The sequence below is a fragment of the Chenopodium quinoa genome, unplaced genomic scaffold (genome assembly GCF_001683475.1).
Source record: "Chenopodium quinoa cultivar QQ74 unplaced genomic scaffold, ASM168347v1, whole genome shotgun sequence".
NCBI classification, from domain to species: Eukaryota; Viridiplantae; Streptophyta; class Magnoliopsida; order Caryophyllales; family Amaranthaceae; genus Chenopodium; species Chenopodium quinoa.
The window spans coordinates 2,451,693-2,523,781 of NW_018742738.1; the positions used below are offsets into that span (position 1 = coordinate 2,451,693).

The following is a 72,089-nucleotide window of genomic DNA, read 5'->3' on the forward strand; positions in this document are numbered from 1 at the left end:
CAGGGTGAATGTTACACTCCTTAACGATCCGGGAGATCGTTCACTCCAATAGGTATGGAACCATGACTGGAAGTTCGGGGATGAAGGTACAAATCCAATCTAAAAGAAAAACCTAATAATAGGCCTCTACTTTATTCTACTCGTATTCATGCTCGCTTTCTGACTAACATGCAATCAATAGGTTTACCCTAAACCTGTTTAATCTATGTTGGTTAAAAATTTATGCACAAACTAATATATTATTGGTGATCACTTGAATTATAATCATATTATCCTAAACAAGATTAATAATTATCCTATTAAGCGTGATTACAAGTACAAATTCCCTTTAAACATACATAAAAGGCGTGATCAAGCAATAACAATAATGAATCAAGCAACATAATAATATCATAGTTAAAATAATCATGTTAAAAATAAAGCATAATATTAATAGCAAGATCTTAGGCATGATACTAACAAGATTAATAACAAACCCTAGCATGTCACTAAACATTAAAAATCAAAGATTTAACCCTAACATGATACTAACATGCTATTAGGAAAGAAATAGGAAGCATCATAGAAATAATAATTGATATAAGAACCTTAACCATTACCCTAAACGTGATACTAAGAAGCATTCTTTTAACCATACTTGATATAAGAAATTACCCTAAACATGATACTAGGAAGCAAAATAACAATCTAAACATGATTTCTATATCATAATATCAATTAAACAATTAAAGTACTTACTTGTATGCCTCGTATCTCTTCCTAATAACAAAATACACGCGTTAGTAACTTCAAGGAAAATAATAAAATTACAGAATTAAATTATATAATTGAAATAGAGATTTGGGACCAAACCCTCAGAAATATCAAACCTTTCACGTCTAGGGCAAAGGCAACTTCGAACTTGGCTAGGTGTGTCTAGTGCTAATGTATAAGGAATTGTGCTTGTAAAAGGCTAGGCTAGAAAGAGGGAGAGTGAAAATAAGCTTTAGCTTAGAGAGAGATAAGAATTAGAGAATTCTGGTTATAGTTAATGATTGAAAACGGAGGTCCAGGGACCCTATTTATAAGAAATTAGTCCGGAATCGATAGAAATGAATAAGAGTTCGAAAAGGAATAAAACGCGCTTATTTCGCCAGTAACAGGGCTTGTCGCCATTTCCACGCGGAATCTATTTTTCGATAAAATCGATTTGTAAAATTCGTACGAAGGGTAAAATTGTAATTTCATTTAAAACACTTCTTTTATTCCAAATAAAACTCATAAAACATAATAATCAATCCTAATCCCATTAGGATTCAAAAGAACCTTCTAGAAGACTATAATCAATCCTAATTGTTTATTAGGAATGATAATTCATAATAGGCCCTCCTCTAGATAATTGAGTCGCATATAAAAACCAAAGCGGGCCCAGTTTAGTATTTTGGCCATAACTTCCTCATTATTCATCGGAATTGGGCTTATATTATATCATTGGAAAGCTCTTTTTAAGCCCTATCCAACTACACCATTATTGAACCCTTGTCACGGACAAAACTAAACTGGATTGGCTATTTTTAATAAAATAGAGTAGGTTTTCGAAAACAAAAAGAAAGTTTTTTAATAAAAATTAACCACAACATTAGACTTTTCAAATTTTCACTTCATTCGATTACGATTCAACGCAAAAGGTATTCATCACCGGGTTTGATTTTGGGGAGAAAAAAATGGGTGTCTACACTTTACAAGGTAACCGCCTGCTCTTTCTCTCTCTTGTCATTTCACTTTTTTTCACCTATGTTTGCTTCCTTAGAAATGGTATCACAAACACACACGGCACGGCCTAAGGTAGCTGTCATCCGGTCACCTGGGACAGCTGAATCTAGAACTAGGGGTTCCGCCTGTCCTTAACTGCACTCGCCAACAAATTTTTCTCTGTCTGTGCAGGACACTATGGCTAGGACAAAAGGACAGCTCGGCCTCCAAGTGATAAAGAGGACGAGAGTCCTATTAGGGTGCCTAGGAGTGAAGTCTCCTACTATCCATCAAGCGTCCCCATGACTGCGGATGACTCTATATTGGGTGAATTTGGAAGTGACTCGAGTGAGGAGACATCCGGCTCTGAACAGAACTCATCTCAGCCAAATGCTAACACAGGCAATCTTAGAATCGAAGACGGGCCGTATGAGAGCGCTGAACAGGCATCTGAAGAGGAAGCCGCCTCTATAGAGCGTGGCCAAGAAGAGACTTCCTCTTCTCTTCAAGAAAGATACACCCCATACTTCACCCACATATCTGCATCCACCCAAAGGATCATGCAGAAAAATTTAGAAGTGACCCGGGATACCTACGTTATGGGAGCCTGTTACAGAAAAAACGTCCTTGTCCTTGACGAAGCAGTCTTCTGGCCGCTTGACTAGAGCTATGGAGATTCATGCTTTGGGTGCTACGCGGCCACAATACAGGTGGGCCTTAGGTTCCCGCTAGATCCAGCTGTTGAAAGGATTCCGAATGGGTACCGCCTTGGGGTATGGCAACTAGCACCTAATTCTTGGGTTAACATATTAGGTTGCGTAGTCGCATGCAGGATTCAGGGTGTGAGCCTAGCTTTGAGGCCTTCGCCCATATGCATTACCTTAGCAAGGCTCCCAAATCAGCCGATCCCAAATGGTTACATGATGACTTTGGGGAAAGAAAATAAGTGGAAGGATTAGAGGAACAAGTTTTATATTATCTCCTCCCCTGACACCATCCAGAATAGAAAATACAACTCCTAGAATCAAAATCCCTATTTGTTGGGTCAGAAAGCCATCCTCCCGCCTGTGACTGATGAAGGTTGGGATCAAATTTTTACGCCTGGGCTATTTAAAGTTGAAATAAAAATTTTTAAGGGGGGAACTGAGAAGGAAATAACCCCAAAGAGTTATATCCTAGAGTTTGAATGGCTAACATATCCCTTCTACCTGGCCGCATGTGGCCTTAGTAGTGAAAACGGAAAAGGTGGGCAGCCGCATGAGTATTTTGCGTAGCTTTTTTTTTTTTTACAAACATCTCATTTGGCCTTTTGCAGAGGAAGATATGTCTTAGTTGGACCCCAACAAGAAGCCAAGGAACGCCGCCTCTGCCTACCGCCAGATGGTTCGGTAGAAGAGCCAAATTTTCAAGAAATAGCAGCTGGAGAATGTAAGTTCTTCTACATCCGCCAACTTTCTTTTGGGCTTTTTCAAGTTCCAAACTTTCATTTTTAAGTTGTGTTTTTTAAGGAAGGGTCGGTGAAGCCACCTGTTCTACCAACCCTTGGGCAAAAGCCCTTAAAGCAGCCAGCTCCAGATGAGGATCCGGCTCCAGCCAAGAGGAGGAAGACAGTTGCTCACAAGTCGTCTGCAAGCCAAACCGAAACTCATCCCTCTACAGTCGGCAAATCGCTAATTGTTATGGCTACTCTGAAGTAGGAGGAGGAGTCCAAGTCAACCAGGGACAAACCTCCGGCTGGTGCTACCGGCTCTCCAGGTGGTTTGTCCAACAGACGGAAGGACAAATACGCTTAGAATCTTTTCGTTATCCTAGGTACCTTCGCCTTTGATCCTTTGCCTTACCCGTGAAGGGTTATGACTTATAAATATTCGCCAACCACCTCTGAAGCTAGCCGGTCTATTGGTCAGATCTATGTCAGCCTCTCACTAAGTGTTGATTGTGCAGATGCTCCCCAGGCGCCGAATGTGAAGCGGGTCGCCAAGGATATGCTCGCCGCCGTATCTGCTAAACAGCGTGAATCTATTTAAGGAGTTGACTCCTTGAACTTTGATGCTATCCTTGCAAATTTGGCACAGGTAATTTCGTTAAGTTATTGTCCAGATTTTGCCTTTGCCGACTGTATATTAACTGCCATTTCCTTTTGACCGGATGTAGGCCATGCTGTGAGTGAATGGTTTTAAAAACCCATTCAGTGACAAATAGAAAGAGGTAAGAGCTGCTAACCTAAAGGCCGCTTCCAATCTTGACAAAGCCATGTATGATGTAAATAAGATTGAGTTGTTGACCCAAGATATCCTATACTCTTAAGCAACTGCAAATTTGCAAGTGAAGAAAGATTTGAAGGCGGCCTAGAAGAAGGTGACTGAGCTGAAAGCTGAGCTAAAAACGGCTAAGGAAAAGGTGGAGGAGCTTCAAGATGCTGGCAAAGAGGGAGATAGTCTCAAACGTTATAATGAGAAGTTGCAACACAAGCTTGTCGATCAAGAGAAGTAGCTTGCGTCCAAATAGTCCGCCAGGCTTGAGGAGGAGAAGAAACAGCTCATTCAAAAGAATGAGGCCGACTGCGTCACTCGCATGAAGATGGCATGTAAGTCTTTGTTCCCCAATAACGATTAGTCCGTTTAGAAGTATCGTAATGAGCAAGCTACAAATGAGCTGGATGCACAGGCGAGCCATTGGGCAGATGGCGGTGAGGATATCCAAGACGAGGACGAGGATGAGGCTAAGAAGGGCAACGATCAGCATCCGACCAATGATGAGATGGCAGATGAAAATGAAGTTGAGTCCTCTCCCGAAGCTGATTAAATTTTAAGTGTTTTCTGCGGTCGAATGGCCTTTTCAAATACATTTCCGGCCTGCGTGCCGAGTATCCTTGTTTCTTTATCGATAGTGGGGTCGGGTTACTCAACAATTTCCTTTTCTCTTTCACCGGTTGTTAAACCGGTTAACAATTTAACTTATTTTGGCTGATCAAGGGATCAGCTTTATTTATGAATCATCCGGCCGTTAGGTCAGTTTCCAATACTTGTGTTTAAAATTTGATACTTGTTATGAATTTAAAAACTGAATTTGTTGTGTATGGGTTACCAGAGCTTTTGCCCCTGGGCGCTTGTACGTTTGGGTTTAGAAGTTGGTTGATTGACTTGGAAATTTGCAATACCTGATGGGGGTATGGCTAATTTCTAAGTCAATCAATCACTAAGGTGATTTCCCCAAGCCAAGCGCGCAACCGGCCACTTGAGCAGCCGGTGCTTATTCAAGGTGGTCAATGGCCGTTTCATACTAGCGGGATGGCTATTCATGTTAGAAGCACTAGTTGCGTGAACTAGGATGCAATATTACAATTGTCCGTCTCTGTGCTTTGTGGCATTGGAAACCAAGCCTTCATTCACCAGGCGATCTAAGGTGCCTACCCCATTTAAAAAGGGTTCCCTTGCCATAATTAACCGACTTTTGCCCAGTTGAACTTGGCCGTCTGTGAGTAGACATACTACAATTATCCAATTATACTTTATGTCCGTTTTCCCCTATTGGGAAGACTTGTATAATTTCATTGAATAGTGTAATAGAGAACTTCAGTTATTAACTGGTTGATGTCTTTTGACATCCGATCTCTACACTTAGTCGTTCTTTTAAACTGTTTTAGTCAGACAACTATAAGTTGACCAATTTGGCCGTTCAATCTTTGTCGTCTGCATATGCATGTAGAGCAAACGATAGAATGCCCTCTACGACGATAACACCCGGAGGGGCGTCGCTGGATGCCATACACATGTTGGACCAGACATAAAATATAAATTTGCATCCGGCCACTGGCCTCAAGTTAAATATCAAATTAGCCGCCAAGTTTTTAACCTAGCTTATTTATTCAGTGGACCGTCTGTGTTTTCAATAGGCAGTAGTATATTGTTACGCATGTATATATACAAAATAAAATTAATATTGGAAACAAAAAGCAACTTTTTCATTGATAGGCTTTTTATTTACAAAAATTTACAAGTCTTAGAAGTAGTACTTTTTCAAGTTATCTACATTCCAAGTCCTACGTAGCCGCCTACCATCTAGAGTTTCAAGCCGGTAGGTGTTGTCTCTCACTTCTTCATAGATCCGGTAGGGGCCTTCCCAATTAGGAGTTACCTTTCCTTACTCATTGGCCCTACCGGTTTGCCTCTCCATCATATACCGTAAACCATGAGAAATGGGGTTTCACCGGTTGCCCCTTTTTTAGCTGTCTAGATGACCCATAGGGCATGAATCAACTCTTCAGCCCATAAACCACCAGCTCTTTCAATTTTCTTTTTGATAACGTATGAGATGAGTTTGTTAAAGGCTTCAACTTGGTCGTTTGCTTGGGGTCGGCCGACTGATGCAAAACAATGTGAGATCCCTTGATCTCCTAACCAAGTTTTAAGCTGAGGCGTCTCAAATTGAGGTCCATTGTCAAACACCATTGACATAGGTACCCCTAGCCGGGTGATAATGTTCTTCCATATAAAGGAGATGACATCCTTTGTATTGATGTCTTTGACCGCCTATGCTTCCACCCACTTGGTTAAATAATCTAAAACTATAAGAATATAACGCTTTCCGCCTGGTGCGGGCGTATACGGACTTAGAATGTCCATGCCCCATTTAGCAAACGGGAATGGGCTGTGGATTGCCGTTAGATCAGTCGCAGGGCGCTGGATTAGCTTGCCAAATCTTTGACACTTGTCACATTTCTTAACAAACTCCATGGCATCTAACTCAAGACTGGGACAGAAATAGTGCCGCATGTTTTTGACGGCTAAGGACCTGTCGCCTGCATGAGAGGCGCAGTATCCCGCATATAATTCTTTGAGAACTTCTCTCCCCTTTTCTGGGGTAACACACTTCAATAGACACTTTAGAAATCGCGCCTTGAAGAGCTCTCCTTCCCTCATCTCGAAGTTTTCAGCACGCTTCTTAAGTATGGCCGCATCCTGGGGTGAATCAGGGAGTGTGTCGTCTGTCAGATACACCCGGATGCCATCCATCCAAGTAGATTTTTGGTCCAATACTCTAATGGGCTCGTCATCAGATTTGCTCCATTTTCCATCACTTCCTAGAAGACTAACTGAGGCATATCATAGGAGGCGGAGGATGTCAATTTTGACAGAGCATCCGCCTAGTTGTTTTCAACCTGGACACTTTACTAAGATGAAATTGTTCAAGTGTCCTAGCTTCAGTCTTGACCACCTGCAAATATTTGATCATATCCGGATGGGTGGCTTCATACTCACCATGTTATTGTCTAACGACCAACTAAGAATTAGAGCAGGCGTCAATTTTTGTTGCCCCTGCCGCCTTACACATGCGGATACCAGCTAGTAGGGCATCATACTGCGCCTCATTGTTTGAGGCCTGGAATTTGAACCATAGTGCATATTCATATTTATCTCCTTCCAGAGATTGACATATGATGCCTGCACAACAACCGTTCATAGTAGAGATCCCGTCTACATGCACCTTCCAAACCTGATCAAGATTGTCCGGAGTAACTGGCCTTGTCATTTCGCAAATGAAGTTGGCAAATGCCTGACCCTTCACTGCCTTTCTTGGTTCATATGTGATTTTAAGACTTTGCATTTGAATATCCCATTTGAGCATTATGCCGGATGAGTCTAAGGTTGTCATTGGCCGCTTGAGGGGTTGATCTACGTAGATCACCACCGGATGTGCCAAGAAGTATGGTTTTAACTTCTTAACATCCATGTAAAGTGTAAGGCCAAAATTTTTAACCATGGGGTACCGGAGCTTAGCATTTCTGAGTACATGGCTAATGAAATAGACCGAGAGCTGAATACCGTCTCTCTCAGCAAGGAGAACGGCACTGAGAGCATGATCTGAGATGGCCAGGTACATGTAAAGCGTCTCCTTTGGCAAAGGGCTAACAAGACTTGGCAAGAAGTGTAAATGTTCTTTCAATTTCTGAAAAGCCGCCCTCAGCATCATCTCCCCATTCAAATCTAGTCTTCTTCCTGACTTCTTGGAAGAAATAAAGGCATTTGTCACCTAACCGACTGAGAAATCTCCCAAGCGCAGCCAGACAACCGATAAGCCACTGAGCTTCCTTGACAGTGTGGGGTGACTTCATGTCAATCACCGTCTATATCTTCTCGGGGTTAGCCTCTATCCCCCTTTGATCAATTATGAATCTAAGAAACTTCCTAGACTCAACACCAAAAACACATTTTTTGGGGATTCAACATGACCTTTTGTCGCCTTAGTGTGGTGAAGGTTTCTCGGAGATCAGCAAGGTGATCCGTCTGTAGCTTGAATTTTACTATCATGTCATCAATGTACGCCTCTACATTCCTCCCAATCTGATTAATGAAGACTGTATTAATCATCCGTTGGAAAGTGGCCGGCGCATTCTTCAAGCCAAAGGGCATCACCGTATAGCAAAATAACCCCTGATCAATGACGCTTCTCTTGATATTTTTTCCAAAGGGGTATCTGATGGAAGCCAGAGTAGGCATCCATAAAACTCATCAAGGCATCCCTGGCTGTAGAGTCGATAAGGCTGTCGATCTTTGGAAGCGGGTAACTGTCCTTTAGACATGCCTTGTTCAAGTCAGTTTAGTCAACACACATGCGCCAAGTACCATTCGGTTTCTTTACAAGCACCACGTTCGCAACCCAATAAGGGAAGTTACATGGTCGAATGAACCCGGCGTCTAACAGCTTTTTGACCTTGGCAGCTGCCGCCTGACTTCTTTCCTCGCCGTGATTTCTTTTATTTTGCCGGATGGGCTTCTTTTGGATACGACGAGTTTGTGAATAAAGAGATCCAGGCTGATGCCTGACATCTCTTCCACTTCAAAGGCAAAAATGTCTTTGAATTCTTTCAGCAGAAGGTGCAAGTCTTCACCAAGATTTTCAAAGGCAATCGTCCCCACCTTAACAATTTGCTCTGGATGTCTATCGTCTAGAGTAATATCTATGTGTTCACCAGCCGATTGGGGACAGAGATCATCTAACCGTTCCCCGATAGTGATTGCTATTTCTTCTCCTTCTTCACATCCACCAGCTATTCAATTTTTCTTTTCTTTGCGGCTGTTGAAGGGGGTGAATCAGGGTCCTTGACATCGTTAAGGTATATTGGCTCCTTTGTCTAACCCGCTAAAGCAGCAGTCGTCTTGACGTCAGAGAGATAACACTCTTTAGCCGTCTTTTGATCCCCGTTGAAGGAGCCAACAGAGCCATCATCCTCTTCATACTTGAGAAGCATGAAAGTTGGGATGATGACGGCCTTGCACTCGCTCAGAGTAGGTCGTCTAAGAATAATGTTGTAGGTGGTAAGCTCTTTAACCACTAAGAACCGGACGACCATGTGTCGCCCTTTTCCCTTTCCCCCTTCTGGATGGGTATATAGATTTGTCCGACTGGGTGCACGACCCCTCCGCTAAAGCCAACTAATGGATGGGAGACGTCACGTAAATTGTCCCGCTTGTAATTAAGCCTGGACAGACACTTGTAGCTGATGAGATCAAAGGAGCTACCCCTGTCTATGAGGATCTGACCAACCGGTTGGTTGGCGACCTTGCATTCAATGACGACTGGGTCGTCATGCGGTCAACGAACTTTTCCCTGATCCTTCTCAATGAGAGGACGTCTGGGAATGTTCCACTGGAGGACACCTGGACATCATTAATTGAAGGGATCATCTTCTTCATATGGTCCTTGGTGCCCTGAATGGTCGGGCCACCGCATGCGAATCCGCCAGCTATAGTGTAAACCGGATCCTTGTCAGTATCCAAGCTACTAGTAGGCTAGATAGTTTCTGACGACTGCCCCAGATTCTTCGTAGAAGTCGCTTTGGACTTCAAGACATAGGACTTCAGCAAGCCCTTGTCAACCAGTCGATCCTGTGTCCGCTTAAGGCTATAGCAGTCGTTGGTGTCATGGCCCACTTCCTGATCATGGAAGTGACAAAATTTATTCTTTTTTCACGATTGAACGAAATTCTTCATATGATTCAGCTTCTCAATAGTCATCCGGTCCTTCACCTCTGTAAAGATGGTGTAACAGTCTTTATTGAATTCATACCGTAATACATACGGTTTGAATTCTTTCTTTTTCTTTTTGGACGGCTGATCAGGTTCCTCAACCGCCAAAACTTCTTTTCTCTTTTTTCTCTCTTCAGCTTTCTAAGCCTGTTGAGCAGACCGACTCTATTTTTGCTCGTCGGACTTCTTGGAGTCCCACTTATGGTTGGACGAGTAGAGTTCGGTGGCTTGGATAAAGCACTCTGCCTCTATTAACGCCTCTTGAAGGGTGAATACCCTCTTTCGGATAAGGTTGACCCGTCCTTCAGACCCTTGAAGAAGTCTGTATAGTCTACCTCATTAGACAGCCCCTGGATTTGAATTCTCACCAGGTTGAACCGCCTGACATAGGAGCGAAGTCCTTCTCTGTCTCCCTGCCGGATGGTGCTCAAGTCGAGACTTGTTTTCTTGGCAGGGATGTTTATCGAGAAGTTAGAGGCATATAGGAAGGCAATCATCCTGAAGCCGTCAATGCATCTGGCTAGCAGGTTTCCAAACCATTATTGGGCAATGCCCTTCAATGTATCCGGGAAGCACCGACACCACATAGCATCCTCCAACCTGGTATGTGCATGAGGTTGGAGTAAGTCATGAGGTGGTCTTCGGGGTTGGTGGTGCCGTCATAGGCACTCACCAACACATTCTTAACCTAGGCCTTCTCCTTGGTGAACGCAGAAGTTTGTTCACTAAGTTTGAGAAGAAGAAGCTGCCATTCCAAAGGTTGGACATTGTATATCGCCTAACCCCCAAAGAGGATCGGCTGCATGAAATGAGGAGAATACGGACCGTAAACCGTAAGGGGTACGTACGGTGCATTCCAAATCATCTGAGGGTCAAAATGGACAGTATTACCGCCTGTATGGCTCTCATGCAAGGATTGAGTATTCCCTGCAGATGTATTCTTGAAGTTGTTGAGAAAGCACGAAGTAGAGGCTGACTTAGACAGCTGTTGACTTCTCCTGCACACGATGATTTCCCGAGCGTCAGGGGTAGATTTTTGTCTACCCACCGGTTAATCCTCCCGGTGGGGTTTTCTCGGACCCTTCTGAGGCCAAGGATCTTGGACCATTTAAGCGTTGCGGCTGCCTTGTCCTTTGGATGCGAAGTTAGCTGCATGTCCCTGACTAACTTCCACCTCTCTTGAGGAGTCTTCCTTGCCGACTGACCCTTACTTGGGCCAGCCTTACTTTTGGTGATTAGATCCTTGATTTCACCCTTGAAACTAGTCATGAATTTCATGAGTTCGTCCCGAGTAATTGGGGTGGATTCGCTTGGCATCTAGATTTCCCCTTTCGGCTGACCAGGGGGCTTCCTGGTACCCGCCTGGCTTTCACCCCGTTCCAGAGTGTCTCTGGGATGGATGCACCTTGTGATGAGTGAGCCATCGTTCGCAATCTATGTTTCGACCTAAGGATCATCATCCTCATGGTCGGTAAAGACCTCCGGCTGATTAGCCTTAGTGTTAAGAGGCGGTACAGACTCTTGAACCATCCTTGAGGTACTTTCCCCACATACGGCGCCAAATGTTTTGGTTGTTTTTGTCCCTCGGGAGAGTTACAACTCAAAAACTGATTGGGAAACGCCTATTCCTGCAAAACAACGGAAACTCCTGGTGGGTGGAGCTCCGCCTTCGACGATCAAGTTAGAACGTGCTAAAGAAAGTAAAAAGTGCGGAAAAGATAAAAGTGAGATCTTATCAGATTTTGAGATTTGGAGATTTCTCTGATGTAAGAGAATGTCAGAAATATTGTAATAAAAATCAATCTACCCCACAAATGTGGGAAATCTCCCTATTTATAGGGTCATTGGGAAAAGTATGCCCTTACATAAGGCATTTAACCTAGATTTGGTGGGTTTCCCGTGCTTTTGGCCGCCTTTTGGGAATTGCGCCCTTGAAGGCCGCCATTCCTTCTCTTGACAGTGGATTCCATGTGTCATGCTGCTATTGGCCTCTTTTGACCAATTCTAGGTGGACAAGTGTCCTATTTTAAGTGGCCCATGTGGCGGGGTTATTTTCCCCAAAACACAGACCATTCTATTGATTTTGTTAGCTTTATAATTACAACCTAATACTAACTAAAACAAAAACACTTAACAACCTACACACACTAAGAACCATTACAAGAAGATCGAAGAGAACAAAACATTGAAATGGTCTTGCAACAAACAAAAAGTTGCAGAGCCCGATCCACCATAAGAACCGAACCACATCCAAAAAGTGGACCAAGAGAAGCCAAATGAACCGAAGCAGTCGAGATGAACCAAAAGCGCATATTCTTAACATTGAAGAGAATCCAAGCTGGCACTGAAAGCGAAGGGAACTCTAGATCGAAAATGTTGGGAGACGGAAAAACCCGAAGTATGCATCATGTTGCTGAGAAACGGACCTGTGACACCATTCCACTCCTAAGGAACGAAAAACATAACTGCATCCTAGGAGCTTGAGAACAAAACCTGTAGAGTCATCTATCTTAATAACACTACAAGAAACCGTTCATTCAAATGCAGTTTCTCCTCTTGCAATTTTACTAACAGAGAATGCAAGAAAATGGAGGACTTTGCTTAACCCAAACAATAAAGATGGGTAGCCTCCTTCAAGATATTGATTAACCGCGATGACTGACCTTGTCATCACCCAAACTAATCAAGGGATTGATTAACAACGATGACTGACCTCGTCATCACCCAAACTAATCAAGGGATAATAGCAATTGGTTGTATGCCCATATCATCCCACAAACGAGCAACAAGACTTGCAAACCAAACTCCTCCCTCTAAACCACCCTTCTCCTGCAAACTCCATATGCTCGAAAAACTATCCAACTGCACAAATAACTTCCCCCCCCCCCCCCGGAGAACTAATTCAACTACCAGGTGAACGCATTCACACCCTGACAAGACTACTAGTAGGACCACCTTCCTAACGTAAGAGGGGTTGCTTAAACTCACAACCCTCAAAACCCACCAACAAGGCTCCAAAGACCAAGACACACTTCGATAACTTCCAAAACTTGATCTACATTATGAAACTCTAACTCAAGACTATGCCGAGAAAGAGAATTGTAAAACAACAAAAACCCAAGCAACAAAACATACATCTTAAACAAAACAATCATAATTTAACTAAAACAAAACTAATAACAACTAAAATAAACAACAAAACAACCTTGCGAAAGAACAGAGGAGAAGGCCGAGAAAACCAAACCTCAACGGCAGCAACCCCACCCAACACCACTAACAACTGTCCACGGCAACCCAAGAATCCCTCACTGAACCAAACCTTGGATACGCGAGGAAACCCTAACCTTAACTTCACCTTTACCGTCGGGAATTAAAGAAATTCCTTTCGACGACGGCGTTAAAGCTAGCTTTTTGGTTCTTGATTTATAGAAGCAAGCCGCAAAACAATCGACGGAGAACCACTTAAACGCAACCACAACCAACCAAAGAGGACCCCTGAATCTACACCAAACGACCCAAGAAACGAAAATTAAGGTAAGAACGAAAATTAAAAGCATAAACTGAAAAGATGGAAGGGCTAGGCTCGCTGGCGACGGCTAGAGCCGTCGCCGGCGAGCAAGGGCTAAGAACGAGAGGGGCGGTGGAAGCAGGGAGGGATAAGAACAGGGGTTTCTAATTCCTAGGGAGAGAAAGTCTTGAAGCTCAAGTTCGAAATCCTTGTTTTTTTTTTTTTTTTCTTCTTTTGACAAAGTCGAATTCCTTGTTTAAACTAATGTTAGTATAATACTACAACTTACATCAGTCTTTCTTCATACAAATCAATGAATAGACTAGCTTTATATATTATGTTCATGTTTATTTGAGTACACAAACAAGGTAGTGTCAATGATTGTAGACCATATTTTATGTCAATTGATGTAACTTGACCTTGTTTAAGTTCATAAGCATTTCAAAAACACAAAGGTTGTATCAGATTTCCATCTTGCTGACAATGTATCAAAGGAAAAGATTAACAAAGATACATCATACAAGTAATTAGAACTTTTGGGCATCTTTCGTACAGTAATCCCATATTTGATGAACTGGAAGTTATATGAACTTTTTGGAGTCATATTCTCGTGATCACCAATAATACTAAACACATACGAATATTACCGTGTCTTGCATCAATTAAGATTATTACAAGAATATGAGCCTTACAGTTATGTACAATTAGTCAATCCAAAGATGAAATTAATCTACTTAGATGGCGAAAAGCATGATTTTAAAAGGCGATAGGAGTAAAATTTATTTGTCGACTTGGTTGAGCTTGCCAAGGCCATTGCAATTAGCACATACAATTTGAGCTTGATCCTTGCGAGCTGCATTTGCCCTCAGCGCGCTTCCTGATTTCCTGACAAAACCCGCGCCGTCACACTCAGGACACCTGTGTGAAGTACCACACACAATTATCAAACATTACTAAGAAGTAATTAAAGATATAAACAATTGAAATAATGCATTCCTATATTCAAAATTTTAACATAAACTCCAAAATGTCGAAAAATAAGTACATTAGGTACGCTATAATTAACAGGAGAAAGGAAGAAAACACGTACGTATCATTGCGGGAAAAAATAATGGGAAAGGCAGTACCAAGGAGAGCAACAGCAGCAGCACCAGCAATCAAATAAGTGGTGCTGTCAGAGGATAATTCTCCCACTGCTGCCTTCACTGAAAACCTCTTCTTCTGGTGAAGGTTAGGAGGAGATCTAACCGTGATTAAATTTCTTGTAGCTGTTATTTGCGACGGTATCAATGGGTTCATCAAAAATTGGGACTTGAAGGAGGTCATGGTTGCCATTAGTTTTAAACTAAATTTTAGAAGTTTTCAGGGATTTTGGTAAGGTTAAGCCAAGGAGATGATGAAAAAGGGTGCTTAAATTAGCAGGTTTGTGGGTTTATGGATAAGAGGCCACGTCAGAGATTTCATATTCTTCTGTAAATTATTGGATAAGGTTTTATGCCCTACTAACTTGTGGAGGAAGTATAAGTGGAATGCTTGCTAAAAAAATATGGCCAGGTTTAGAAAATAATATTAGAAGTAAAAAATAAGAAATAAAATTGAATGCACAATGAGGGAGCCCTGATGATAAACAAAAATCATTTCAGTCAGATCACATTTTCATAAATAACTCCATATTTATGGGGACCCATATTTAAAAATAGTTCTTGACTTATTCCCCAAATACCACTAGATAAACATTGTTTATCATAAACATAAACTTGTATTTTCTAAAAATTATGTTAGAATACAGTAACTTTTCATAAATAATTAAGACAATGATCCAATGTGTTCTGTAGTGAAAGAAGCTGAATTTTAAGTTAATCATTTCGATATCATTTTTCCAGTACACCTTTTCACTGTCTATGCTTATTATCAAATGCTTCAGCAAAGAGGATATCACAGTTTTTTTTTTTAGTCTCTCATAAATTTCAATCCTTCTTTATTTTCATTTCATGAACAAGAAATGCATGACCATTGGTATTTCAGATTACAAATACACCAATATATTACAAGTTTCTTGTTTTACAAAACTATTGTGTTATACAATTGAATGATGAATAATATCCTCCTAACTAATGGAACCAAGGCTTCAGCTGTGTTGTGATATCCAGACTCCAGTTGTATACCAGCCACAAACAGTTTCTAGTCTCTCAGACTCCATTATTGTGCAACTCCAGAACTGAAGATTTTACTGACAACTATCCATATCAAATAATCATTCAACTTTTGATATATTTTGACTAATCTGTAGCGACAGCCTTAAAACTTGCATTTAGACACTGACATGAAAGCCATTTCAGCAGCTGCATCTAAAACACTCTGGACGAAGAAACCATATGCGCTCCCTGGAACACCATGTAAACTGAATGACTTAGCTTCATAGCCAAAATCATTTCCTTTTATTCTGATGCTGATTCAGTAAGCTTATCATATGCAGTAGGGAAGCGTAATCCTGAACCAATGTGGCCTGAGGTAGGGCATATCCAGCTGAAGACACTTGGCCCAAGGACCTATTGGAGAAGGGAAAATCAACCAAACAATTAATTATTGAAATGGGTATGTTATACATCCCATAAAGCATACAGAAATAAACCTAAATTCATACGCACCAAAAAACTTCAAACTATCTTTCAATTTCCTTTTTCCGCTATACATGTCACAAGGTTTGAGAACAATGCTGACCTTTCCCATATTTTATAAGCTGCAATTTATCTTATTTGAATTACTGATACTAGAACTTCTGTTAGCTAATAGGAGAAAAATGGAGAGAAAAAAATGAAAGGACCCATGTGATGAGGAGACATAGGGGTGTTTGGTTAGGAGCTTTTTAACTCCTAACCAAACACCCCTATGTCTCCTCAACACATGGGTCCTCCGTTTATTTATTTATTTCTCTCCATTGAGTTGGCTAGAGACTTGTTGAACAATCTCTAGGAATAGACTTTCTTATCGTTCTTGGTGGATAGTGATAGTGGTTGTTTGGGAGGGGGGGGGGGAATTGGGAAAAACTCATTTCAAAAAGCTCATTGGGGTGTTTAGTTAGGAGTTTTTTGAAAGAACTTTTTGGGTTCACCAAAACAGCTAATAATTAACAGCTAATATACCAAACACTTTTACATAAACGGCTAGTCAAAACAGTTTATGCAAACAGCTAAAAACTAATTGCCAAACAAAGCCATTGGGATAAATTATGCGCAGATAATTAACAGTTCCAATAAATATGTAGTTTCTATAAAAAGAAATCCTAGAATGGAAGTAGTAGTTCAAAATCTTTGCATAATAGTTGTATGCAATATATGAGTGAAAGTCGGTAACAGCTACAAAAGAAGAATATTTTAGTGAGCTAATAAATTTGTTTTGCAAGGACTTTTTGGCTTGTAACACGGAGATACAAAGTTTCATTTAGCTAAGCTGTCAGCTTCCTTGAAATAGCGTGAAGTCCGGCAAGTAAGGCTGCAATTTAATCAATTTCATAATTAGTTGGGTCTTTGCAAGGAAGCTTCCGCGTAGGTGTTTTAAATCAATTTTGCCTGTAGTCTGATGTGTAATTGTGTATTTTATCATTTTTATGATAGTAAATTTCTATCAAATAATGTTTGTGGGTTTGTCCTTGTTTCACACAGCTTTACAATGCTTTATTATAATCAAATAGGGGAAACCTATAACTACTATACGGATTATGAGTCTATAAATAGTATTTTTGCTGATTAGTTGCAACTTGCAAGGGAAGGGACTGGCATTAAAGCGTATGTATTAGCAATTTTCGCCTTGTTTTATTACCTAATATATCAAGATACAATTCATTGCAATTTTCTTGCTTTTGTTTCATCCTTGTGCTCCTTAAATAAGAAAATTAAAAATTAAACCCCTCATTATAAATTACGAGCTAACAACCATAGTTTTAAGTTTAGTTCTGTTTTGTAAGCTGATTGACACAAATATTTGTTAGAGCTAGCAAGTCTAGGGGGCCATTCGGATCTTCTTTATTAAATCTATATAAATAGATAGTGGAAATTCCCCCATTCCCCCATGCGCCCTATTTCGGAACAAGCTCTTGGTTAAAAAGACTGATGTGTAGTCGACACTTGCACTAAGCTCTTCATAAAATTTTCCAGTAAACCGACGACTGGAGTCTGGCCGTCCTGAGTGATAAGCACTACTAAACCTAAGTTCAGTGCCTAATTTCTTCCATAGCAACCTTTATCAGAGCGCAGACTGGTGTATTGATCGGACATAATGCTCCTCTTTCGTCATAAGGCGTGGTTTCTCACGCCCTAAACAGCTAAACCTGTATTCTCATACACACAATCTGACACCCACACACCCCCTCTGCAACCCTTTTCCCTAAGATCGCAGTCATTCCTGGGGTTCTTATGTTTTTAAAGAAAAAAAAAAAAAAAAAAAGGATAAGATCAGGGATCTTTTGTAAGCTCCAGACACTAAAAGTAGCTAATGAGTGAGGCTATGCTATAGCTGCTTTGAAAATGATAATTTATATGAAGAAAGAAAATGTATTCACAATACTGAAGATTAAGAATCCTATCCTTCAAAGAACACTTGCAAGCCAAATAATAAACACCCAAATCCTTGCTCATGTCATATCTTCAGCCACAAGCCTTAGAAGCAGAGTGAAACTTACATATCCCCCCCCCCCTCTTCCCCCAAACACACACACACACACACACACAAAATTTCTTTTTTATAGTGAAAAAAAGCTACAAATTCAAGCAAAACAAAAAGAAATTTAGTAAGTAATCCTAGACTGTACCATAATTATAAAAGTTCAAACTGATTAAATTGAAGAGATAAGTTTAAATAGTTATGACATAAGAAAGCTAAAGCACACAGCCCAAATCATATGCACGAAATTAATTTGTTCTATATCAACAGTATACCCTACTTGCAAAATATTTACTAGTGATATGTAGGAAACTTACCAAAGTTAAATTTTCAAAAGCACCGAGATCATAAGGATGTCTGTACACTTCTCCTCCTTTCTCTGCAAGCCACATAGCTCTGACTCCTTCACAATACTGCAATGTATGTCCAAAATAAATTAAAAAAACCATTCAGCAATGAAGAAATGAGCAATATATAACACCAATTTGATGAATGCAAACCTCAATAGTAGTCTTATTTCGTAGAGTCAGGTAGATATGCCAGCCAAGGAGAACGCCAAGTGCTATAGTCAAAGGAAATAAAAGCAGACATGATACCACCTGTGAAGAAAATATACAATTGAACAATGAATATCCCACATGGGTTCCAAGCAAGAAAATAAACATCATCCTAGAACATCGAATAATTTAAATCAACAATTACCCAAAATAAAATGATTAAGAGAAAGAAAAACGCAATGGAAGCTTTACATATACAGTTCTTGATGATTCTTCATTTTGCTGTTCATCCTTTACAGTGTCATAAACTATACTACCCAGAAGCAATACCTGAAAAATGCAAAAGGGTAAGAATCAAAAATATGATTTGATTAATGTCTGCTAATCCCTCACTAATTGCTTCAAGAAAACAAATGTATAACATTTTAAAAATAAACAAATTCAGAATAAAATAAAATTATAAAAAGGAAAAGAAAGCATAGATGACACAACGTGAACGTACCGCAGAGTGTATGCATGCTATTACAGCATATAGGACAAAGATAAAAAACGCCTTATAGTTAGCATGGCCTACACAATTATTTATCCATATGCAGTGGTGGTCCTGGCATTCATAAAACTCCATTAAAATGCATATCCACTACAATATACTCAGTCAGGTACAGGTACAATTAAACAGACGCATACCATCCGCAAAACACATCTTTTGCATACTCGACAATGATGTGCACGAGGAGGCTTGTAATGGGAGCATTTCTGACAATATCTTAAGTCACCACTCTGCAATAGGGTATCCACACATGAATAAGCGTAAGATTAATCACTCTGCCATCCCAAAGCATTTGAGACACCAGAACAAACTATTAATTAAATCATTCCAGACTTGATCATCAATCAACAAGGATGATACAACCTTGATGCATATCCAGAACAAGCAGTTATAGCTACTAGTCCACATTGGTAGAAATTCAATTCAAATCCCATTGATATAAAAAAAGGAAAGGAAAAAAAAAAGTGAAAAATGAAAAAGAACATAGTTGGGAAATTTTCTGGAGGATTCAGAAGCATCCACGTCAAGGTTCGTCCAAAATGCATGAGAATTCCCTTCAATTATAATGGTGAGATCAGGGTATCTAAATAGGTTTAAGGATTACTTTTGGTGATATGTATCATATCCAACTTTAAGTAGACTCCTTAATTGACTTGAAATGAGTGTAAAGAGTAGAAACACTCAAAATAGAGGAAGTTAGAAAGGAAAAAGGGAAACATATCCAATTTTAAATAGACTCCTTAATTGACTTGGAATGAGTGTAAAGAGTAGAAACACTCAAAATAGAGGAAGTTAGGAAGGAAAAAGGGAAACAACGAAGCATTAGAAATCAGACTACTGTAAACAAAAGAAACAGTGGAATTGACACCCTCAAATGATACAAAATTAACCCATCAAAAGGAGTAACAAAAAATAACAAATACAGTATACATGAGGTCAATAAAACTACTATCATAGTATCATCACTTGTATCTTGTACATTAGTACTAGTTGTAGTGCATAGTTACTATAATTCATAAATAAGACACAGAACTAAGCAGAACACAAAGAAGCTATAGCTAACAGATGCATGTGAAGGCTAATTACAGAGGCATATCATTATTACAACATTTTTCCAGGGAAAAATAACAGAAATAAACAGGCAGACATTCAAAGATGCATTAAATAATCAACCATCATGTACACAAAAAAGTTTCTGGTCTTGCCAAACAAGTCCACTTAAGTGCCATTGTGCTTTTTACATAGTATATTAGGTGAAAGATGGAGGTATTTTATAGGAATTCTTGATCATCTTTCTGCATTCGTTTTTCTCCTTTGAAGTCAAGCTACATCATCAATTTATCCCTATGCTGTCTATTCTTTCTTTTATGACATGTAATCTTTTGAGGATTCACTGATCTATACTGTACCTTAGTGCATTCAAATGCTGGTAGTAGATCCGAAGAAGCACTTGGTAACAGTATTAGACAATAATAAGGCATTAGCACAAAATTTGCCTGCTGCTTTAAATTGCTATACAATGTTGGCAATTGCAGGTGGTAATGGGTTTGGAAATCAGTTGCATTTGTGGTGGCTGTGGCAAGGCGGAGTTCCTTAAGAATTTTAGAATAGGAAATGTTTAGGATAGTAGTTACACAAAAAAGTCAAGATATCTTTTCAGATCTGTGCTAATGGGAAGAAAACTAGGTCTGCAAGTTTCTTAGATTTTTAAAGGATCTGTGTAAACGCAAGACGCTGACAAAATGATTGGCTGGAAGGGGACGAGAGATAGAGAGGTACAACTTAAAGCTATGTACTTAGAAGTTACATGGGATCATGAAGCCATCCTCCATAGCTGATATTACTTGTGTCCAGAAATATATGGCAAAGAGCTACACTCGGAGAGAGCCTTTGGTGAGATAGGAGAAAACTAATCAAATTGTTACTAGTTTGCCTGCAAGACTGATCGTCTTCTTTTAGTTGACACCATAAAGTTGGGTCTTTGGCACCAAGTTGCACACTAGCTTCCTGGAATCCTTTTATATTAGAAACAGCATGTTAATAATAGAAACTTGAGTTGTGTGTTGTGGGCCGTGAATATAAAACAATTTCTGCCTCTAGTTATTCCATTTTCAAGCATGAGACAATAGCAGATGGGAATATCACTGTTATTACACTATTGAGCAAAGATAAAGGGAATATAGTTATTACACTATTGAGCAAAGATAAACATTGTGTCAAAAAAAAAGCAAAGATAAACAAATCAAACACTTGAACTTTGAGGGTGAAATGTATTAAGAAGGATCGTAAGAGCCAGTACCCTTTCAAGCTCAAAAGGATAATTATTTAATGGAGTGTTTCCGCTTTCCTTAGAGTAAATCAAGGTTTGTTGAAAAGTGTGCATCAACTGACTAATCAAAGCATTAGGCTGCCAATATCATATCTTGAGGGGTGAAAATTATCTCCTGTATCATTGGCAACTGTTCTGTGTCTAGAAGAAAAGAAACGGAATAGCTCAAGCCTCAAGATACCTAAAATTTTCACAATCAAATACCATATCTGAAGCTAGTTATAAAATACCTTAGGAAACGAAGAAAATGTATTAAAAAATAAATGAATTACATGATGTGCATTTGCGCTGTATAAGCTCAAACCAATCTCGAGGTAAGAGAGTTCAACTATGAGACGTCAATCAAAGTTATGGGTTTAGTCTCGAATACTTGTTTCCAATACCAGGCAAAGAACAATACGTTCAAAATTTTAATCTCAATAATCACTCTTCAATTCTATAAATGAAAACACACCAATTTATAAGGCATACTTCCCATGCCCAATAGGATACTAAAAGATGAAATACACCCAAAAGTAATCCCTAAAAGCAAGGAAATTCTAATTATATCCCAATGTAAAGGGTGTATTTTATCCCATAACCCAAAAGACTAGACTACATGGCCATGTGAAATACACTACACGGTTATGTACAAATGTACTTCTAGTCCAGAGTCATTTTACTCCTTTACTCCTTACTACACCGTCGCGCATTTAACTAGAATCTTAGACTTAGGGGTGCTTATGAGACGAGACAACTCGCAAGCTACTCGAGCTCGACTCGGTCAAAACTTGATTTGAGTGAGCTCAACTAGAGCTCGAGATTGACTCGAAATGTTAATGAGTCGAGTCGAGTAGCTCAATACTCGACTCGTGAGAAACTCGAATCTCTTTATACATTTATGATATTTATAAAAATAAAAATATTTTGATTCAAAAACTTTATTTTTCAAAAAAAATTAATAAAATTTATAATATTAATATACTCGCATCATCACATATATATTTCTTGTAATACAATATTAATGAGAAGGAACAAATGTCATACTAAATAGAAGGTTCTATTTAGAATGAATCAATTAGCAAGCTACTCAAGATCGACTCGGTCTACGATCGTCTCGATGTGTTAACGAATCGAGTCGAGCTACCCCAAACTCGAACTCGACTCGCATCATAAGCACCCCTAGTTAGACTGAATTAATTATGAAAACAAATACTTCCTCCTCTTTTTAGTTGCATAACTTTTCAAATTGCGGATTCCTAGACAATTTTTGGAAATGAGAGAGAATAAAAATAAGGATCCATGTGATAGAGAATAGATAGAGTTTATTAACTAAAAAGAAAAGTGATGCAACTAATTAAAAACTTACGTTTTAGAAAAGTGATGCAACCAAAAATAAACGGAGGAAGTACCTGATTCTATTAACCATGTGTGATTTTTTTATTGACGCCACCAAATCTCACGTTTAATAGATGACTCAAACATAAATAAATAAAGTAATTAAATCCCACTCATGATGTCCTTGATCCCGCATCATACTCCCCTGTTATATATAGAAAATAAATAAATAAATAAATAAACCTAGTCTAAAGTTTTAGCAAAGCATGGATATCATCCAAATCAATCAAACATGAACCAAATGAATATGTCTAGTCCATCCACCCATGTCATGTTTAGAACTCACATAATTATATGATTGAAAACAATTTTGCTGTCCACAACTAATGCATGGACCCATTGACAGAAACAAACCCAGTTTATTAGCAGACCACGCCTAAAAATTCTGGACTTTCATAGGTGAAAAGTAAACAGCTAAAACAATCAAGAGAAAAAAAAAAGGAATTGTTGAAAAGCCCTGGTAACGAGGGAGAACGAAGCAAAACAAATCCGTACTCAAACTGGGTTTTTTAGATCATGAAATATTTTGAAAAAGTTTGGCTCTTGATACCAAATGATGTGTACTTGCTTGGTGTTTGAAAGGAGGCTCAAACCAATCTCAAGGTATGAGGGTTCGACTATGGAATCTCGATCAAAGTTGTTGGTTTAATCTCGAAAACATGTTTGCAGTCTCAAGCAAAGATCAATACGTTCAAAATTATAATTTCAATAATTACTCTTCAGTTTTATTAATGAAAAGACACCTATTTATAAGGTAATAAATAGGATTTTAAGGTGTCGTTTAGTAGACGAAAAAAACATAGGAAGTTGAAATTCCTAGTAATTGAATTCTTTTGTGGTGTTTGGTTGACAAATTCATGGGAAATAGAATTCCTTAAAATTTCCACTTCCCAACTTCCCATGGTTAACCAAATACTTTTTAGAATTTCCTAGGAAATCCAATTACATGGAAAATAAAGATTCCAGCGAATATGCAATTTCTACATTCAACCAAACGAGTCCGAAAAGACAAAATAAACTCAAAAGTAATCCCTAATAAGAAAAAAAAAATCCTAATTATATCCTAATAAGAGAAAAAAACTAGACTACATGGCCGTGTGAAATACACTACACAGTAATGTACTTATGCATCCTAATACACGGTCATGTACTCCTCACTAAACTCTAATGTACTTAACTAGAGACTGATCTAATTATGAAAACAAACACCTAATTCTATTAACCATGCGTGACTTTTTTTATTAACGCCACCTAATCTCACAGATAATAGACGACTCAAACATAGATAAAGAAAGTAAACAAAATTTTCCTCATGATGCCTTTGATCTCATCATTATGTGGATGGATCCTATGGGTACCATCCATAGTTGATCAAACATACAATACCCAAAGTTTAATAAGAATCTCACCACTACACTTTTCCATAAGAATTTTCAATAAAAGGCAGGAAATAAATAATAAATTAACAAAACAAGGAAGAGAGTTATAACAAGGGCCCAGGCACCAAGTTAAGAATACCATGCTATCTAGGCTCAGCAATTCAAAACTAATAAAGCTCTTATCTTTGGAATTGTCATGTAGTTAGGATGTTGGACACAAGCTGAGAAGGATGAGAGGATGAAGTTCTTTGCTACCACTACATAGATGACAGACTGCCTTGCAATCACTACACGGTAACATAATGCGGCAGCAAAAACACCCATATTAGACAGAATTACAGGGGAGAGGCTATGCTTATTAAATATTATACAAAATAAAAATGTAATGGTGACATAGTTTGGAAATCTAAAACTGTAATGTAAGGCATGTAATGCTTTTGCCAAAATAAAAATAAAAAATGTAATGTAAGGCATGTAATGCTTTTGCCAAAAGCGTTTGAAGATTATAAGCCTTCCTCTACGCATTGTGTCTTCAGTGACAGTAGATGACACCTCTAAGACACAGCTTCCTTCAACACCCAAATAGATTTATACTATCACCACACATCAATTAAAAATGGGTCAACATAGCAACCCTAACTCCTGTAGTCCTGCAGAGATGCTGTGTTAACCACTGCATATTTCTGATTGTTTCAAGTCATTTCCCAAGGTCTCCCAACACTCCTTATATAGTGCATTGTCAACTCAAAGTAATCAAGTAACACATTGTTTCATAAATACAGTGATCAAGTAACACGCATTCAGGCAAAAAACCAATTTCCAAACAAATTGACCATACTCTCCCCTAATACCTAAATACTCAATCAGATTCTTCATGCTATCACCAATCACCATAGCTATTCTAACTCTTGCAGAGATAATCAATTCACCATTACATGGTTAATGTCATGTGCCAACAAAACACTCCTTGTATGCTGCATCATCATTTCAGCATATTCTCCCCGCTATACCAGCCAGTTTAATATCCCACATCATATTATTGATTAGATGTGAGTTTATATGAGCCATTTTATCATTTTGAAAATCTAATCACATGTCACATTACTTCAAAACTAATAAGTAATATGGTAAAAACAAGGCGATTGATTAGGCACGACACAGAACATCAAACTGGCTAGACACGCGCGTTTCACAACAATGTGCACAGCCCTTCCACAGGCAGGTACGCTAATCAGGCAGATAGCAATGCAGCCGGAATCAATTTTTCGACCATTCTATGCTATTAAAACAGACAGTATGATCTACCATAAAGTTAATTACGGATCAAAAGGTAATAAAATTCTACCAAGAAAAATAGATTATTAACAAGGATCATGAATAATTCACCTTAAAATCTGACCATGCAATTCCCTTGAGCCGCGAAATTAACCAACAGAAACGCAAACTAAAAATTACACAAATCTGAAACAAACACACAGAACAAAAACAAAAAAATTAAACAAAATTCATAGAAAAATCACATTACCTTTCGCTTAACCTCTTGGATCGAATTATGGGAATCTTCAATATCGGGGGTAAAAGAAGAAGGAACTCGACCCGGATCCCGAACAATTGCAATGGCATAGGTAAATATACAATTGATAGCAATCGCAGTGAAAACGAAAGCATTCATAAGACCAGGGGATGAAAATAGACCAAACCATCGATCAATGAAAACAAAGATAGTTGCATAATAGATGTAGCAGATTGCAGAAACTACCATTACTACTGGAAGTGTTATTTTACACTTTTTCTTGCTCATTCTTTTTTGGGTTTTGTTGAATTGAGTTTTATGTTATTTATGGTAGAGAAAGAGGCGGAGGCACCGGAGACGGTGTCCCGCGGAAGTAGTGGAAAGCGGGAATTAGTGGGTGTAAAGGCGGAGGTTGGGAGTTTGGTAAAGAATGACACCCACGGTGGCTGCGTGGTCACACGGGTGTTGTTTGATTTTACAAATTTTTAAAGATCGGGTTGTATCTAGGATTTTTTTTTTTTTTTTTTTTTTTTTTTTTTTTTTTTTGACAGAGGGTTGTTTCTAGTTCTAGGATCTTTGATTTGTACCGAATTAGTCCGTACGAATCAAGGATTTTGAAATCGGATTGAATATGGAAAGAAATTATATTGAATGGAAACAAATTATAAGATGTTTAGTTGTAAAATTAAGAAAATTAGATTAGGTTTCGTATGATAGACGGTAATTTTAATAAATATTTTGAAAATTAACAGTGTTAAATATTTTGATTTCTTATGTTATATTCATATTAATTGAATGCTAAAAAACAACAAAAATGACAGAAAAATATCACACTGAGAATAATCAATATGTTTCTTTATTGAAAAATCTTACTAAAGTATTCATAGAGTATTAATTGATTGAAATTTTAATCATAACTTATTCATACAAATGACAAAAGTATCATTTGTTGATTTGATATTCGTATTTCATTACTTAAGCTTGTAGCTTCTACTACATAATTTTACAAAAAAAAAAAAATCAACAAAACAATATATAATCTTGTTGTATTAAACATATATAGTACACAATATGTCTTTCCAAAAAAACCAAAAGTCATATGTCACAAATTATGTTAAGAATATTATTTTTTTTATTTTTTGCATAAGTTATAATTGTCAATATGTTTTTTGTGGAAAGTTATATCAAATATTTTTCCTAAATAAAAAAAGTTGTATCAAAATCTTTTGTTTTAGTTTATATGCAATTTTTACTTATATGTAGAAAGATTTAATTTGTTTCTTAAATAGAATTTTTTTTCAAAAAAAAAAAAAATAAAAATAAAAAAAAAACCTAATGACACACCAAGAGATGACACATGTCATTGATGATGTGTCTTTTAGTATATATAATATATAGATGACACGTGTCATTGATGATGGTCTTTTAGTATTAATAAGTTATTGATAAGAGAGAAATTGGGAAGAAAATATATACATATACATATATATATACATATACATATATATATACATACATATATATATACATATACATATATATATATACATATATATATATATATATATATATATATATATACATATATATATAGGGATCCGGTGAGAATAGGTTCATATGTGAGAATTCATACTTATATGAGAACTGATCTACAATTTAGAACACGTGAGTAAAAATTTAGAACATACGAGTAAAAATTTAGAACATATGAATAATAATTTAGAACATATGACTAATAATTTTGAACATGTATGTGAGCAATAATATAGAACATCTAATTCAAGAATTAGAACATGTGAGTAAAAATTTAAAAAATTTGCTTTATGAAATTTAGAACATATGATTTAAATTTAAAACATCTGATTTAAAATTTAGAACATGTGAATAAAAAATTTAGAACACTTGGTATAAAATATAGAAAATGGGAGTAAAAATATTGAACATATAATTTAAAATATATAACATGTGAGTAAAAATTGGAATATATGCTTTCGAATTTAGAGCATATAACTAAAAATCTTAAAACACATGCACGTTTTAAAATTTAGAACATATAAGTTAAAATTTCGGAATAAGTCATTCGAAATTTATAACATCTAACTTAACTAATTTATGGTTTAGAACATGTGAGTATTAATTTAGAACATTTGATTTTAATTTAGAACATCAGGGAAAAACTTTAGAACATCAGATTTAAAATTTAGAACATACGAGTAAAAATTTAGAATATAAAAAGTGTTCTCACATAAGAAAAATTCTTATATAAGCAAAATTTTCACGAGAGTCTCCCCTTATTTTATATATATATATATATATATATATATATATATATATATATATATATATATATATATATATATATATATATATATATATATATAATCAGGTTATAATGAGAACCTCACCTATAATATAAACTAGGAACTCATTGCAACCGTTAGATTAAAACAAAGAATGAGAACCTCACCTATAATAGGAACTAGGAACTCATTGCAACCGTCAGATTAAAACAAAGTGAATGGCTGCGATTGTGTCATGATTAAATCAGAAAATTAGCCAAAAAAATAAAAAAAAAACTTGTGTTTCTCTCTCCTCTTTCTCGCTGACAACATTTTCTCTCTCTAGCGTTTTTCAAGCTTTCTCACCTCAATCATCAGCTCAAAAGTCATGAATTTTGCTACAATTTAAACAATTCTTCAATAATTTGCTGAACTAATTGCACAATTTCTCAACTATAGAGGTAATTATTGAAAATTTGGTATAATTCGATTTTTCGGGTTTATTTTTTTTTTCTACGTTTATCAGATCATATATCCTATCAATTTGGAGCATTCATTAGTAATTTCGTTAGCAATTTGCTTTGCTTCATTGAAGCTAATGATCTATATTCTCCATCAAAGGGAATTTCGAGCTTTTTCGAGCTTTTGATACTCCATTGAAGCAGCTTCTGAGGTAAGACGTTTTATGTCTTTTGTTAAATAGCTGAATTTAATTTCAATTTTAATATTTCTTGCTTTTCTTCAATTTTAAATCAAATTGCAATTAATTTTGATTATTCAATTATTGTTGCTGATTTCTTAATGCACACTAAGTGTTTGACGAAATGCCTCAATGAATCCTATAATTTAATCAATTTCAAAAATCGATATATATGGTCCTTTTATGGATGTGGCAGGTGCAATTTTGTTTCTTGTGGTGACAGGAAATCACATAGGGATGAGTGGTTTGAGGTTAATAACTAAATAATTAATGTCCTCTTCACACTTATGTATTTTTATCTAGGTCTTTACACTTTGCTTTATTTTCTAATCAGGTAAGAGTAAATATTTTCCCTTCGTGAGCTTGTTTTAGTGGCTGGTTTAAAGGTTCGCAAGCCTAGTTGCTAATTTAAGCTATTTACTTCTTTCTTCACATACAATGTTCTTGTGCTGGGTCTCGTACCTATGTCCATGAAAGTATATATCTCATAAAAGTAAACTATCTGTATCCAAAAGTAAACTAATTAATCCACTCTTATAGTAAGCATATGCTAGCCTAATTTAGGTGTGAGTGGATTTTTAGAATTGATTACAAAAGCTCCCAACTCTTCTTTTCAAGGCAGAGAGACTATTAGAGGATGATATTTCAATGTTTGCAAACTTATGTTGGTCCTCTTGGACTAGCAGGAATAACGTCATTCATGAGCCGTCAACATACGATCCTATAATTCTAGCTACAGGTTTCACTAGGTATGACTATAAGTCATGTGCTGATAGAGTCTTTGCTGAGGTGAAAAGAAGTGATGCATAGTCTATATGAATTTTCTGCTATATTTGAAGGATAGGATCTTACGCTGATTAAAAATGAATATTGCTTCTTGTAATTTTCTATTTCTGTAAGTAGATAGGAGTTGGTTAAAAGTAGATCAATTAGTCTTAAAAGTTTGTATTTTTAAAAATTAGATTGAAAGTTGATAAAAGTAAACCAGTTAGACTCATAAGTTAATGAAAGTAAACATAGTTAGATTATCGATTATGCTTTGGATTTTTAAATACAAGTGCTACAACCTATTAGTTCAAGTATTTGAGAGCTAATATAGTTGAAAATTGCTAATATATAGTTGCCTCTTCATCCAATATGTGTAATTTGCAGGCTTGGAAGTATCTCTGGGCTTATCCTATGTAAGAAAGATGTGGGTACTTAAGATACAATCCGGAGAGCTATGGGCATAATTGGTGAGCATGAGAAAGCTATTATTCAACCTGATCGCATGTTGTATGCTCATATAGCTTCTATACAGTGATGGGAACCTTCTGAAATTAGGGTGTTCAAGTTGAATACCGATGCATCCTGCTTTGAGGATATTTTATTTGGTTTGGGGTCATTATTCGTGACACTACAGGAGATGTTCTGCTGGCTACTTGTTGCAGATTGCAGGAAAATTTTGCAATTGATGTTAGTGAGGCGCTAGCTGCTAGGAATGCTTTCAAATCGCAATTGAAGCAGGTCTCAATAGAATTAGATTGGAGACAGACAATGCTAAACTGTACCATCATCTCAAGAGCAACAAACGAGAGAAATAAGGTTGCTCACATATTAACACATTTGAGTAAATGTTATAATGAAATGAGAGTGTGGATCGTAGAGGTGCCCGATGATTTATCAGATGTAGTGGTTCTTGACATTTCAAGTCTTCCTTGATAAATTTACTTGTTTGCTTTGTGTCCAAAAAAAAAGTAAACATATTAGCTCAAATGGTAGAGCACTATGCGGATGTATTGAGGTGTAGGCTCGATTCCTACATAGGTTATCTTAAAAAGTAATTACAAAATACTCTAAAGTTATTCAAAATACCTTAAAAGTAAATCAAAATCTCTATAAAATAAGTAGAAAAACTAAAAAAAAAAGTAAATTAATATATGCAAAAAGTAAATCATAATTATTCAAAAGTGAATAAATAATGCTAAAAGTAAATCAAAATATCATTGAAGTAAATAAAATTAGCTTTAAATTATATGAATAATAAATTATCTTGAAATGATAATGAGTAACTAAACTTTGTTATAGCACAAAACTCCGAATTATTGACTTTCATATCCTTACAAGATGAGTCATTTTTTTTTTTCTTTGACATAAATATATTGAGTTTGAAGAAGAGGTTTTCAAATTAAAACTATATCAACAGTAAACAAAAAAAGAAGAAATCTAATAAAACATATAACTACAACCTCGACAATTGTATACGTGCAACCTCAGCAATCCTAGTCTTGAGCACGTGGTCATGCCCGCCTATAGGGGTCACAAAAGTGAACATTGATGCTTAGTTTGCAACTGGTAACCTAGTGGGACTTGGTTTGGTGATGCGAGACTTTAATGGCAACCTTCTTATGTGTGCAGCAAAGAGAACAAGGGCTGCCAACTCTGAGATGGCAGAAGCACTTGTTGTGCGCTATGGGATCCACATTGCCAGACGTTTTGGTTTCACAAACATAATGCTGGAATTTGATGCCTCAAATGTTGTCAATGCCATAAAATAGAATGTTGTTGGTTCCTCTCCAATATTAACCTTAAAGTAAATAATATTTACTCAAAAGTAAATTAGAAAAACTCAAAAGTAGATATAAAAATCTCAAAAGTGTATCTACAATAATCAAATGGTTCAAAGTGTTTCGAAGTATTAGAAGAACCTACATGGGATTCGAACCCACATCTTTTGTGCATTGGCACAATGCTCTACCTATTGAGCTAGTAGGCTAATATAAATTAAGCATTTGAAGTAAAGAAAAATGACTCAAAAGTAAATAAAAAAATCTCAAAAGTAAATAAAATAAAATCTGTATAGTATAATGCTCTACCATTGTATATGAGAAGTTCAATTGTTGTAAGCTTATCAAAGAATAATGAAAAGAAACATAGACAAAACAATCTGATAAATTCCTATATGATTCAACATTCATGCATCTACTACATCATAAAGTAAATCATTCATGTATCTAAAAGGTAAATAAAGTAATCTATAAAGTATATGCACACTGACTTGGGGGGTTTAGATAGTTCTTAGTTGTTTAGGTAGCTAAGCTGTTCAAAGGCCTCAAACATTACTTTTATAGCTCAAAATATTTCCCTATAGTAATCCCAAAAGTAAGAAAATTTTTAGGGTAATAAGTAGTTACTCAAAAGTAAATGAAAAATTCTCAAAAGTAAGCATAAAATTTACAAGCATGAAAATTACACGAAGGGAATCTCAGATGCTTTAATCACCTTGTATTGACATCAAAAATCAAGTACACATCAGTTACATACAAGGTAAATATATAATTGACTGATTTAACTATAGGCATGGAAAATGAAAAAGAATCATTAATCAATAGAACTACTATTCTATACCCCAACTCCACCATGTAGTGTTTCTCATTACAAGTTGCAATTGCATACTCTCATTATGAGTATATGACATCAAACAACTATACCCAGAATTCAAAAGCATAACCATTCAAAAAGACCAAATAATTTAGAGGAATCAACCAAAATAAAAATACAACTCTGCTTCATTAAATAAAGACCTACCTCAGTCGAAACATCTGATTCATATAGATTTAAAAAAAAAAAAAAAAAAAAAAAACCTCAGTTGAGCAAATAAGAAAAGAAACCTCAAATCATTCAAAAATCAAATAAATTATTGATACCAACTTATGATATAGAACATACAATTACTAATTCTACAGAACAATTGTGAGAACCCTAATTTTCGCAATCGAAATCGCATAATCTTGATTTTAAAAAATTAAATAAAATAAAACAACAATAATCAAAATTCAAATTTCGAATGAAAATATCAGAAGAAAAAAAGATAATAATTCGCTAATTTTAGAAGCTGACTATACATCCATAGAAATTCATCAAAAAAATAATTCGAAACAAAACTCATGGAAAAACATCTGATTGAAACAAAAAATAATTCAACGAAACTCTAATTCGAAGAAATCCTAAAATTAAAAATAAAGGGCTTGTTTGGCATTGTTTTTGGTTTTTAGTTTCTAGATTTTTTTGAAAACCAAAACTAAAAACAGGAAACAAGAAAAAGGTGTTTTCACTTTTCTGTTGTCAGTTTTCAAAATTATCATCATTTTTAATAAGTTTGACTAATTTTTGATTCATTATATGATATATATCATATGATTTTAAAAAACGAAAACCAAAAACCAGAAAACTACAGTGATGCCAAACGAACCCGAAATTGTAAGTTGCTCATATTAAAAATCACGAAAACCTTAATTTCATACTCATAATCCTAAAAAATCAAAAAATTAAAATCCAATTGAATAAATAACAACAAAGAAAAACACAATTAGTTAGCTTACTTGTCGAGGTTCAAGCTGCAACGAAAGACAAAGATGAGAAGTAGATCGATGCAAAGATGAGAAGAGTACAAAAATTCGCAAGAAGAGAGAATCAGAGAATATATAGGAGGAGATAGAAAGTGTATTGAAGAGAGAGAAAGTTAAAATGGAAGGCGTTTAGAATGAAGTCAGTAGTCATTCAAAACGGGAAATTACCATTATACCCTTAATAAAGCGGGTGAACTACATGCCGTCAAATGAAGTGCAATGAACGATGTATATATATATATATATATATATATATATATATATATATGTATATATATATATATATATATATATATATATGTATATATATGTATATATGTATAGATGTGTGTATACATACCAGGTTATAATGAGAATGAATCCTATAATGATAACTAGGAACTAATCTGGACCGTCAGATCTAACACAAAAGGCACGCGATCTAACGGCCCAGATTAATCTTGTTTGGGTGTTTTTGTCCCTAGGGAGAGTTACGTCATAAAGACTGGTCCGACTGAGTTGTACCTGCAAAACAACGGAGACTCCGGGTGGTTGGAGCTCTGCCTCCGACGATCAAGTTAGAACTGTTAGAGTAAATGAAAAGTGCGGAAAAAGGTAAAAGTGAGATCTTCTCGGATTTCTGGATATATATATTTCTCTGATGTGAGAGAATATGGAGGTAATAAATTATTCAAAGTGTCCCACAGTTTGGGGAATATCTCCCTATTTATAGGGTCATTGAAGGGTGTGCCCCTATCTAGGTCATTTGACCTAGATTTGGTGGGATGCGCCATTTTATGGCGCTCTTAGGAATTGGGCCCTTGAAGGTCGCAATTTCAAGAAGTATTTGAAGGTGACACGTGTCAGATGGATGTTGGTCCACTTGGACCAGCCTAGGCTTGGCCCTCTCTAATTGGTCCGTGTGGACAGGGTAATTTTACCCACAATATTTTCCCCAGATGGCACGTGGCTTTCCATGGGACGCCTATGACACGCGGCAGTAAATCGACGGTGAGTAGTAAAACTGTTCACTTTCTAGGGTTTTTTTTACAGGGATGCCCCTGATTTTTACCCTAATATAAATATGAAGTTTCACCCTCCTCCTCTCCTCATTTCACACTCCAAGTCTTGACTTTTAGAGAGAGAAAAATAAGAGCATCTTGAGAGAGAAAACTCTGCTCCCGTTTGCTTGTGAGATTGCGCTTTCCGGCTGCTCTTCGAGGAACACAACCGGTCACCGCTTGTAGCAGTTTTTAGAGTTTTAGAGACAAGTTAAAGGTAACTGCCTGCACCCCCTTTCAAGTTTTTTATAATTTTTCGCATGTGTAGTTGATGAGTGTCATTTCTGGCACTCATTTGGTTCTCTTTAAGATGAATTTCATGCTATTCTTTAGCTCTTTTGCTTAGTTTTTCCTTGATTTTACTCTTTATTTCTTTTAGTTTGCATTTTCTGTGTTTGATTTCTTTCTTTATGCATTTCTTAGTTTATTTTGTTATTTTCTCTTTTATTTGCTTGTTTTTCTTTATTTTTCAGGTTAAGGTCGTTTTCCAAGCTTCCCGAGCCGCTTCCCGAGTTTGGCATTGATTAGGATGCCTTGTGGTCTCTATTTGAAGCTCAAGCATGGAGAAGTGCAAGTTATTAAAGACCTTGAGCTGTGCATTCAAGCCGTGGGGGCATGATTTCTAGTCTTGAACCCGCAAACATGGATTTTAGAAACTGCAAGGTTCCGTGTCTATCAAGAACATTAAGTGGAACGCACGAGGAGCATCGGAATGATAGGGAAGAGGGCTCCCCTACTCCCAGGCGCGGGCGCGCGCGACCATGGCGCGGCCGCGCGGCCTGGTGGCACGGGCGCGCTTCCCTCTAGCGCGGGCGTGCTTCTCTCGGATAAGAATCTCTTTACCTTAATGCAATCTTTAGTTCTTGATTTCATTTGTGTTGTTAATTGCTCAAATTTGATTAAGTTTTGATTGATTTTAGCTTGTTTGATATTATGATGATGATTCCACTGACTAGTTTAGTTTTTATTGCAATTTCTATGGATTGTGAGTAGTTAGCTTGCTAGGGTGATGGTGAAACATATATAATGTGATGAATTGATGAGAATAGGGGGATCTTGATGGAGTTGATGATGTGATTAAATCGGTTGTTTGATTATGTGCATGTGTGATTTAATTGAAGAGTAGCTAACTTTGATTGATGCACTAGATTGCATTGTAGGTTCACATTGATACGGACCATTAATTTGTGTCCTACATTTGTCGATTGAGGGGATTTGTGAGGTTCCTAGTTAGTGTCTCTCATAGTTGGCGCTAGTTTGACCTATAGGAAATTAGCCTATCACTCTCTCTTGATTGTATAATTGACCTTCCCTCGCATCACTCGACTTAGTCAACTTCCTATCCCTATTTGCTATGTTCATTGCTAATATATGTGGATCATGACCCCAGTGTTTCATTATATTGATTTATATTGCTTGTTTGTATTGCTTAGTTGCTTAGATTACACACACACCTACCCCCTTGACTTCGAGATAGCTTGACTTAGAAAATAGTAGTTAGCTCCCATTCCCTTGGGTTCGATCCTTGACTTGCCGTTATACTTGTATGAAGGTGTGTCGAGAGTTTACAATTTTTTTTTTGACATCGGAAAGTTAGTCCAATGACCTAGCTTCCACCTAGGGTAAAAAATGGCGCCGTTGCCAGGGAATGGCGTAGATGATTACTATTGTTAGTGAAAGGAATGGTGTCCTTCGAACAAGTGTACTATTCCGTTAGTGGGTTCAGTATTATTAGAAAGCTAATATATTCAGTAAGGTCAAGTGATCGGAATGCTTGGGTGGAGGCCGCTTCCGATCAGTAATATTAATGCATAATTAATATTACAGCTTAATCTTGACTGAACCCTTCGGGTCACACCCAAGAAACTAACGAACCGAAGCGACTAATTAATTATGAATTAATTAATAAGTCAACCGAGTAATTAATATTTAGAGGTCGGGAATTCGAGCTTAAAGCGTCGAAATCGAACGTCGGAAGTCGAGTCGTAAAATAGTAAAAGACGAGACATGAAAATAATAATAAATCAACAAAAACCAAAATACCACTAGCATCGGAATGCCCCAAGCAAACCAAGTGCTAGGGGCATATGATCTAGCATAGTGGCTAGCATGCGCACCAAGCCGAGCCTAGGCTGGCTGGTGCGTGCTAGCACACCAATGCTAGCATCGCAAGGCTAGTCGCGCCTATGCTAGGCCAAGGCGCGCGAGGAGCAGCAGCCCGCATATTTGGTGCGTGGCTCACTGGCTGAGAGCACGAGCAGCCCGCACAAGATGTTGGGCTTGCTGGCTAGCAGCGCTAGCAGTAGGGCAGCCGCGCAAGGCAGCCCACCTTGGGTGCCTTGGTGCCCAAGTGTGGGTGCCATGTGGAGTGATTTTAGAGGAGGTTGCAAGTGTGTGTTGGCCGGTTTTTGGAGAGGGAGCGGGGAGCAAGTTTTGTCCCCCCTTTTTAAATGGTCCTCACCTAACCTCTCTCATGAGCTTGCCCCTTGTTGATTTATTACTAGTTTGATTATTAATTTTATTTTAGCTTTAAAATAAAATGGAAAAATCAAATTCTACCACATTGATGGTAGAGCTTTTCACTCTCTTACTTTCCCTATAAATACCCAAGTTGGGGTATTGGGAAAATCACTTGAGTGAGAGTTGAAAAAGGCATCACCATTGTGAAAACCTTTGAACTCATTAATCACTCAGGTTTTTGGTCGGGCCTTGCTAACTCCAAGGCATTGGACCATTTTCGGTGCTCGGGTTGCGGGTGGACTTTCGTTAGAGGCTCTCGTGTTAGCGGGGCTAAATCTTTCAAGTAAGAGCCCGTTCCGTTTGGGCGAAGCACGCTCCAAAGGTAATTATCTTGTCTTAATCTTGTGATTAATTTATTTATGATTTATGGTTTTATTAATTGCGAGTGGTTCTTTCAGTCGGGCTCGTTTCCGCGGTAAGTTGGACTTACCAAACCCCAACAGCGGTATCGGAGCCACGCTCGTTTATTTTTAAAATCATAATATTTTTCAAGGTGATTTTTATGGCTTAATTTTCTGGTCTTGAAATGCTAATTAGATTAGTAACTCGTTTTATTTATTTTAACCTTGTATTTAAGCTACCTTTAGCCCCAAACCCAGATTCCACCCAAAAATAGTGAATTTTTGGTGGAAAATGTGTTCTGGAAATGGTTTTATTATTCCAGGGGACGGTTTTTAGCCAAAAAACGACCAAAAATGCAATTTTTATGGATTTTTTTTTGTTTTTACGAAAAATTTTAAGTCTTTCTAACCTTGAAAATTAATTGCATATTTATGGTGGTTATGTAATTGGTTCAATACATATTTTATATGCAATTTTAAACCTCTTTAGGCATGATTACTTGGTAGTAATTTGTGCTTGAAAGCTTGGTTTTATTTTTCACATAATTGCAAACTAATTGCATTAAGTGTGAAATTGTTGTTCTTTGAGGCTTCAAAGTATTAAAGATTCAATCTTTAATTATGTTAAGTGATTGAAACTTTATATTACTATATTCCATGAATTTTTGTTAAACTTTGTTGATTTAATCTTTTTTTAGTTGATTGGAATCATAAAGTTTGAAACTTTGTGATAGAAAATTGTTTATCTTCATATTGGAAGATATAATTTTTTCAAGGATTCACAAGTATTAAAGTTGGAATCTTTATTGAGCTTATGTTCATTTTCCAACTCCCCCTTATTTTGTCAAAAACTCAAGGTTAATTTAAATTAATTAAATTAATAGTGAGTAATTGCCCTCTTATTTTTGTTGCACTAAGTTAAACCAATTTAATTAAAGAATGGTTCTTGGGAATTATTTTGGTTACATGCACTTTAAAAATTTATTTAAGTTAGACTTGTTTAAATTTTTTATTTTGCTCAAATAAATTTGTTCTAAAATTGATTTAGAATTAATAATTATGTCACGCAAAATTGGGATCAAATTCCGAGGCTATGGCACGCAAAACAAGGCAAGAACATCCCTTGGCTAGCCGGACTGCATAGCAGCCCGCATGTGGCTGCCAAGGATGTTGCCCCGTGCTTGCGTGCAAGCCCATGCGTGGCTGATGCTTGCTGCCAGCAGCGTGGCGCGCCAGCAAGCACCAAGCAGCAACACGACGCAGCAGCAACATGGTGTTGTGCGCGCTGTGCATGGCTGCGTGCTGCCTTGCTTGGTTGGTCACGGCTGGTGCAAGCACGAGCACATGGTGCGTGGCTTGGGACTTGGTGCATGCGTCGTGTAATTAGGGTCTTGCGTAGACGTTGCTTGCGAAGCAATGTAGTGCAATGAGTTCGTACAACATGGCCATCAAGGGCCACGTTATTGATGTGTGAAAGTTCGCTGATGTGGGCGGTGTAACGCTTAGCGACATCGGGCCCACTCCCACGTTCATTGAGCATCAAACGGTTGTGCAAAATGTGAGCACTCCATGTCTTAGTGCTAGGCACTTAGACATTTTGGACTACATAATTTTTGCTTAAAATTGTCGTTTTAATTATTTTATTAATCTAATTTGTTTTAATTATTTTAATAAATTTTGGAGGTTAGGCCTCGGTTTTGAGCGGGATTGGCAAAATTTATTTTGACAAATTTTCAGATTTACCGGCTTAATTAATTGGATTATTTAAGTTGGATGCGAAATTTAGTGGGAGCTTCAAATATTAATTGCGCTTATTTACATAACCGGTCAAAACAACTTTGACTAGTTTTAATTAGACATAATAATTGGATTAACCACATAGATTAGTTACTAGTTCACGCGTGTTTATGCATTGTTACTTTTTTATCGTTGTAAAATGCATGGGCCATTCACAAATAGTGAATGGATGAATGGAAGGTATATTCTCTCACATGTTTTATGAAATGGCAACTAGTGGGGCCCGATTAGGATAGAAAATACGGATTGCGATCCGTGATGTATTTTTGTAAATATAAATACGGTCTGCGAAACGTTGAGTATTTTTGTATCTTAATATTTAGATTAGTCCTAATCGTAGATACTAGTAGTTGCATTTAATTATGGTCAAGTCTTGAAGATGGAGGTTTGATAGGGTAAAGTCGTATCCCCTAATCAAAAATAATTACCTAAATCACTAACTAAGGTAGATAGGGAAGTAGGGTCGATCTCTACAGGGAAACAAGTCTTTTTACTCCTAATTAATTATTATAATCTAAATTATTTAAGTAACCAATATTTATAATTAAGTAAAAGACTAAACTACTAAGGTTTAGAATGGGAAGAAAACAATATATGAAAAGATCTAGGGCATAGGTTCACCAATAAATAATATTCCAGGGTAAAACATAGTAATCAACATAGATCTAACAGGCTCTCGCAATTTATTAATCAACATAGATCTAACAGGCTATCGCAATTTACTAGATCTAAGTTCTTATTGAAAATAGCCTTTAATATCAAATTTAACATCTGCTCGATTCATCAATTTAATATTGCTACACTTTTACAAGCCGCAATTGTAAAACATTAAAACAATCCAATAAGAAATTATCATGCAATACCAATAATCAGTAATAGTCAATCATCAATGCATCAATTAACCAGATTGTAAAGGGCTCTCGCTACGTATTACAATCACACAATTAATTTACTGGTATTAAATCTCATCTCTCGAATCTTGACTTAGCCATTTATAAATTAACTTGCCTATTGAAACTAGACCTAAACATTAATTCTCATCTCTCGATTCTTGAATCAATATTGTCAAACTCATGCATAAAAGATAGGCCTAATCTAGTCACAGAGCATTAAATCAATCAATAGGAAATTAATCTAGCATTGATAATTAACAACAATAAATTACCCCTTCATATTATTTAAGGATCCCCATAAACCCTAGAAATAAAACTACTCACACATAATTAAATCTAAACTAATCAAATAAATAAATAAAAGCATAATAAAGGAAGCAAATAAAATAACTGAAGTCAAAGGGGAAGAAATTGTTACCAAAAAGTAATCTGGAATTAAGAGTAGAATTAAGAACAAAAGTTTAGAGAGAGAATTCTAAGAGAATCATTAAGAGAGTAAAGAAAGAGTAAAAAGGAGAGAAGAGATCCTAAAATCGTATTACGGAGGAGTATTTATACTCCGTACAAAAATCCTAAACTAAAACAAATTAAAACGATGTTAAGCGTCTCCTAACAATAACACGCGCCCGATCGGGCGAGGCACCGCCCGATCAGGCGCGCCTTTTTTGTTCATTACTACTAATCTCGCGCCCGGCCGGGCGTGTCACCCGGCGCCAGCCTAAGCTTCTCCCGCCCGGCCGGGCGCGCCTCCGGGCGCCAGCCTCTTTGGCCGGGCGATTCATTTGGGCCACTATTTGGACTTCGATTGGACTCCAATTCTTCGGGCTAATCTGGGTTTCCTCTTTGGGTCTTGAATACTCGGTCCAAATGTCCCGGTATCACTTATACCGAGCCCTTAATCACCGGTTCGATGGCTCTAACCGGCCCTGGGCTATAATATCTGGTCGTGCTTCTCCAATGCTCGTGATTGCTCCAAAATATCTCGGAATAATACTCAAAAAGTATAAATCCCTGCAAAATTCAACCAAATCTACGAAAACACTAGAAAACACCAATTAGTAATAAAAGTGGCTCTAAAGAGCCAAAAACACTACTAATTATGACCAAGGGACGGGGGTAAAATACTATATAAAATAGACACATCAAGGTTCTTGGAAGACGCAGCCATGAAGTTGCAAATGAAGACCTTTTGAAGATCTCAAGGGGTCATGCTATTTGCCAAATGCATCTATATTTATGTTTTTCAATAAATATATATGTTTATGTATATGAATTATATGTTAGATGCATGTTTAGGATTTCGAATGTTGTGATGATTAATTAAGTTCACTTAAATCAACTAACATAGAAACCCTAGGTCCCTAAATATTGAGTAAAACTTGTCATTCCAAAACAACACTTACCAACCGAACGAGGGTAATGGCGGGCTACGCCAAAGCGAGGCATCACTACCTCTCCTAGGAGTGTAAGGCATACAGGGTATGCAAGTTGGTTTTGGTTGTACTCAACGATATGAGTGATGGAGTCCTAACATGTCGTGGCAAAGTGAATAAATTGTTGAGAGAGCATTAGATGCGACGATTTATTCAACCAAGAGTGGCTTGGAGCCATTAGCAAAGCATTGCTTACCTTAGGAGATTGAGTGTTAAGACAAGCCAAAGCATGCTTAACCACTCTTTGTTTTTTCGGATCTTGGAATCGACTTATTCTCACCCAAAATGGGACAACTTTAAATGTGTGAATAAGACGTTTTAAATAAGTTTGATTAAAAATGCATGAATTCTATCTTATTTAAATATCATGAATGGTTTTTCTTTTCAAAATTCTTTCAAATGTAGAATGATGTCTTCAACTATCGACAACAATCTTATGTTCCCAGAACTTCCCGAGAAGTTATCATTTAGCTTGAATTTGGTAAAATTTAAGGAATGGGAAAAGGAACTCCGTTTGACCCTCCGCAATTGCTACCTAGAGCATATCTTGGATACTCCCATCCCGAGTTTTTACTCGAAAGAGATTATGAGCGATATGGCTCATGAGGAGTGGAGTTATGATTGCAAGAGAGTCTCTAGACTCATAGCAAACTCCATTCAGGAACAGTGGAAGAAGAAATTCTCCAACCACCTTCCGGATGTACTTCTCAAGGCTCTAGAATATGTGGTCAATTTGAGGGTAAAAAAGAGAGATAAGGGCAACTATGATGGACTCGTGGAAGAAGTGACTAGGTCATTGTCTAACATGAGGATCAAGCCACCGCAAGATGGATGTCTTAGCAAATAAAGGCAAGAAGTATGGTCTAGGGTCTATAGTGCAAGACTTAGACCCGAGATGCCACTTCAAGCCCATGTGCAAAAGATGACAAGGTTATTCAACCATCTGGAACTGATTGGTAAACCGGTGAAGGATGAGAAAGCGGCTCATATGCTCTTAAGCTCACTCCACTCGGGATATGTTGTAATTAAGATGCAACTTACCAACAATCGAAACAAACTGTCCTACAAGGAAGTTGTCCAAGAGCTCCAGAAAACCTATTCTTGCAAGGCGGCTACGTTTTCCCTAAGGCTCAAGAAAAAGGAGTTCAAAAACAAGGCAAAGATGCGCTGCTTCTATTGTAGTAAGCAAGGCCACTACAAAAGAGAATGTAACGAGTAGCTGGAAGATGAGGCAAGAGGAAAGATAGCCTCAATCTCAGGTATCATCTACACACTTGAATATAAGCAATTTATAAGGTATTAGATACCAGAAAATTGACTCATTTTATGCTCTTATTTTAGGAACGAAATGAGCGGTGTTTTTCAAGTGGTCATGAGTACACAAGTGGAAGATGAATAAAATCTATCCAAAGAAAGCTTGTAATCTCATGTATTTTGTCTAAATTCTAAAACTTGTTAAGTTTTATCAACCATACTTTGATCTTGCGACGTTGGACGTCATTTTAACCTTGATCACAAGACCTTTTGTTTAAATGTCATGTTTATATTTATGGAAATTACACCATTTGTGTGTTTAGACAAAATTGTTTATGATAAAAAGGTTAAGACCATGGAGTCAAACCAAACTTACTTGTGGCATTGTCGTCTTGGCCACATTAACATCAAACGCATCAAGAGACTTCTACAGGAAGGTGTTCTTGACTCTTTCGATTTAGAATCGTTTGAGAATTGCAAGGGATGTTTATTTGGCAAGATGATTAAACAGCCGTTCTCCAAGTTGGGAGAAAGGGCAGGAGACTTATTAGGTCTAATACACACTGATGTATGTGGACCAATGAGCTCCACCACAAGAAATGGACATCGATATTTTATCACCTTCACAGATGACTATAGTAGAAATGGTTATGTCTACCTAATGTCGCATAAATCTAAATCGTTTGAAAAGTTCAAAGAATTTCAGAGTGAAGTTGAAAATCAGCTTGGCAATAAAATCAAAGCCCTTCGATCGGATCGAGGTGGTGAATACTTGAGCCAACAATTCGATGACCATCTGAAAGAAAAGGGTATACTTTCAGAATTGACACCTCCAGGAACTCCACAGTGGAACGGAGTATCCGAAAGGAGAAATCTGACCTTGTTAGATATGGTACGATCAACAATAGGTCTTAGTGATCTTCCTATCTCTTTCCGGGGACACGCACTTCTAACTGCGGCACTAACACTACACCGTGCTCCATCAAAAGCTGTAGAAAAGACTCCATATGAATTATGGACAAAGAAACCTCCTATATGTCAAGACTCCATATGAATTATGGACAAAGAAACCTCCTGTAGAAAAGAATCCATAGAAACGACTCCATATGTCAAGAAATTAATTTCTAACAAACTTCATCCCAAATATGACAAGGTTTACTTTGTGGGCTACCCAAAAGAAACCAAAGGGTATTATTTCTACAACAAATTGGAGAACAAAGTGTTTGTTGCTCGCAATGGTGTCTTTCTGGAGAAGGAACACCTTTCCAAAATGACAAGTGGGAGGAAAATCGAACTCGACGAAGTTCGAGAGGATGAGAAACAAAATCAGAATGACAGTCAAAGTGCTCAAACAGCATATGTTGACGCAGGTCAAAATGATCAAATTATGCAAAGTCAAACCGACAATGCAAATGCTCAATCCATTACCCTACGTAGTTCTTAGAGGTCGAGATCTCAACCTTATAGATGTCTTAGTTTAGTATTAACTGAGATCTCAGAGGACATCCTGATTATGGATAAAGATGTACCAGCAACCTACAAGCAAGCGATGACAAACACCGACTCTGCTAAATGGCATGAGGCCATGAGATTTGAAATGGATTCCATGTTTGAAAATCAAGTCTGGGACTTGGTTGACTTACCCGAAGGTTATACACCTATCGGTTGTAAGTGGATTTTCAAGATGAAAACCGACAAAGATGGAAATGTATTCATTTACAAAGCTAGATTGGTGGCAAAAGGTTACAGACAAGTTCATGGTATTGATTACGATGAAACCTTTTCACCAGTCCCAATGCTTAAATCCGTTCGGATCCTCCTAGCGATTGCTGCATATTATAACTATGAAATATGGAAGTTGGACGTCAAAACCGCCTTCCTAAATGGTATTTTGAAAGAAACTGTATACATGACACAACCTGAAGGTTTTGTCGACAAAAACAATGCTGGGAAGGTTTGTAAGCTTAAGAAGTCCATTTATGGACTAAAGAAAGCTAGTAGAAGTTGGAATCTGCGATTCGATGAAGCCATTGGTAAGTTTGGTTTTATCAAGAATCCAGATGAATCTTGTGTTTACAAGAAGGTCAGTGGGAGTGACATCGCCTTCCTAGTCTTATATGTCGATTACATATTGCTCATTGGAAACAACATTCCGTTGTTAGAGTCTGTAAAGGCCTGGCTTGGAAAATGCTTCTCAATGAAAGACTTAGGAGAGGCTCAGTACATACTAGGAATCAAGATCTATAGGGATAAATAAAAAAGGATGATTGGATTGAGTCAAAGTACTTACATTGATAAGGTACTTGCTCAATTTGGCATGGAGGAGGCCAAGAGAGGTCACCTGCTAATGTCACATGTCATAACCCTGAGCAAGAAGCAGTGTCCACAGACACCTGATGAGCGGGAAAGAATGAGTCTGATTCCATATGCTTTGCTTATTGGATCGATCATGTATGCCATGATATGTACTAGGCCAAATGTATCATATGCCTTGAGTGCTACGAGTTGTTACCAATCAGATCCAAGAGCGGCCCATTAGACTGCGGCCGAGAATATCCTAAAGTACCTGAAAAGTAACAAGGATAAATTCCTGGTGTATGGTGGTTCAGAGGAATTAGTTGTTAAAGGTTATACCGACGCAAGCTTCCAAACAGACAAAGACGATTTCAAATTGCAATCTGGATATGTGTTCTGTCTAAATGGAGGAGCGTTTAGTTAGAAGAGTGCCAAGTAGAGTACAACTGCAGATTCTACAACTGAAGCCGAGTACTTAGCAGCTGCTGAAGCGGTTAAGGAGGCTGTTTGGATTCGTAAGTTCATTGGTGAACTTGATGTTGTACCCTCTATAAAGAGTCCAATAGCCCTCTATTGTGACAACAATGGAGCTATTGCTTAGGCTAGAGAGCCAAGGGAGCATCAGAAAGTCAAACATGTCAAACGACGATTTCACATGATTCGAGAATGGAAATTAGAAGGTGAAATCAGAATTCGCAAAGTTGGAATAGATGATAATGTAGCCGATCCACTTACTAAACCTTTGCCTCAAGTGAAGCACAACAAGCACGTTGAGGCAATGGGAATCAGGCATATAGGAGACTGCCTTTGATTTCCTTGTTTAGTGTTTTAGTTAAATTTTGAACATTTAATTTAAGACACTTAGAAAAATCATTCAAGTTTTTGAGTAATATAAATTTCATGCAATATTTTATCACTCCGTTTGCTATTTAATTGTGGGTTAGGATTAAATAATGAGTCCATTTAATTCTTGGAATATTCAAAATAGGGTATCAAGACCAGTCTTGGTAAGGAAACACCTATTAAGTGAACATTGAATATTATAATCGAAAATTATCCCTAATTGAGGTGAATTAAACGATGGACGATTAATGACCAATTGAGATTAGTGCGTAGTCTGATTTATAGCACCGTTTCTTGTGCTACGAGGACATGATTGTCATAAATCATTTGCATAGGTATTGGTTTAGAACCATACTAGATCGACCTATGAGAATACTTTAAGAGATTAAAAATCGTCATAAGTATACTTCTCATTATGGCTATCAGAACCTATTTCCTCGACCATGAATATTGTGAGTTCTCTTGTTTGAGTACTACTCCGCTTTGATGTTGTCAAACGTCTGCCGTAATAGGGGATTATAACGGCAACACTTGGGCGGCTAGGTCCTCTCATTAAGAGGAGCTACATTACAAGACTGGGAATGTCCCCCTACTAAAATAGGGAAGATGTCTTTGTTGTATATAAGGCCTCTCATAGAGCGAGACTGTAAAAATGCATGACCGTACTCGGATGGATTTTAGAAATCATCTGTTTATTGACAGTCGGACTCGGAATCGAGAAACACTTCTGGACGTAATAAGGATGACGAAATAATCTTACCTTATATTTCATGAAGAGACATTAAGTGACATAGGAAAAAGACTATACACTAAATGCGCACTTGTCCGGAAGGACAAATGGGAGATAGAAAGGAATGGTGTCTTTCGAACAAGTGTACTACTCCGTTAGTGGGTTCAGAATTATTAGAAAGCTAATATATTTAGTAAGGTCAAGTGATCGGAATGCCTGGGTGGAGGCCACTTTCGATCAATAATATAAATGCATAATTAATATTACAGCTTAATCTTGACTGAACCCTTCGGGTCACACCCAAGAAACTAACGAATCGAAGCGACTAATTAATTATGAATTAATTAATAAGTCAACCGATTAATTAATATTTAGATGTCGGGAATTCGAGCTTAGAGCGTCGAAACCGAACGTCGGAAGCCGAGTCGAAAAATAGTAAAAGACGAGACATGAAAATAATAATAAATCAACAAAGACCAAAATACCCCTAGAATCGGAATGCCCCGAGCAAACCGAGTGCTAGGGGCATATGACCTAGCATGGTGGCTAGCATGCGCACCAAGTCGAGCCTAGGCTGGCTGGTGTGTGCTAGCGCACCAATGCTAGCATTGCAAGGCTAGCCGCGCCTATGTTGGGCCAAGGCGTGCGACGAGTAGCAGCTCTCAGCAGCAGCCCGTATCTTTGGTGCCCCCCAAAGTTGGGATTATTTAAAAATAATCGATAGTTGGGATTAATGAAAAGAAATCGCCCAAAGTTGGGATTAATAATTACAAATTTTCCTTTTTTAAATTAATTTTTTTCTCTTATCAAACCCTTGTTATTTTTTAGGTTTTTCTACATTATAACCCTTTAACTTTTCATTTTCTACGATGTGCCCCCTCTTTTAGAGAAATCTAAACTATAACCTCAAAATACATTTAGTTTCCACACAGTAACCTTGCCGTTATCTTGCCTTTAACAAATTTCGTTAGTGGGGCCCACTCAAATTTTATTTTATTGATTTGCGTGTTGAAAATGGTTCTGTTAAAGGTTTGGGGGATATTGTGGTCCTTAAAGGGTCCAAATTGAGCTCAGATTTAGCCAAAAAATAACATAAATGCCTCTTTATTCGTATTAAAAAATGTCTCGATTTGCGTGTTTACGTATTTAATACGCAAAACGAGGCATTTATGTTATTTTTTTTGCTAAATTTGAGCTCAATTTGGACTCTTAAGGACATAAATAGCCCCCAAAACCTTTAACGAAACCATTTTAAACATGCAAATCGATAAAAAAAATATTATTTACCGGTGAGTGGACCCCACTAACAGAATTTGTTAACGGCAAGATAACGGCAAGGTTACCGTGTAGAAACTAAATGTATTTTAAAGTTATAGTGTAGATTTCTCAAAAAGGGGGGGGCACATCGTATAAAACGGAAATTTAGAGGGTTATAATGTAGAAAAACCCTTATTTTTTTAGAGTCGAGTCATAGATTTTTTTTTTTAATTTGAGTCAACCCGGATTTTTATTCTCGCATCCTACACAAGATTCAACTAGTTTTGGTCATAGCTGGAGTTCTAGAAAGAGTTACCTGTTGTGACACCTATGGATCTGTAGCCCCGAGTTTTATCTATCATTTGGCGTTGATTTCGTCCCAATCAGAGTCACAGATAAAAAGTTATAACCAATATACTACAACCTATTTAGTTTAGGTGTCTTTTTTAGCATCAACTTCCTTTTTTTTTTAATTTTTTTATATCTTTTTGTGTCAAGCTAGTCTTAGCCTAGTCCTTTAATCCGTATCAACTCTTATAACATAGGGTTATAGATTTTTATTTTTATCTATCTTATTTATTTTTTATACCGATGAGTCCTAACTCTTCTAGAATTCTAGTCCTCTTCCTAGTTTCTTATGATTTTTTGTGCTAACCTTAACATGTGTTCTTTGTCTTTGATTGCGGTTCATCTTATTTATGAATAATGATTGCCAATGGACCGTTTTCACCTAGTAAATAGCATAAACATTAAAATTGGACAAAATTAATCAAGTTAGTTTGTCTTTTAGTCTTCTGTGCTATTTGGTCATTGGGTCCTTTGTTTTTCACAACGTTCTCATGTCTAGCCATGCGATCATACCATGAGTTTTAATAAACTCACCTAATCACACATGTTGAGTCATTGCACACACTTTGTCTTCGAGTAACGCACTATATTGTTTATGATCGTATACTAGGACCATGCATGCATTGTTTTTTCCGTCGTAATATGAATGAGTGGAGTATTTTCCATCAGTTTTCAAAATTGTTTCATACACTCTTCCTTTCCAATCCGAATATTTAGTTAATGCATTAGATGAGTCCATCATTGCACAGTACTTGAGTCTAAAATCACTAGGCAATTGTTGGAAGAATAAGGGGAACGTCACTCCTTCCTTCTTTCCTTCCAATCAAAGCATCAACAACAACAAACATTTTTCCTCACCAGGCGGCAAAAAGTTACTCATAAATAGCCATGAAGACAAAGCACGATTCAAGCTTCTCACCAAGATTTCATGTTTTCTCCTTTTTTTTCAAACCCTTACCCCCTAAAAATTCTAGCATAGGTTCTCCTTATCCATGTGTCTATGTGTCACATTTTTTACCTTCTTCATAAATGAGCATCTCTTTCTTACATTTGATCATGTGATTAGCAAAAAAAAAAAAAAAAAAAAAAAATTTGCCGAAATGAACACAAGGTATATCAATGATTTGAGGTACCTTTGCAACCCTGTCATTCCCCGTTAACCACTCTATCACATATCCATTTCTTCATCAACCACTTTGAGCCTCGTCTAACGTTTGGCCTTAATTTTTTCTACATTCACTCAACCCTGGGATTGGAAGATGTGTAATTTGTATAACATTCAAAAAGCAAGTAAAAAAAAAAGTAAAGCAACAATAAAACAATTCTAAGGGTAAGTGTTCCAATGTCTTTGATACGAACACGTCTCAAATTGTGTCTCTCATCGAGTACTTGGTACCGTTCTTGAGAAACATGAATGCTAAGTGAGTGATGGACCGCATGATCTGAGATTGTCCACGTTGATTAAAAAGAATGAAAAATAAAAATAATCAAATAAAAAAAAATTGCAAAGTCCAAATTTTCAAATACACAATTACACATCTTGGGGGCTTCTCTCGGGTCTTGAGCCTTTTACCTCTTTCTTCCTTAAACCATCAGCTTAACCACATTACAACCCTTGAAATACCTCTTTGAGGTGTACACACTTGTGCAAAGTTCGGTTAGAGTTATTTCCGGCTTGATTCCTAACGGATACGTAGGAAACCTCACATGGAGGTGCGGCCACATTCATATTCATATCCATGCATGATCGAGTCAAAGAATATCCAATGCTTACCCCTACCCATTTAGAGCTAGACTTGGGGGCTTGAACCCACATCATTTAGCTTACCCAGCCTAAAGAGTCATCATCTTTGACTCTTCTCACATATATTTCGATCACCATGACCCTTGTAGCTAGCCTTAGTATTACATTCACACACTTCACTCACACATCCATATCCATATCAATCATCCTTCCCTCTAAGAACCCTTTATCATGAAATCTTGTTTCAACACTGTGCATGTTTTATCATCTTTCAAGACAATATTCATTAGAAGAAACATTGTATACTTGTTGTGTGCTGAGCAACATTTATATATCAATGACTTTTAATCATACAAAGCATATCGTGCTTAGCTCCTTGACTTAAGCAACATTCATTATGCAATACTCAATAATCACTTCATCTGTATATGTTCTTAGCCTTCAGACCTAAGTGACGTTCAAGATTGTTTCTTTACACCATATATGATGCTTAGCTCCATGACTTAAGTTCACTCATCTATCATGTCACATGATGTAATTGTCCTTAGCTTCCTAGCCTAAGAACATGCATCATGCATACAATCCATGCGATTCATTTCATTTTCCTCAAGCAGAAAGTTCACAACTTCTTCCCTTTTTCATCTTTTTTCTTTTGGGGAAGTTTAAAAACTTTTTCAAAATTTTTTCTCATCAAGGGAAGTTCGAAAATAAAAGTTCAGTTTTCACGTCTTTCTTTTTTGGGAGAAAGTCGGTACCCTCCACTCGTCTCATGACAAAAATGACGGAAATTTTTTGCTTTTTGCATTGTTGATTGCTTGTGTCTGCTCATACATTCAAATCATACTTATACACACACAATCACATGTCATACACATGTCATGTCGTGTCAAGTCAAAACTTGGTCAAGTCAATCATAGTCTATACGAGTCCCTTGACAAATTTTATTTTGCAGGTCTCAATTACAGCCCACGTCCGGGGACAAGCGGACCATTTATATCCCACGTTCGGGGATAAGCGAACCTTATACAGCCTATGTCCGGGGACAAGCGTACCATTTATAACCCACATCCTGGGATAAGCAAACCACATACAACCCACGTCCGGGGACAAGCGGACCATCTACAGCCCATGTCCGGGGACAAGCGGACCATCGACAGCCCACGTCCGGGGACAAGCGGACCATCTACATCCCACGTTCGGGGACAATCAAACCACCATCATTTCATGGCGCAAGGTTCTCGATACACAAAGACTTGCAGTCTTAATAGACACATTTTTCCTCAAGCATGGAAAATTGTCAGTCGTTGTCATCTCTCAAAGCGAAGAAGTCAACGATTACATCATATCTCAACCTGTGGATTTCTTCAAGCATAGAAAGCTACCAAATTCATCTGTCGACTTTCCTCAATCATGGAAAGTATTATCGGTGGGTTTCTTCAAGCATAGAAAACCATCAATTCATATGTCGACTTTCCTCAAGCAGGGAAAGTATAATCCGGTAGATTTCTTCAAGCATAGAAAGCGATCTCAAAGGCATACAAACAAAATATTCAATTTGTTCCAAACTATTATTAAGCTAAATTGGTTGAATATTCATGCAACATATAATTCTAAAATATTTATGATCACTTGATTTAACAACAAGATTAAAAAGGATCCTAAACCGGTTGTCCAAATTATCTTATTAGGCGTGATTTTCAATTACATATTCTCTTTAAACTTGCAAAATGGTGATAATAAAAAATAGAATAGAATTATCATTAATATTAGAAGCAATTTAACAATAAATTGTTAGTCATATCAAATATAAATAAACCTAATCATGATACTAGCAATATTAAAATAAGAGTAATTAAGTGAATCAATTACTCACTTTTCGCGTTTCCTTGAATTGCTACATCATGAATAACTGTTAGTAACTTCAATAAAAAAATAAATCAAATTGAAAATTAAATTAAATAAAGGTATATTTGATTTGGTCCAAACCCTCAGTCAATTATACCTTTCACGCCTTGGTTTACGTATAGAACTTTGGGTAATGTATGGACTCCTTGGAGTGCTTAGGAGAAGTATTATGGAAGAATAGGGAGGCTAGTATTTAAGCTAAAGAGGGAGAAGAGAATTATTTGATGATCAAGCTTGTTGATCATTGAAAAAGGGGAGATATGACCTCTATTTATAAGGAAAAAGAAGGGTCGAAGAATCAAGAAAGATAAGAATTCAAATCGGAATAAAACTCTTGCGATAGACAGCAATTTTTGCGATTTTTGTTTTTATCATATCTTTTGATCCAGAAATTTGAATAAGATAAATAAGATATCGTTGGAAATATCTTGAATTCTACTTTATAACCCAATTATAATTAGATTAAAACATTTTTTAGAATAAAAGATATGGACGAAATAGTGAGACGGTGTCAGTTTTGGATAGAGTTTGATATTTAATTCAATGTTGGTGACAAGGTCCTCCTTTAAAATTCTAGGATGAGATTATTTCCTTGGAAGCTAATGTCTCGTTGGAGTGGTCCTTTTGTTGTTCAAGAGGTCTTTTCTAATGGTGCAGTTGAAATATCTCCTTTGGATTTCTCAAGAACTTTCAAAGTCAATGGTCATAGGCTCAAGCGCTACTATGATGGAGTTTTTTGTGGGGGTTTTTCATGATACGAGTCTTTTAGATCCACGTTGAAGGGTGGAGAAAGTCAAGCTAATGACTTTAAGCAAGCGCTTTTTGGGAGGCAACCTGAGTTTCTAACCATTTTCTCTATTTTTCTTGATTTTTGTTTTCTTTTTGTTGTTTTTATTCATATTTGATTTCTTTTCTTGATTGTGTTTTTAGGTGGTTTTGATTGGATTTCCAACAATTTTGGTGCCTTTTTTGAAGAGAGAGTGCTCAAGTTGGTGAATTAGAAGTATGCTTAAAAGTTGAAGTTTGGTCGGTTCAAATGGTGGGCTCATAAAAATCTTGTGTTGAACCCACATTCTTGAGTTTTAGAAACTTCTTGCTTCCACCTTTATCATGATCATTTCCCATGTACTCATCGATGTGCTCACGAGAAGAGTTTGGGAGGATAGCTTACCTAGAAGGGTGCGGGCGCGCGCGAATCAAGGGCAGCCGCGCGACCCTGTTGCGCAGGCGCGCAGCCTTGTGGCGCGGCCGCGCACCCCCTGTTGATGCCCTTAAACGCACCGACCTTCTCTTTTTTTCTCTCTCTTATTTTCATTTCATTTCTATTGGGTTATAATTCAAGCATCATCACCATTTTCCTTCATTTTACTACGGAAATTTCACCTTTTTTCACTTCACCTAGTTGTTTATTACTCTTAATCCCTACTCTAACACTATCATTGTGATTTTCTCTTTCATAAGTTGGGATTTTTGGGTACCTCTTTGGTTTGGGATTAGTTGCTTGCAATTTGGCATAATTGTGTTTGCTAGTGCTTTGTGTTCCTTTTCTTTGTAAACCCTCATCAATCTAAGGTATGATTTCTTTATTTTTATTGATACTATTGATAAATTTTCTACCTTGATTTTTCATGAGTGTTTAGATTAATTTGGTTATAGCCTTATATATGTATGCATATTGCTTACTATTTCCTTCATTTGTTGTGTTAATGATGAAATTTTGGTGATTATATGAACTTGTTTTTGATGATTTTGCTTGAACATACTATAATTTTGGCACCACCTTTGTTGGAATTGTAGTTTGATTATATTGATTTGGAAATGTTAATGTACATAGTTTGTTTTTGATGATGTTTTGGTGTGTTGTTGCTCATGATGCATACTTGCGACTCATAATCTTTACTCACGAGAGCATTTTTCAATTATGTGTGTAGAATGGTTCCTCTCCAACGAGCCAATAAAGCTAGATGCTCTACCTTCAGGGAGGTGGTTCCTCCTCCTTCACACATTTAAGAGACTTATGGAATTGAGTTCACAAAGGTGGAGCATTGGGAGAGATTTGTCAAGCTTTCAACTTGGACACTCTTTTCTACTAGATTATATGATTCATCGACGACTACTTTGTTGGGTATCGACGATGATGTGAGATTTCTGGCTCGAAACTTGGGGTTAGAGGAGTTCCTAAGCCTTCATGCTCCTACTTACTCTCGGATTACTTTCGAATTCCTTTCTTCTCTTGAGGTCCTTGAGGAGGATTTGGATGGTGAAACTTCTAAAAGAATTTCTTTTCAAGTTTTCAACAATGATCATTCGGTGCCTCTTTCCTATCTTGATGAGGTTTTCAAGTTTCCAACTCCTAGTGAGGATGTCCCTCGTGTGTATGAGGTATTTGATACTGTGCATCGTGATAACAATTATAGTGAATTCAAGTGGTGGAGGCATATTTTTGTCGAGGAATCATATAGTCTTAATATTCTAAGGCGGCATCGATTATTCATGCGGGCCTTGAGGTATTTTAGCCGACTCCTCACATATGCTTTCTTCTCCAAGGAATCCCTTGGTGCTATTTGTCGAGAGGAGTTGAGTTGGTTATGGCTAGCGGATAAGCCATTTGAAGAAGGGATAGCGGTCATCGACTTCGCTTTGCATTTGCTCGACCGTTTCCTTGATATAAGAGATGGTGTCCATTTCTCTAGAAGTATCCAATTGGGGGGTATGATTAACATTTTGATCCTTTCTCTTAAAAAGAAGTATGAAGCAATGATCGAGCCGCTTGTCCCAATCCATGATAAAAAGGAGAAAGCTCCTTTCCACTTCTTAAGCATCTCAGCCATGATTTATCAACGTTTTTTGGAGCGCACCACCAAAGCAAACTTATACATTTGAAAGGTTACACGGTCTATAGATTGGTTCCCCATTCCTCACCCCGAGGCTATGGTTAGATGTGTGGACACCCCTCTTCCATGGAGACCTAACATGGTGCCGATTGATCAAGCCCTCAAGAGACCTCCGTTGCCTAACCACCGGAATAATCCTTATATTCCTCTTGCTCCATATTCATCCCGGAAAGGTAAATCTTCCCGGGGAGGTACATCTTCGACTCCTCCCTCTCTTTCTACTATTTCTACTATTGACTTGTCTCTTTTTCATGCGAAAATTGATTCCATAGTGAATGTTCTAAATTGATCACCTTTGGGGTGCGATTTTGTATTAGGCTATGACTTTCATGCTAGACAAGTCTATGATTTCCATGTCATGAGAGGGGATATCCAACCATATCTTAACTATCCATACCTATCGGTCCAACAGGGACCCATAACTCAGTGGGAGTCATTTGATGAGACTGTAGGTCCTAGGTTGTGTTACCCTTATTGGGAGGGGCCTAATGTACCTCCTCATGCTATTAGAGGGACCTCCCCGACCTCTTATAATTATAAGAGGCTGGGTGGATTTGATTTTTCTTATGATCCGGCAAGCCCTAACCATTTTCCTTCTCCTGAGACTTATGGCCGTTGGGGGTTATTGGGCGAGTCGGTCCTTGATGATTGGTCCCACTTCTTTGCTAGGGATAGAGCCGAGAAGGCGAGGAGGTTGAAGGGTAAGGGTCCTATGCTCATGGATGATGTTTCTAGCCAGGTTTCTAGTGATGTTGGTGAGGGGAGTGCTCATTCTACCCCTTACCATAGTGCCGAGTGATACCATATTAGCTACCCTCCCTTTTATGCTTGTGTGCTTTTCTTTTGTTTCTTTGCCATCTTGTAGCTTGGTTTTAGCTTGGGGGGGGGAGCTCATTTTTAGCTTGGGGGAATATTCTATTGTCTGTTGCGCTTCTTTTGTCTCCCCCTTGCTTTTTTGGTTCACTTTGGCTTTATCTCACACTTGGTGTTTTTCTCTGCCGATGATTTATGCTGTTGTCTGTTCCCTGCGATAGTATTCTGCTGATGTTTCTTGCTTCTTTTATCTGTCTGATGATTTCTACTGCTGATGATATATTGATGTTCTAGTTCTTGATTTCTATTTTCCTGATGATTGATTTCTGTCTGTTGTTTCCTGATGCCGTTGATTGATTGCTCTTTATTTGGCTAATTTTTCCTTTCTGCTATCTGCTATCTGCTCTCTAATTCTCTGTCTCTGCTGCCCTGATCATTTCTATCACTTATGATGCTGTTTGATTTTGTTTGGAAGTTACTAACAATTTTGTTTCTGTATATAGCTTTATTTTTCTCACTTGGTTTATTATCCTTGCAATTGCTCTTGGAGTATCCTAACGATTTGCGTTTGCTTTCTTTCTTACTCTTTCGCATTGCTTGGATTACCCGGTGAGACCTTTCTTATTTCTCTTTATTTCTCTTTTATTTTCTTGGATGCATAGTTTAGGATTAGTTTTAGGAAGAGTTGAATGGTTCAAGGATGGATGCTTTAACACCTAGAGTGATTGGGATCATTGACGATGTTGTCATTTGATCACTTGTTTGTTAATTAGGTATTACATGCTTTACTTGCATATTCGTTCCATTCTTTATTTTCCTTTTTTTCCTTTAACTATGTTTTTCCTTTTCTCTTTTCTTATCTTTTATGTTTCTTTCTTCTTGTTTTTGGTATGTTTTAAGGTTGTATTTGTCATTCTTTTTGTTTTTCTTTTGAATTGGACTATATACAACCGACTTTTACTTTTGAATGACTATGTTCCTAAATGGTATGGGTATGCACGGTTTGAGAATATGCTTGGTTGACTCTAAAATAGGTGTATTCTAAGTTAGCATGTTCTAGAACTAGGAGGATCATGAAACCGGATTCTACTTGTTTGTGGCATGTTGGTAGTTGCTTCCTATAGTCGATTTGATCCTTATAAGGAGTTTTTGCTACATCCATGTGAGGTTCTTCATTTTTCAAGCCTTCTACATATTTTGCATGAGTGGTATGGATCCTTGACTATTGCGAACCTAATCTAAAATCTTGACTCATAATTCTCAAACTCGAGACCGAGCCATCTAGGGAGGACAAAGGCAACTTTTCGGGGTGGTAATTTTAATTTTCTAGGTTAACTTTCTTTCTTTTTAGTTTATTGGGTTTGCATTTTCCTTCTTGCTAACCATTTGAGCCTTTTCCCTTCTTTTCAAGCCACATCTGTAGAACTTTGAGCCTTTTGTTTCTTTTTGATCCATTTATGGTTTTTGTGAAGCAAATGGTCATGTTTTTGGAGTTTGTGATATATAAGGTTGGATATTGGTTCTATTTGTAAACAAGCTTGTCTTTTGTATATATTGTGAATAATGGCAAATGAAAGTTGGAAAAAGCTGTCCAAAGTCAAAAGAGGCAAGGACATTATAAATGCAAAATTTAAAAAGCCGTCCAAAGTTATAAGAGGCATGGACATGTGCTTTGAAAATTTTAATATAAATAAAAATAAAGTTGAAAATGATAAAAATCAAAAATATTTGGATATGTTTCTTTTCCCCTTTTAAAGAATTTAGCTTGGGGGAGAAGCGTTTACGCTTTTTGTATATATGCTATTGGATATAGCTTTAATAAGGTTGGGGGTGTTAGTTTGTTTTTGTTTGGTGACTTCTCGGTTTTGGTGTTGAGATTTGGCCAATCATTGCTTCATCACCTAGGTGTACCACCAAATTTTAAAATTTTAGCCTACCCCTAACCTTTTGCCTTTACGTTACAACCTTAGGGAAAGACCTTTCGACCTAGAGGTTGAGTCATATTTCGAGGGAGGGCATTATGAGTTAAAGCCTAAAGAGAGGGGATGCATAGTCAAGACGTCGTTTAGCCTAAGAGTATTTCTTTTTCGGCTCCTTCGAGGAGCTATTGAGATTCTCATTAGAGGGAGATTTGAGATTATATGAAGAACGCGGTAAGATCGAACGGGATGAAGGTGAATTGTGATAACTAGTTCTCTATGCTTAGCATACTCTATCTTTCAATCAACCTCGGATATCTTGAAACGTGCATACCCCTATTTTCTTAAGAAAGATGTTTATTCATTTGAAATGTGGTCATTTTGTAAAGTCCAATTCGTAAAGGTCTCAATTTTGTTTTTCTTTCTTTTACTTTTCTTTTTGTGGTTTGCCTCATGTATGTTGGTGGAGAGTTATAAGTTAAGCTCTTAGGAAACCTTTAAGAGACCTCACTTGTCCTCATAGGCGACCTTGGGGTTTAAAGGGCTTGTTGTAGCTAAAAACAACTGTGATTCCTACGAAAGTGAGTCTTAGTGTATATTCACGTCTTATGTCTTTCTTTTTCTTTTTAAATAAGTCTTTCTTCCGAATTCTTTCTTGCTTTATTTTGCTCGAGGACGAGCAAAACTTTAGCTTGGGGAATTTGATGAGTTTCATTTATGGAACTCATTTGGTTTTCTTTAGGATGAATTTCATGCTATTCTTTAGCTCTTTTACTCAGTTTTTCCTTGATTTTACTCTTTATTTCTTTTAGTTTGCATTTTCTTAGTTTGATTTCTTTCTTTATGCATTTCTTAGTTTATTTTGTTATTTTCTCTTTTATTTGCTTGTTTTCCTTTATTTTTCAGGTTAAGGTCGTTTTCCAAGCTTCCTGAGCCTCTTCCCAAGTTAGGCATTGATTAGGATGCCTTATAGTCTCCATTTGAAGCTCAAGAATGGAGAAGTGCAAGTTCCTAAAGACCTTGAGCTATGCATTCAAGCCATGGGGGCATGATTTCTAGTCTTGAACCCACAAACATGGAGTTTAGAAACTGCAAGGTTCTGTGTCTATCAAGAGCATTAAGAAGTGGAACGCACGAGGAGCATCGGAATGATAGGGAAGAGGGCTCCCCTGCTCCCAGGCGCGGGCGCGCTTCTCTCGGGCGCGGTGCACCTTTTTAGGTCCCTTTTCCGTACCCAGTTTTGCACGGCCGCGCTCCCCTTATTGTTGGCCGCGCCTGTATGGGTTATTTGGGGACGATCTAACTAATTTCTCTTAGTTAGTTTTACTATATATATATTTTCTTTCTATTTTTAGAAGAGGAGCATGATTAGAGAATGATTAGAGTTCAGTTTTTGAGATATTAGAATATTAATAGGTTAGATTCTAGAGAGAGAAAGAGGAGGATTGTAGCGAGAGAAACCATTGATTTTGATGATTGAAAATTGATTCTACCTAATTTTGAAGCAAATCTGTAAGAACCTCTTTACCTTAATGCAATCTTTAGTTCTTGATTTGATATGTGTTGTTAATTTCTCAAATTTGATGAAGTTTTGATTGATTTTAGCTTGTTTGATATTATGATGATGATTTCATTGACTAGTTTAGTTTTGATTGCAATTTCTATGGATTGTGAGTAGTTAGCTTGCTAGGGTGATGGTGAAACATATATAATGTGATGAATTGATGAGAATAGGGGGATCTTGATGGAGTTGATGATGTGATTAAATCGGTTGTTTGATGATGTGCATGTGTGCTTTAATTGAAGAGTAGCTAACTTTGATTGATGCACTAGATTGCATTGTAGGTTCACATCGATACGGACCATTGATTTGTGTCCTACATTTATCGATTGAGGGGATTTGTGAGGTTCCTAGTTATTGTCTCTCGTAGTTGGCTCTAGTTTGACCTATAGGAAATTAGCCTATCAATCTCTCTTGATTGCATAATTGACCATCCCTCGCATCACTCGACTTAGTCAACTTCCTATCCTTATTTGCTATGTTCATTGCTAATATATGTGGATCCTAACCCTAGTGTTTCATTATATTGATTTCTATTGCTTGTTTGTTTTGCTTAGTTGCTTAGATTACACACACACCTACCCCCTTGACTTCGAGACAGCTTGACTTAGACAATAGTAGTTAGCTCCCATTCCCTTGGGTTAGATCCTTGACTTGCCGTTATACTTGTATGAAGGTGTGTCGAGAGTTTATAATTTTTTTTTTTACAATGGAATCCAAAAGCTAACTCCATAAGCCAAGCTAGGTTTCACTATGAATGGCTAACAAGGAAAATCACAATCAAATTCAATCAATTAAAGCAATTCTCAAATCAAAGGTTCATGTCATTGAAATTTGCAATGCAATCTACATTAACCTTATAGGTTGATCACTTCTAGTCCAATTAATCACATGCACAACTATGTCAACCAATATAATTGAAAGAATTCAATGAATCAATGATCATCAACTAGAAAACATCATCAATCAAGCATTCTTTCCCTTTTCCCTAGCAACTAATCTACTCATTAAACATGGTGAAATTGAAAGACCAAACAAATTCAATCACAAACATAGTCATTTAACGTTTAATCAAGAAGGAATTCTATCATTCAACAATTTCTCAAACCTAAACTAAAATTCAAATTAAACATTCAAGTATTAAAGGAAATTGAAGTTAAAGTAAATTCAAAGGAAAGAAATCTCCCAAACTTTCATTGATGAAGAAGAAATCTAAACTTGATTAAAGCAATGTTGTAATACAAATCTAAATCTAAGAACGTCTATCTCTACTTTTTCTATAACTTCTCTCTAGTTTCTCTCTTTAAAAACTAAGCAAATGACATTATCAAAAAGTTGTCTTTTAAAAGAAAATACAAGAGTAAATATAGACAAAGAAGAAAAACTGATCGCCTGCGCCCTCTCCAAGAAATCTCGCGGTCGTGGAAAAATGGGTACAAAACCTAAAACAAACTCCGCCGACAAACTAGGCAACCCCCGCGCCGGTGGCTTAGGGCACGACAAATGCCCTGCTCCAAAATGAACTTCAGGGGTCCCCGGTCTCTCTATGCAGCAGCAGTCTCTCTAAATCATCCGCGCCTGCGGAAAGGCCGCGACCAGGGCGCAGAGCGCTACTGCCAAAAATCCTCCATTTTTTACAGTTTTACCCGCGCCCACGACCTTTGAGACCTGTGCCCGCGGCTAATGGAAAAAGATGTGCACCCTCTCCAAGCCCTTTCCAAGGAGCTTTCTTCTTCCTTTGCTTTGTCTTTATAGCTCTTCTTGATCCTTCTACATGGCTAACTGCTTAAGTACCTATAAAAGCAAACAAAGGAAAGAAATAGAAGAGAAATAGAGTCAAATAAAAGAAAAACACGAGGAAATCCACATAAGGAAAGAAAAACACGAAGAAACAAGGAAATAGAGAAACTAAAGGAGAAAAGACCAAAAATAATAAAAGAAAGTTATGAAAATAGGGTGAAAACATCCTAAAAGACTACCCTATGAGTGCCATAAATGACACTCATCAGAAGATTACACCCCTTAACAATACTGGAGATTGTTAACTCCAATAGGTTTGGAACCATGACTGGAAATTCGGGGATGAAGGTACAAATTCAACCTAAAAGAGATTGAATCTTCCCTAATAATAAGCCTTTACTTTATTCTACTCGTATTCATGTGCGCTTTTTGACTAACATGCAATCAATAGATTGACCCTAAATCTTTTTAAACTATGTTGGTTGAATATTAATGAACAAATAAAACTATTATTGGCGATCACTCGAATTATAATCATATTAACCTAAACAAGATTATTAATTATTTTATTAGGCGTGACTAGAAGTACAAATTCCCTTTAAACATGCATGAATGACGTGATCAAGAAATAACAATAATTATATATATAAAGCAACATAATCATAATCATCATCATAATAATCTGAATAAAGAATAATAACAATAGTAAGATCCTAGGCATGATATATATTAACAAGATTAATAACAAACCCTAGCATGTCACTAGACAATAAAGATCAATTAACCCTAAAATGATACTAACATGATATTAGGAAAGAAATAGGAAGCATCATAAACACATATGATATTAGAAATTTTAGTGAACCCTAAACATGATACTAGGAAGCAACAAATTATCCTAACACGATACTAGGAATTAACAAAATAATATAAGCATGATTTCTACATTAAAAGATCATTAAAGAAATTAAATTACTTACTTCGATGCCTCATACCTATTTTTAATAACAGAATATACACGTTAGTAAATTCAAGGAAAATAATAATTAAACAATTAAGTTAAATAATTGACATAAAGATGTGGGACCAAAACCTTAGAAATATTAAACCTTTCACGTCTAAGGCGAAGGCAATTTCGAACTTGGCTAGGTGTGTCTAGAACTAATGTATAAGGAATTTTGAGAGTGGGAAGGTTAAGAAAAAGAATAACGAGAGAGAAAGCTTCTAGCTTTTAGAGAGAGAGAATAGAGAGAGATGATGGTTGTGAATGATGAAATACAAGGAGATACAACCTCTATTCATAGAAAAAATAGCTCGGAATTAAATCAAGACATATTCGAAATAAAATACCTCATGTCGCCAACAACAGGAGTTAACGCCAGATGACAGGAGTAGCGCCAGGGGACAGGTTTGTCATCTCGCGCTAAGTTAAAATTAAAACGCGCTTTGTACGCGGAATCATCTTCTTAATGGATTTAGCAGTTAATTTCGCGTTAAGCAGATTAAAAGTCATATTTGTGACAAATCACATATTTTGTTCAAAATAAAATATCTTAAATATATAATTATCAATCCTAATCATATTAGAATTAAAACGAACCTTCTAGATATTTTTAGAAGATTAAAATCATTCATAATAACATTAGGAATAATAATTAATAGGCCTTCCTCTAGGTCATTGGGCCACACATAAAATCATTTTTGGCCTAATCAAATTTAATCCATAACTTCCTCATTATTCATCGGAATTGGGCTTTAATATATCATTTGAAAGCTCTTGTCGAGCCTAATCCAGCTACACTATCATTGGACCCTTATCATGGACCAAACAAAATTGGACTGGCTATTTTCATAAACAGAGTAAGAAAAGAAATATTTTTAAAAATAGAAAGATAGATATTTTAATAAAAACATCCACATAATTAAACTTTTCACACTTTAACTTCGTTCGATAATAAAATGACATGAAAGGTATTCATCACCGGGTTTGGTTTTGGGGAGACACATTTGGGTGTCTATAATACCCTTATCATATACTATATGACTAAGGACTACTCCCTCTATCACCATAAAGTGACACTTCTCCCAATTTCCAAGGCAAGCATCAAATAAAAACCCATACACACTAAAATCATACATAAATATTTCCATGATAGACTCTATGAAATCAGAAAAAATACTCATTCTAGGAATATTTCAAGCATTACCCCAAACTTGAACCCCACTGTGATCATAAACTTAAGCATGGTGGCGTCCAAAGGGAAAGAAGATAGAGCAAAAGAGTCGCCAACAAGTTTTAGGAACTTGTAAACCGTTCACAGGGTGAAGGTTACACCTCTTAACGATCCAAGACATCGTTAACTCCAATAGCTCAAGAACCATGACTAGTATTTCGAGGATGAAGGTACAAATCCAACCTAAAAGAGATTGAACCTGCCCTAACAATAGTCCTCTACTTTATTCTGATCGTATTCATGTGCGCTTTCTAACTAACATGCAATCAATAGGTTTTATCCAATGCACAAATAAAACTGTTATTGGCGATCTCTTGAATTATAATCAAATTAACCCTAAACAAGATTATTAATTATCTTATTAAACGTGATTACATGTACCAATTCCCTTTAAACATGCATAAAAGGTGTGATCAAGCAATAACAATAAATATATATCAAGCAACATAATAATAATCATAAAAATAATGACAATTACAACAATTATAAAAATAATCATGAATCATCATCATAACAATTATAATCATAATATTCATGTTACAGAATGATAATAGAAAGATCCTAGGCATGATACTAACAAGATTAATAACAAGCCCTAGCGTGTCACTAAACAATAAAGATCAAATATTTAACCCTAACATGATACTAACATGAAAATTAGGAAGAAAATAGGAAGCATCACAAGAGTCACAATTGTCATATTTGATATTAGAAATTATAGTTGTTACCCTAAACATTATACTAGGAAGATCAAAATACCCTAACATGACTCTAGGAATCATAATAACAATCTAGACATGATTTCTAAATCATAATATCAATAAATCAATTAAAACACTTACTTGGATGTCTCATATCTCTTTCTAATAATAAAATACACGCGTTAGTAACTTCAAGGAAAATAAAAAAATCAAAAAATTAAGGGCTTGTTTGGCATCATTTTTGGTTTTCAGTTTTCTGTTTTTTTTAAACTAAAAACCAAAAACAGGAAACAAGAAAAAGGTATTTCCACTTTTCTGTTGTCAGTTTTCAAAATTATCATGATTTTAATATGTCTAAATATTTTTTGATTCATTATGTGACATATATAATATACTTTTAAATAACAAAACACCAAAAAACACTAAAATCACAGCGATGCTAAACGAACCCTAAATTAAATAATTAAAATAGAGATTTGTGACCAAACCCTCAGAAATTAAAACCTTTCACGTCTAGGGCGAAGACAACTTCGAACTTAGCTAGGTGTGTCTAGATCTTGTGAATGCGGAATTTTGTATGTAAAAGGGTAGTTTAGAAAAGGGAGATAATATCAAGAATTTTTGGATGAGAGTTAGTTTGAGAGAGAATTAGAGAATTGATGATGGAAATTGATTGTTGATTGATGATTGAAAACGGAGGTTTTAGGAGGCTATTTATAGAGAAGATCAGCCGGATGGATAAAAAAAACAGAGTAAGAGTTAAAAACAATCAGAGCGTCAAACATGGGCGTGACGCCAAACGTAGGACACTAGTTCCAGACGCCAGGATTGACGCCAGACGCCAGGATTGACGCCATACGCCAGGATTGATGCCAGACGCCAGGTATGGCGCCAGGCGCTGGTTTTGTCGTCAGACGCTGGAAAACAGTTTTTGCGGATTTAGTTTTTATAATATCTTTTTATCCAGAAGTTTAAATAAGTCATATAATATTTTGTTGGAAAGCTCTTGAAGTGTACTTTCCAACCCAATTAGAATCAGATTAAAATCTTTTTTAGATAAAAAGATATGGCTGAAGTAGTGGAAGGGTGTCAGTTTTAGATAGAGTTTCATATCTAATTCATATCTTTTTCGTTATACCTCGGATTTAATATTATAATATATCATTGGAAAGATAATTTCAAAATATATCCAACCATATAAAATTTGGATAAATATTATGAGGCAAAAAAATAATATCCCACTGTCTTTGAACATCTTTAATTCGAATAGAATTAGGATTTAAAAAAAAGTTAAGTTTTTATTTTACTCAAATTCTTTAATCTTATCTTTTCAAAAAGGACAATTAAGATCTTTTAGAAACTTATGGAATCTTCTAATTAATCCTAATTAGTTTAGGAATAGGATTAGACCTTTGGACCCTCCACATGATCATTGGGCCGTTGGTAAAATCCGGTTTGAGCCCATTTTAGTATTTTGGCCATAACTTCCTCATTATTCATCGGAATTGGGCTTATAATATATCGTTAAAAATATCTTTTCAAACCCCATCCAACTACACCATTATTTGACCCATATCATGGACCAAACTAAAATGGAATGCAAGTTTTCATAAATAGGGTAAGAAAAGAAATATTTTCAAAAACAGAAAGAAGAGATATTTTAATGAAAAACATCCTCATCACTAGACTTTTCACATTTTCTCTTTGTTCGATAATAAATGACATGAAAGGTATTCATCACTGGGTTTGGTTTTGGGGAGACAGGAATGGGTGTCTACAGAAGCCCCCACTTTGACTGACTTTGGAGAGACGCAAGTTTCGAAAATGAAAGTCAAAGTATCGATAGGGACAGAGAATGATTCAGAATGTTCTGCGATCTTAAATCGCTCTTGTAACGCTGATACCAGCAAACTAGCATTAGTTAAACATATAAAAGAGTTAAGAAACGCGTATCTTGCACCATCGAGTACACATCTCTGGGAGTAACCGATTTGTTGCTGCATTTGCTGTTGTTTAAGATAACCTTCCGCAAGCTAGGAAATGCCATCCTGCTATTTGTTTTGACGATCTTCTGCAAGCTAGATAATACTACCTGAAGACTGCTACGCTTGTAATTGCCTCCAATTCCGCCGTGATAATCTTCAAAAAGACCACTACTTGTTGATCCTAAATGCTGCTTGAATTTTGCTGTTGATGACAATCCTCTTTTCTTTGGGAATAGTTTCCAACACAACTCTTGTATGATGTATGACAATCCGATCTAGGGAATGTTGTCAATGCTTTGTAACAATCCCTCCCTAGAAATGTTTCCATGATGAAGCGACAATCCGTATCTCGAATAATTTGCCAAAATCCAATTTTGGGAAAAGTTGCCAATGCTTCATAACAATCTGTCATAAGAATTTTGCTACGATTGAAAATCCACATCTTGGAATATAATTCTTGAAAGCAATCCAGCTTGGAAATTTGCCAACGCTATGCGACAATCCTTTTAGGAAAATATTGCCACAATTGACAATCTACGTCTTGGAACATTTGCAAAAAAGAGTTGACCGACAATCCACTTCGGGAAAATTTGCCACTTACTGAAATGAATGACAATCCACATTGAGAAACTTTTGCCAAAATTTATGATGTGTAGAGACCTACGACAATTGTAGACACCTAAAAATGTCTACCCAAAACTAAACCCGATGATGAACAACCTTTCACCGCCACTATTGGTCGGGTTCAGTATTTAATCCCGAGAGTGCTTAAAAAATCGTATTTGATTAAATTCGTATTTTTGAACAGTCCATGGATTAGTCTTGATGTTTGGTAAAAGCATAGTTTTAATTTAATCCCAAACCTTTTTTATTTTATTATTTATTTTTGGCCCAAACCTTCTATTTATTTTATTTACTTATTTTAGCCCAAATAATAATAAATCAGAAAAAGGCTCGAAATTATCAATTGACACTTAAAATGGTGAACGAAATTAGGGTTAAAAATGTATTTAGACGGAAAAGCGGGTTGAAAATTCCCGCGCCACGGCAGGAATCCACCGTGTCATAGAAATCATTCCTGTTTGACGGTGGGATTTCCCGTGACACAAGAAACCTGTTGTGACACGGGAATTTCCGTGTCCTTTCCGCGTAAACCCTTAACGCGTTTTCTTCCTCGTTTGCTAAATATTTCCCGCGTCACACTAAAATTGCACCGTGTCACGGGAATGTTTCCCGTCTGACGGTGGGACTTCCCGTGTCACGGTAAAGTTTGTCGTGGTGCAGGATACTTTTTTAGGGTTTTTATCATTTTAGGGTTCTGTGTGTTCCCTCAGCACATTTTCTCTATAAATACCTTCTCATTTCTGATGTACGGGGCATGAATTAATTCTCAAATTTTTTTCTCTCTTCTATGCTTTAGCCTAAACACTAGCCTACCCTTCTTATTTCAAAATTCCTTTTCAAGTACTCAAAGGAGTCCATACTTTACTCGTGGTTCTGTCCTTAAGCCAAGGCGTGAAAGGTAGAATTGTTTGAGGGTTTGGCCCCAAATCAATTCTATTTAATTTAATTTAATTTAATTATTGTTTTACTATTATATCCTTGAAGTTACTAACTCGTTTCTTATTTTGTAGTTGCAAACAAAGAGAATCAAAGTAAGAATTATGTTCCTTTTATTTCTATTATTTTTCTAACGATTCTATATTGTTGGAATTATTGTTAAATTGCTTCCAATATTAATGTTTATTCTTTTATTATTTTTATGATCACCATATTGCATGTTTAAAGGGAATATGTAATTGAAAATCACGCCTAATAAGATAATTTGGACAACCGGCTTAGGTTCCTTTTTAATCTTGTTGTTAATTCAAGTGATCACAAATATTTTAGAATTATATGTTGCATTAATATTCAACCAATTTAGCCTAATAATAGTTTGGAGAAAATTGAATATTTTGTTTGTATGCATTTGAGATCGCAGGAATCATTTTTAACTATAAGAATCGAGTAGAGGCCAATACGGGCGAATGTGACTCCATGACTCACTTCGTACCATCATCCCCGATCCTCCTTTCGTGGTTTCGAACCATATGGAGTTAGTAATCTCATGGATTATGAATGGGGTGTAACCTTCACGGGTCAATCGTTGTTGCCTTTGTTGTCCCTTATTTGTGGTTGCCTTTTTATGATCCGTGAACGGTTTACAAGTTCCTTAAAAACTTGTTGGCGGCTCCCTACTTTATTTGTCCCTAATCGTATTATGTAAATTCCCACTTCCTAAGAGTTCCAAGCATATTCACAATATGCTCTAACGTAGGCGCACTTCGAATGACGCCTACAATTTGGGGACTCCACTGGGGAGGATTCTTGGTTATTTATCGATTTTGAGTGATCGGTATTTAATTAAGATGAGTGGATGAGACTTGAAAGATTCTTGAAAAAATATTCCTGTGATTAATTTGGCATTTTTGCGTATGCATAGAAGTTTTTACGTCGCATTTAGGTCTGTCCCGAAAGAAAAAATTGAATAACTTGATTGCGTACGAAGGAAAACAGGGCACCAGTCAGATTTTCTGACTGTAGTGCCACCGCAAAATTTGTCGTGTCACGGTACAGTGCACTGTCTGACGATGTGCAGTACCGTGGCACGGGATTTTTTGCCGTGTCACGACAGTCCTAAAATCAGTCCGGTGACTTATTTTCTCTTCTCACAGCCAACTTCCTTCGATTTTTCTGAAAAAACGTGTGTGTTCTACGTGCGTCTTAGCCCCGGGGGATTTAAGCTCTATCAACCCAAAAACGCTCATGGCAATAAGGGTTCATCCGAGTTATTAAATCCACCCAAACCATGGAGTCGAGTTCGATTTCATCACGAACTCGCGGAGCCTCCTGTTGGCATACACCCTCAAGGGAAGCTGCCTTGCTAACGCGTCAAAACTCTTAACCATGGTACCCTTTTGACACCCAAAGCTTGACCAATTGTTGAACATAGATCTTGACTCTAGGTTGCGAACTGTTTTTTTACATCATCGTGCCTAAATGCTACATGGTTGTTTGGTGCTAACCTTCATGTGTTTACTCTTTTGTTTAACCCATGACCGAGGGTTTTTATTTCCACATAGTAATTAGTACGGACCTAAAATCGATTAAAATTTGGAAAAATCACAAAACAGACCTGGAACTGCGCATCGTGTCACGGCATGTTCTGCCGCGCCACGGTGAACGGTGCCGTGACACGGGACTTTCTACCGTCTGACGGTAGACTGCACCGTGTCACGACAGTCAGCACCGTGACACGGAACCCAGGAATTGTGTCCCGTTAGTCTTTTTTTTTCGGTTTTTTGTGCGTACTTATGTAGTTTATATGTCCAGTTTGGTGTCATGTCTAGTTGTACGATCAAAACACGCGTCCATAACCTCACTTAATCACTCACATATCGTGTTCACACACTTTTTTCCTTAGTCATGCACCACTTTTTGACCGTATTTTAGGGTAGTCTTGTTTTTGTGTCGTTTTTTTTTCGGAGTAAGTCGGATAGTATCCTCCCATATTTTTTAAAAAACAAAAATAAACAAATAAAATTTCAAAATTATAGATTTTTTTTTAAATTCAATTTTTATTTTATCCGGATGGGTTAAGGTTAAGTTTGGTCATTAAAGGTGTGTTTGTTTCGGTGTCACAGCACTTGGTCAAGAAGTAGGGGTAGATTGTCACCACCACAATCATTTCCACAAGACCCATCTCCAGTCTACTTTCAACCAATGGCTACTAAGGAAGACATCAAGAACATCAACAAGACAATTGAAATGTTGTCTGACATGATGTAAACACTCACCACTAGAGTCAACACGGTAGAGCAAGACAATAAAAACAAAGTCACTACCGCTGCAATGGACAAGATTAAGGAACAGATGAGTAAGATTTCTGAAGAATTCACTTATGTGGAACAGCTTGTCACCTCTTCGTCCATAAGGGACAAGCTTCCTGAGAAGTTTTCCACTGCTGACATTCCCAAATTCAAGCCTACTGATAATCCGCTTTTCCATTTGAAGGCTTTTTCTGCAACCATGGCTCTTAAGGGAGTAGATGTGACACTCTTCCCTACAGTGTTCCCTCTTTCCTTGGAGCATGCCTGTAAACAGTGGTTCTACTCTTTGAAATCTAAACATGTCGCAACCTGGGAGGATGTTGCTGAAAGCTTTATGAATCGTTACAAGTGTAATATTCAGGCCAAGACTTCTGAACGTGAACTCTCCATTCTCAAATAGAAAGAGAATGAAGGCTTCACCACTTACTTAAGCAGGTGGAGGGAAACAGCCGAGCTCTTGGTGGATCCCCCCAAGGAAAAAGAGATGGTTCGCTTGTTCATTGCCAATCTAACTCATAAATACAAGCAACACTTGAATTTTCTGCCACTGAGTACCTTTGAAGCTGTATACGATATTGGAATCAATATCGAGGATGAACTAATGAAGACTGTTGGTAGCAACAATAATAACAGCACTTGGAAACACAAGAAGAACGACACTTCTTCTTCTTCGTCTTCCAAGCCCAATAATTCTACCAACAATATCAATATCAATGATGTGCTGGCCCTTAATGCTCCTCCTCAAAGATTCCAAAGGCAAAGAAGGGTTTACACGCCTTTGGGAATGACCTATGATGCTGCTTTTGACCGTTTGCATGGTCAAGGACTAATTATGCCAATTAGACCATTTCCAGAACCTCGACCAGAGAATAGGACCGCTAGCTATGACCCCAATGCTTATTGCAAGTTTCATCAAGGCAAGGGTCATAATACTGAGAAGTGTTGGAGGTTGAAGGATGCAATCCAAGACCTAATTGATGCTAATCAACTTCCTGTCCCTCAAGGGGGCAAGAAACCTAACATTCAAATAGGTCCTCTTTCCGATGCTTTGGCTATCATGGGAGATGAAGTCTCCTTTGATCCGTCAATACTCATTCAACCTATAAATGAACCTCTGCCGGAAGTTGTATTTGTCTCGAGTTCTGAAGAAGTGAATGGAATTTTGGATAGTGATGATGAAGACGTCTATCTCAAGGATATAGCCTGCTCATCTCTTGGCACAGGTGAAGATGTTTGGGGAGACCTTGAGGTCAAGGTTCTCACCATAAGTGGACGGTTGGAACAACCTAGTCCAACTCCACCTCAACCACAATCACATCCGATAGTTGATCACTGGGTCAAACAATTGCAAAAGACCAAGGTGGAGATGAATGTATGGATGCTTTTGGCCACCTCCCACGAACATCGAAAGGCTGTGATGAATGCTCTGGTGAAAATAGGAGTTGATGATGACATGACTCCTCAAGGACTGGTCAACTTTCTCACTACTGAATTGCCAAGTACTAGCAATCTGATTTCGTTTTCTGATAAGGATCTGCCCCCGGAAGGGGACCAACATAATAAGGTCTTACACCTCATTTTGGTGTGTAGGCAGATGAATGTTCCTATGAGCCTTGTTGATAACGGCTCTACAATCAATGTATTCCCACTCCGCACTGCAAAGAAGTTGGGCATAAAGAATGAAAAACTAACTCCCTTGACTCAAGGGATTCGTGCTTATGATAGTACTCGCCGTCAAGCCGTGGGTACTATCACACTAAACATAACTACTGGGGCCATTGAACGTCGCACCAAGTTTCAGGTGGTAGATCTTAAGGCCTCTTTCAATCTGCTGTTAGGACGCCCTTGGCTTCATGAGCTAAAGGCGATTCCATCATCGCTGCACCAGAAAGTGAAAGCCATAGTTGGAGGGGTTCCAATTACCATTGATGCCTCTCCTATGCGCATTCAAGTTATCGACACTCCTATCGTCCATGTCAAACATGACGAAGAAGGCGAATATCTTTGGGGGTTTTCACTCGATGATGTTCTCGTAATCGAAGAAGAGGAGAAGTGTCATCTTGACTTTGAACCCTATTCAAACACCAACTTTAATGCGATTATGAAGAAGCAAGGGCATTTCCCTGGAATGACCCTCGGGCTGAAAAAGAAAATGGATGAACTTTGGGGCCATCCTGGTGCACTCAAGAAAGATACTTTTGGCTTGGGATTCAAGCAAACAAAAGAAGATGTGAAACAAGCCCTCTTGAAGATGAAGGCTCGCAATAATGCTTGAATCACGAAGACAGAAATGGGCATGGATCCATATCCATTCACCCTCAATGGCCAGTACATCAAAGAGGGGGAAGACTTCCCATGCTATGAATTCCCTAAGCCATTCGTCCACGATGGGAAGCGTGAACCAGGATTCGAGATGTTCCTGGATTGTGACTTTGTTGATGAAGACGAAGAGCTCTTCACATCTGAAAAACCAGCTAGCCCAAACTCTGATGATCTAGGCATCAACCTGCTTTTTGGAATGGAGAAGAATGAGTCTAAGCTCGTCTGCAATGATAATTCCGAGCTCGTTCAAGCTGTTATAACAAACAAGGATTTTGACCCCTCCGCGTTAATCGTCCAAGCTGACAATATTTTAAAGGGGTGGCGTAAGACATTGAGGATCACTACGCCAAGCGGAGAGAAGTTGGAGATAACCGCTGGCGAAGGTCCTATGTTTGATGAGTCTGAGTTGTCTATGTCCAAGTCCGAGTACGAGTCTGAGTCTAAGTCTGTAAACGAGTCCTTAGAGTCTAAGGCCGACCCTCTTTCTGCTATAGAGTCCAATCCTGAGTTTCTTGTTGAATCTTCTCTTTCCGGTGAGGTCTAAGCTGACCTTGCCCCTCTTGATGTATTAGCCGATGAATTCAATAAAATGAGTACCTTTACTTACGATGCGTGTCATTCCCCTAACCCTGATCAATATTGCTTTGCTAATGATAAAAATGACATAGAAATAATAAAAGCAATGGAAAAACACGAAAATAAAACGGCAGT

The 72,089-nt window shown here is 37.2% G+C and overlaps 2 protein-coding genes and 1 long non-coding RNA gene across 4 annotated transcripts; 1 reads left to right on the forward strand and 2 right to left on the reverse strand.

Annotated features, from left to right (window-relative positions):
- Window positions 1–13,778: 13,778 nt before the first annotated feature.
- Window positions 13,779–14,694, reverse strand: LOC110724136. The gene is made up of 2 exons (XM_021903528.1): window positions 14,360–14,694; window positions 13,779–14,187 (listed from the first exon to the last, which is right to left on the reverse strand). Exons 1-2 carry the CDS (start codon window positions 14,602–14,604, stop codon window positions 14,049–14,051), a joined length of 384 nt encoding a protein of 127 aa, XP_021759220.1. The 5' UTR covers window positions 14,605–14,694; the 3' UTR covers window positions 13,779–14,048.
- A 516-nt stretch (window positions 14,695–15,210) lies between these two features.
- Window positions 15,211–26,328, reverse strand: LOC110724134 (probable protein S-acyltransferase 16). Of its 2 annotated transcripts, XM_021903526.1 has the most exons (8): window positions 25,586–26,328; window positions 25,447–25,470; window positions 19,113–19,205; window positions 18,928–19,029; window positions 18,678–18,755; window positions 18,429–18,527; window positions 18,246–18,341; window positions 15,211–15,818 (listed from the first exon to the last, which is right to left on the reverse strand). In XM_021903526.1, the coding sequence occupies exons 1-8, from the start codon at window positions 25,859–25,861 to the stop codon at window positions 15,708–15,710; spliced, it is 879 nt and encodes a 292-aa protein (XP_021759218.1). In that variant the 5' UTR covers window positions 25,862–26,328; the 3' UTR covers window positions 15,211–15,707. The 2 variants fall into 2 exon arrangements, with proteins under 2 accessions (XP_021759218.1, XP_021759219.1); XM_021903527.1 differs by lacking the exon at window positions 25,447–25,470 and having other exon boundaries at window positions 25,586–26,325.
- Window positions 26,329–27,955: 1,627 nt separating this feature from the next.
- Window positions 27,956–30,288, forward strand: LOC110724137. Its single transcript, XR_002511852.1, has 3 exons — window positions 27,956–28,313; window positions 28,474–28,525; window positions 29,705–30,288. It is a non-coding gene; the product is annotated as an uncharacterized LOC110724137 (long non-coding RNA).
- Window positions 30,289–72,089: the final 41,801 nt, after the last annotated feature.

Bases quoted from the DNA above. Each gene is read 5' to 3' on its own strand.
- LOC110724136 (XM_021903528.1), bottom strand. From the start codon at position 14,604: ATGGCAACCATGACCTCCTTCAAGTCCCAATTTTTGATGAACCCATTG. The intron at 14,188-14,359 runs GTACGTGTTTTC...TACTTCACACAG, and splicing joins ATTTTTTCCCGCAATGATAC to GTGTCCTGAGTGTGACGGCG.
- LOC110724134 (XM_021903526.1), bottom strand. From the start codon at position 25,861: ATGAGCAAGAAAAAGTGTAAAATAACACTTCCAGTAGTAATGGTAGTT. The intron at 18,528-18,677 runs GTAAAGCTTCCA...TTTTCTTCACAG, and splicing joins AATCATCAAGAACTGTATAT to GTGGTATCATGTCTGCTTTT. The intron at 18,342-18,428 runs GTTTGCATTCAT...CATACATTGCAG, and splicing joins GAAATAAGACTACTATTGAG to TATTGTGAAGGAGTCAGAGC.